The sequence below is a fragment of the Camelus ferus genome, chromosome X (assembly GCF_009834535.1).
Source record: "Camelus ferus isolate YT-003-E chromosome X, BCGSAC_Cfer_1.0, whole genome shotgun sequence".
In the NCBI taxonomy this organism is placed as follows: Eukaryota; Metazoa; Chordata; class Mammalia; order Artiodactyla; family Camelidae; genus Camelus; species Camelus ferus.
This window is the reverse complement of record NC_045732.1, coordinates 39,588,122-39,652,920: the sequence shown is the minus strand read 5'-3', so window position 1 is coordinate 39,652,920 and position 64,799 is coordinate 39,588,122. Positions and strand designations below refer to the sequence as shown.

At 47.4% G+C, this 64,799-nt stretch overlaps 1 long non-coding RNA gene and 1 other non-coding gene across 2 annotated transcripts; both read right to left on the bottom strand.

Moving 5' to 3' along the window:
* Window positions 1-26,867: 26,867 nt before the first annotated feature.
* On the bottom strand, window positions 26,868-26,939 carry TRNAV-AAC. The gene has a single exon. It is a non-coding gene; the product is annotated as a tRNA-Val (tRNA).
* A 24,149-nt stretch (window positions 26,940-51,088) lies between these two features.
* On the bottom strand, window positions 51,089-62,730 carry LOC116662148. The gene is made up of 3 exons (XR_004318130.1): window positions 62,543-62,730; window positions 57,245-57,349; window positions 51,089-51,672 (listed from the first exon to the last, which is right to left on the bottom strand). It is a non-coding gene; the product is annotated as an uncharacterized LOC116662148 (long non-coding RNA).
* Between the last annotated feature and the right edge of the window lie 2,069 nt (window positions 62,731-64,799).

Genomic DNA, 64,799 nt, shown 5'->3' with positions numbered 1-64,799 from the left:
CAATCTGGGCATCCATAGTAACTTTGAACTGGGGATTCCTGACACCTAGAAGTAGGGATCGTAGGGACTCTGCTCACAGGTAGAGTTCTCGCTACAGCAAGACCGAGTTCCCAGGGCAGCAGGGCATCTTGGCAATGGCCTCTGGGATCTGGTTCTGGTTTTTTGACTCCATCACCACTACCATCGGTGCTGTGAAACTTACCCAGCAGCCTCTTGATTCCATTTCTTTCTGCTTAGACTGGGGGACCTTTAGGGCCTATTCTAATGCTGAGAGTCTGGATCTGGGAACTAAGTTTTTTATTAACTCCCTGAGTAACCTCAGGGGTACCCAGCCCCTCCTTGGGCCTCAGTTTCCTCATCTGTCAAAGGGAGGACTGTGTGATGTGAGCTCTATACCCTTTGTCTTGGGTCGGGGCGCCTGGAAACAGGCTCTGAGATGATCTGTGTGTCGGCAGTTCCTGGGGCTCCGTTTAGGGTCAGCATTTGTAGGAGAGTTGAGGGAAGCAGGACTGGGCATAGGAGGGGCTCAACTGTGATGCAGTCACCACAGAGACCTCCCATGATCCCCTGGGAGCCTTGGAACTCATGCAGTCCTTCAGAGCTGTCACAAATTGAGTGGTCTGTCCCCAGGGAAGGAAAGTGTGACTTGGGTGAGGCAGCTCTCTTGGGCTGAGGGCAGTTCCTGGAGAGGGACTCAGTTGAGAACTATCAGCTGGAGGAACCAATCCCTTGGTCTTGAAGTGGGGGGTGGGGTAGGGGGTGGGAGACTCCGAGCACTGCACCCCACTGAGTGCTACACCCTTCTGGTTCCCCAACCCCGGGGTAACCTGTGGAGAAAGGGGTGGACTTCTTGCTCCTTTTGGCTAAGCATGACATCAGACACCCCAGGAGAGTAGCTGGAAGCTTCTAGGAGCTTCTAGCTGGATTAAAGCACCATTAACAGAGGGAGAGCCAGAGGGAGGTATAAAGTCAATTTGCTTCAAAGATGCAAGGCCCTGGGGAAAAATTAAAAGCCACTCCTGAAGGAAGGAGTGGCTTCCAGGAGGAAAGTCTACAGGTACAGCACTTAACTCCCCAGAGCAGGGAAGATAACGGAGCTGCGGAGCTGCGAGGGGCTGTGGTCGCCATGGTAATGGCATCTCAGATTACAACTGAATGAAGCTACTGGCTGGCCTGTCAATCACCCAGCAGCTGCATTTTCAGTAGGAACCAGTCTCGGTGCTGGGCAGGGGCGGGGAGGAGAAACGCCTCGTGTGTGCACACAGTGGGCTCATGGGAGCCTTGATGCCTGTGTGTGTGTCTTCTCATATATGATTCTTTATAAGGGCGTGTCTGTGCACATGCTTGTGGTCCTGAGTGTGGGAAACCGAGTCCAGTTGTATTTGTGTGTTAGTGCCATGGGTGGGGTCTGCAGGCTGGACCCACCGCCCATGAGACACAGGCAGAGCCGATTACTCCATTGAAGAGACATGATTTTAGGGCCTCTTTGCCGTTCTTTCAAATAGCAACAACTGTCATCATCCACTCTTCATTAGAAAGCCATTGCTTCGAAGAAATTTTCTACCTTCCATAGCCTCTTTTAAAACATAGATAATTCTCAGCTAAGATAATTCTCAGCTACCAATCCACCAAGGATGGCGGGCTTCCCCAAAATATGGGCGAAGAAACAGAGAGAAGGAGGTGATCTTAGTGCCTCTCATACAGTAGGGGCCCAACATATTTGTATACATTCATGAGCGCATGGATGTATGAATGAATGGAGGCGGGGAGGGGCAAGTAGGAGAGACAGTGGTCCAGTGGGGGAGTGAAAGAGTTCCTGGGATTGGCTGCAAGTCCATTTCTATTTCCAATTCAGTTCTGTTTCTTGAGCACCCGTTTTGTGCCAGGCATTGAACCAGGGGCCGACAGGTGAGCAGGGTAGATTGGGGCCCTGCCCTCCGGGAGCTCACAGTCTATGGAGGACCGGGGCTGCTTCATGAGATTCCTTGGTGCTGGGCTGAAACTGCAGTTCTTTATGGAGGCTGGAACCTCTGCCTCCTTCCTCGGCCTTCCCAGGCTGTCTAGGCCTGGCTGCCAACTTGTCTCCCCTGTCCTGATCACAGTCTGAGCCTGTCTGGAGAGTTTCAGCCACACCCATCCCCTAATCCTGTGTCTTAGTTGGCTGGTCCCAGAAGCAGACCCCAAGACAAGGTTGATGACCTGGACCCTGGACAATCGAGACATGGAGGCAAGAAAAACCAGTACAGAATGTATTATGGGGCAGGTCTCACTGTGGGCAACTGGGCTGAAATCCTCCTGGGGAATGTCTGGGAGACAGTGAAGACACCTCTCAGGACTGTTCCCACCAAAGGGCAAGGAAGCTGCGGTGATTCTCCACCAACTCCTGTTTGTCCTCAGCTGAGGGCTGCCCCTGGGAGACTGCAGGTGCCGCTCCGTGGCAGTTGGCACATCCTGGAATGATCAGCCGTGATGGGGTAAGTGGGAAGCCGCCAGCATCTGCTACACCCTGTGTGGCCCTTCCAGCGGCGTGACCAGGGCAGCTGGTCCTCCTGGCCACAGCTTAGCAGGCCCCATGGTGACAGACTTCAGTCTTCAGACCTGAGCTGGGTCAGGCCCAGAGAGTCAGGGCTTCTGGAACATTTGCTGACTTGAACTGCCTGGACCACCTCAGTCCGCCACAGGCCATAGACCAGGTCCACTCCCTCATCTTGATGTGAGCTCAGACTCTGGCCTGTGGCCCAGGGCTTGAGTCCTCGAGAGACATCTGCGGAGGTCTCGGCTCCCATCCTCCCCTTCCCCCTTCTGTCCGCTCCTGATTCCGGGCCAGGAATGTGGCCTGGACACTGGCAAGCACTCCTGGCTTCTGCTCGCTCAAGCTCCAGCGCCTTCTCTCCCGAGGCCGACCTTTCCCCTTGGCCTTGTCACTTGCTTGGGAAAAAGACCTCTGGATCCTGGGCCTGCAGACTCCCTGCTCTAGATTGTAATCAGCTCCACCCACTGCGATCCTCCAACTAGTGGAGTAATGACCGATGGAGGAGGGAAAATCAGAAAGTCGGAACTTGGGCAGCCTCCCTTGGCTTCATTCCCGGCTGCTAACTTTCCTACTCCATGCGGCTCAGCTTCCCACCCATTTCCAGACTCTCTGGATGTTGAATTCAATTCAACAGCTGCCAGAAGACTGTCTGTGAATCTAGGACTGTACCCAGCACGAAGGGATAAGAAGGAAGGGGGAGGGGGGGCATATCAGAGCTCAGCATCACTGTAAGTGACACATCTGGTTTCTTTGCTTTTGACCTGTCCGGGCCAGAGCTCAAAGAACTCTCATGCCCTGGGAACATACTAGGCTTCTGAGCACTGGAAGATGGGCTCCCACCCAGATGAATGCACAGCCTCCAATGGCCTTGAACTAGCCTCAGGTGGAGCCTCGTGTCATTGAGGAATGTCTGTAGGAGGCCTTTGCGACAAGTGCACTGTTCCCCAAGGCGAGGGGTGTGTGTGTGGGGGGTGGAACGTACAGTCCCCGCTAAGGTCGACAGGGAATTCTAGGCTGTTGCACAATCTGCAGGCACTGGTGTGTTGCCTGCTGTGGTCAGCGTGTGGTTTCTGCTTGGTGGTTTTGATGCTGCGTGCTGTATATCCCCAATGGTTTTGCAGATGCTTTGGCAAGATCTGACTTTCCTCTCCCCAAGATGAAGTAAGTGGGCTGCCTTTGACCTCTACCATGTGGGCTCCTATGGATCCTGCCGCTGACCTGCAAGAGAAGAGCTTGGCCCACAAGTAAACAGTTCAGAAAGGAACCCTCAGCTTTTGTTGACTGTGAGATAAAAACTCCTCCAACTTCCTTGCCACAAAGATCTGGCTAGTATTGTATTAAGGGCAGATAATCATGGACTATGAAGGCTCTCAGGGACTTGGAAACCCCCTCTTGCGCCCTCCCCGCTGCCCCCCACCAAGGATCAGTCCCGCGAGATCAGGAAACTCAGAATCTTTCGGAAGTACTGTAGATGGGGTGGGGTTAGAGAGAAACACTTTTTTTTTTTTTTGTACGACCCTCTTTCCCCAACCGCCTCCCGCCATACCTTTCCTGGTACCCAGCAACAAATTTCTTACATTTTTGTAAGAAAGGCTGAACAGTTTTCACGGTGCTTTCACAAACATCATCTCATTTCCCTGCCTAAGCGTATTGTGAGGTCTGTGGCATGAGCATTATGACTCCCATTATACAGATGAGGTTGCCCACTGAGGCTCAGACAGCCCAAAAGACTTTGCCCCCAGAGTAGGCACCTGTTTCAGTTAAGATTCTGTACAGAAACTCAAAACAGCTGTGGTTTAAACAAAATGAAAGTTTATTTTCTTTCCTATTAGAGTCAGGGGGTAGACAGGTCTGTTTCACAAAATCATAGGAACTGAAGATCCAAACATTGCTTTGCCAAACCTAGGGTGTCGTCCTCACCTTTGTGATCTAAGATGGCAGCTCCAGCTCCAGCCATCACATTGGCATTCCAGGCAGCAGAATGGAAGAATGAGTGAAGAATAAAAAAGGGCGAAAGAGAAGTATGTCCCTTCCCTTTAAGGGCACGTTCCAAAAGTTGCACTCACCACTCCTGTTTTGACTCTATAAATTAGTCACATGGCTGTACTAACTGCAAAGAAGGCTGGGAAATGTAGTCTTTGTTCCCGTTGATCATGTGCCTAGGTGAAAATTGGGGTTTCTATGTCTATGAAGGAAGGGAGAACATGTATTGGGAGAGAGCTAGTTGTTTCTGCTACAGTGATTTTGTCATCAAGGGGAGAAATTGGCTTTTAAAATTTTTTTATTGAAGTACAGTCAGTTTACGATGTGTCAATTTCTGATGTATAGCAACGTGTCAGCCATATATTTACATATATTCATTTTCATATTGTATTTCATTATGGGTTACTACAAGATATTGAATATATTTCCCTGTGCTATACAAAAGAAATTTTTGTTTTTTATCTATTTTTATATATAGTAAATATTTGCAAATCTCAAACTCGTAATTTATCCCTTCCCACCCCCTTTTCCCCTGGTAACGATAAGATTGTTTGCTATGTCTGTGAGTCTGTTTTTGTTTTGTAGATGAGTTCATTGGTGTTTTATTTTTCCTTTTTTTTAAGATTCTACATTAAGTGATATCAAATGGTATTTTTCTTTCTTTTTCTGGCTGACTTCACCTAAAATAATGATCTCTGGGCCCATCCATGTTGCTGCAAATGGCATTATTTTATTCTTTTTATGGCTAAGTAGTATTCCATTATATACATATACCATAGCTTTGTCGGTGTCGCGATACCATGTACACATACACACCGTGTGCGGAGAGAGCTGATGGCTACTCTGAAGCTTTATTAAGTTGCACAGTCTTATATAGCAAAGAAGAATGATAAGGGAAATGGTTAACAGGCAGTGTCTGACTCAAGGTCAGAAGACCCTTTATGTTTTGGTAAATCATGTTCGTGTTGGCACCAGCGAGCCTTACAGCTTATCAGGGTGGAATGTATGAGAAACGGCTGCTTCAAACATTCTTCTTGGACTCAGGCGGCTGTGCCTGTCTTAGGTTGCCCCCCTCTGGAGATCTTACCCCTCCTTGGCTACCCAGCCTTCTCACCTCTGAGTCTGCAGCTTTCTGTAACTTGTTTACCGTTCCGGCCCAAGGCTCATTCCTTCGTTCCCACAGTTGGGGACTTACAAGCTTCTTTATCCAGTCCTCTGTTGATGGACATTTAGGTTGTTTCCATGTCTTGCCTATTGTAAATAGTGCTGCTGTGAACACTGGGGTGCATGTATCTTTTCAAATTAGAGTTCCCTCCAGATATATGCCCAGGAGTGGAATTGATGGATCAAATGATTGGTCTGTTTTTAGCTTTTTTAGGAATCTCCATACTGTTTTCCATAGTAGCTGCACCAAACTGCATTCCCACCAACAGTGTAGGAGGGTTCCCTTTTCTCCACATCCTCTCTACCATTTGTCTTTTGTGGACTTTTTAATGATGGCCATTCTGACTGGTGTGAGGTGATACCTCATTGTAGTTTTGATTTGCATTTCTCTGATAATTAACGATACTGAGCATTTTTTCATGTGCCTATTGACCATTTGTATGTCTTTCTTGGAGAATTGCTTGTTTAGGTCTTCTGCCCATTTTTGAATTGGGTTGTTTGTTTTTTGTTAATAAGTTGTAATGAGCTCTTTATATATTCTGGAGATTAAACCTTTGTCAGTTGCATGATTTGCAAATATTTGGAGAAATTGGCTTTTAAATCCAGTTTTTCTGACTCCAAATTCTGCCTTCTTTCCCCTCCACACCATGTGGTATCTCTTATGTGTCATCTGATTCACAGAATCATAGCATTTCCTCACTAGGGAACACTTTGGGTCAACCTACTCTCCCTTGATTGGATGCCTGAATTGGCTCCAAAACTGCCTGGACTAAGGGCCACCGCCTCTCTTGAACATCTCCTAGGCCAGCTCATTTAGAAGTAGCTCTGATTGTTCACAGAGATCTTTCTGTGATTGAATCCAAACCAGTTTCCCTGGTCCCTCGGACCATTGGTCCTCGTCCTGTCCTTTTGTACCTCTCAGAGCAGACAGCATCTACTCCTTTCTTCCCTCCTCTGCAGAGCAGCCCTTTAGAGGTTTGAAAAAAGACCCTCCTGATCCCCCTGTGTCCTCTCTTCTCCAGGCTAAATGTTCATGTGCCCCTAACCAGCCCTCGGGCGGCCGGATGTTGAGGTCCTTTGCTGTTCTGGACATCCCCCTGCTGATGGACGCTCCTTCCCCTGGACATCCTCCTCTTACAGTGTGACTCCCACACTAGGGACACACTCCACAAGGGGAGAGGGATCTCCCCGAAAACCAGAGCTACCAGGGTACCAAGCCCTCAATCACTTCAGCAAGAGGGACTCATGTAGGGTAAATGCAGGGACTGTTAGAGGTCTGTGTCTACACGCTAAATTCGCTGTGACATGCATGGTGGGGACGGGGCTGGAATAGAGGACCCCAACACTTTGACATTTGGGATGTCTCTGGGATTCTAAGCGTTACAGACTGAATGTCTGTGTTACCCACTCCCTGCTCCTCATTCATAGATTGAAACCCTAATCCCTGATGTGATAGCTTTTGGAGACGGAACCTTTGGGAAGTAATTAGTCAAGAGGATGGAGCCTTCGTGGTAGAATTACTGCACATGGAAAAGACATAAGAGAGCTTTCTCTCTGTCTCTCACTCTCCCCTGGTCTCTCTGTCTCCCTGCCATGGAAGGGAACCAGAAAGAGGGTTCTCACCGTGCTGGTACCCTGATCTCAGACTTTCAGGCTTTAGAACTGTGAAAAATAAATGTTTGTTGTTTAAGGAACCATTCCATCCTGTGGTATTTTGCCTGAGCTAACTAAGAGATTAACAGCTGATTTCTTTCTTTTTTAATTGATTAATTACTTATTTATTTAAACATTTTTGTTGGGGGTGGGTAATTAGGTTTGTTTGTTTGTTTGTTTATTTTTAATAGAGATACTGGGGATTGAACCCAGGACCTCGTGCATGCTAGGCGTGCATTCTACCACTGCGCTACACCCTCCCCTAGCAGCTGATTTCTTATCAAGACCATGGAAGCCAGAAGGTAGTGAGATGGCGTATTCAAAGCACTGAAAGAAAAAAAAAAACTGTCAACCAAGAGTTCTGATTCTGACAGAGCTGTCCTTGCAGGGACAGCCCAGGCCCAGGGATGACATCTGGGTGCCTGTATCAGTTAGGACTGAATTTGCTGCTGGTAACAGAAAACCCAGCTAACAGTGGCACATATGAGAAAGATTCTGTCTCTTGCAACAAAAAAATGCAGGTTGGCGTAATGGCTCCACCATGTTGTCAAGGACCCAAACTCCCTATTTTCTTTCTTTTCTTTAATTGAAGTACAGTCAATTACAATGTGTCTATCGCTGGTGCACAGCACAATGCCCCAGTCATGCATATACATACATATATTGGTTTTCATATTCTTTTTCATTAAAGGTTATTACAAGATATTGAACATACTTCCGTGTGCTATCCAATCTCCTATTTTCTTGATTTGCCATCCTTAACATGGGGCCTTTATCCTCATGGCTATAAGATGGCTGCTGCACTTCCAGGGACGGCAACTGTGTGTCAGAAAGGGGAATGCAAAAGACAAAGGATGGTTTAAAGGGGAAATGTGATCTTTTTCCTGGAAGCCCCGACTTGTGAGTTTTGTTGGTGCCTCATTGACTAGCACCGGGACCTGTGTCCCCTGCCCAGATGCAAGGGCATCTGGGAAGAGAAGCATTTTAGTTTTCCAGCTTCTGTAGTAGAAGATAATGGAAAAGAGGGTTGTGAATGGTTTTGAGGTGGCCTTTCCAGTGTGTGCCAGTGTTGTTCTGCAAAGTAGAGGAACTGGGTTCAACAGTCTCTCAACTCCTTTCCAGTTGGGATCGTGTGGGAGTGGGCTGGTAAGAGGCTGCATGACCTAATGGGAAAAACCACTTCAAGGGCTTTGTCATCATACAGTCTGGAGTTTTAGTCCTGGCTCTGTCATAACAAACTGTGTGACCTTGGATAAGTCACTGAACGTGTACTTTAATGTGTAGAAGGGGGATGATAATATTCACTTCTCAAGGGTGCTGTGAGAGTCAGTCATGTGTCCAGTTCCCAGCGCAGCGATGGGCACAGAGTAGATACTCATCAAAGTAGTATTAGAGTCCAGCTGAGTCTGACTGGTGAGTCTCGTGGGGAGCCAGGGTCCTGCTCAAGCTTTTCCCAGAGCCAGGACCTGCCTCCTCTCTCCCTCCCCGCCAATCACAATCACTAATGGGGACCAGTAATGATCCAGATCATGCTGGAGCCCCTAAGGGAGCAAACTAATTGGTCCTGGCGGAGACCATTTGGACCACCCAGGCAGGCAGCTCAGCACGGATGGAGGCCGCCTCGGTGGATATTAAACATTCACTGAACAGCAGAGTGGAGATGCTGGCAAGGCTGTAATCAGAGCAGGGCTGGCAGGTGCTGGGGCTGAAGATGAAGTACAACTCTGAGCATAAGATGGTCCCGGGGTTGGGACCCTGAGCCAAGAAGCACCTCCTGGTGCATGGCCAGGGTGTCTTCTCCGGGGAGGAAGCCGCGCATGCAGCCCTGTGAGTTTCTTAAAATGAGCTGAAAGGGCTGCTGCTGCTGGCAGAGGAGCTCAGGCCCTCTCCCTTTCCTGCAGGAGGTTGTAGTCCTCCTGACGCGATTCTGGCTCCCTTTGCCAGGACTACTTGGCTGATCTGAAGGAGGCTGGGGGCCTTTGATGACATTAGCTGATGACCCAGCTGAATGAGGCTTGGAAGGGCTAATTGAGAAGCGTGGGCAGGGCGAGCAGGGGCGTCGTCTGCCTTCTGAGGACCTTGATTTGGCCCTCATTATGGGCTGCATGGTGTCCCTCCCCTGATCCATACATTGACTGAAGCCCTAACTGCCGTTACCTCGGAAGGTGACTGTGTTTGGAACTAGGGCCATTAAAGAGGTAACTTAGTTAAATGAGGTCACATGGATGGGCCCTAATCCAGTCTGACTGGTGTCCCTATAAGAGGAGATTGGGATACACACACAGAGGGAAGATCATGTGACAACACAGTGAGAAAATGACTGTGTAAAATCCGTCAGGAGAGGTCCCAGAAGAAACCAACCCCGCTGACACCTTGGTCTTGGACTTCCAGCCTCCGGGAACTGAGAGACAATACATTTCTGTGGTTTAAGGCACCCAGTCTGTGGTACTTTGTCATGGTGGCGCGAATACATCAGTACAGACCCCACAACCCTATTCTGTGCCTTCATCCTGAAAAGAGAAGGATGCCAGTTTGAATTGATTGACATTTATCATCCATCTTCTCCTGCCTGGAAACTGCCACACGTACTGTCTCTGTTATTATCAGGAAATAATAATAGCCAATGGGAGCTGATTGTGGCTAATGGTGTGGTCTGGAGACGAAACAGTTTGGAGTCTCTTTACCAAAAAGAACACGAAATTGCAAACACAAAACCGAGTATGAAAGTAAATGTTTAAATGAGAAAAGAAATAACAAATTACAAAATTTAAAGCCCTCAGACTTCATAAAGTCCAGAAAAAATATATAATATTTTTAGTAATTAACTGTCTGAAACACTCTTTATGATTCCTTTTTCTACTTTTTTGGGCTGCACAGCTTTGATCGTGTTTTCACATGGCAACGATTTTTTTTTAACATCTTTTTTATTGAGACAATAGAAAGATTATTCAGCCTTTCCTGCAGCACGCTTGACCTCCTTTTTATAAAATTATTAACAATGTTGTGAAGTTTCTCTTAGGTTCACAAGTTGTCATTGGTAATTAGTTCCCATTGTAATGTAATCACAGAGTAACATTTTGAAGCGTCTGTAGACCTCCTTTCAGTTTATTTTTGGCGGCGATCAAGATGCTTCCATCTTTCTGTCCTACTTGAATGTTGGTATGATCAGTATTCTTAAAAAAACACACACACCAAAATTGAGCTGCATGATTGCATAATAAAATAAAATTATTCCTATGCTAACTACATTGATGTATTGATGATCACATGAGCTTTGTCACTGGAGCACTTGTTTCTTCAGGCCCTTCTGCTGCATCAGTAGCATTTTGTGTGCCTTTTTTTCCGGGATCCACTAGACTTTATCAGGACAAGATATGTTAGATATGCCGAGAGGCGACCTGAGATACTGGGATGCATCAAACTCACTGCTCTCCGAGTGGATCTGTTTATGTCTGTAGGACACCTACAGTTTTGTGCCCTACAAACACACAAATTCTGATAAATCCGATTTTGTGCAATCCCCTTCAGAAAAGAAAGAAAACTCTATGGTGTGTTATTAATTGCAAGCACTGCATTATTGAGTATATTCCTGACAGAAGCAAATTTCCATTTTGTCTAGACATCGCTGAGAACAGGATTTGTCACTTATAATTTTCCATGTCCGATGATTGGACGATTTTCCCCAGACTAGCTTCTGGTACCACACACTGCAAGCTTTGTTTCTCTCCACTACGTACATACTTTTGGAGGCTGGGAGCCATAGGATACTGTGACAGATTGTATTTTCCAAAGCGGTCGCAATAAGATCGCCCATCCACATGCTCTTCTTGTAATGGGATATTGACATTCCTCTCACTGAGGCACGGCGCCTGTCCTTCCCCATGAATCTGAGTGGGTCTGTGATTACAGCAGAAGTGACGCTAGATGACTTCCAAGATTGGGTCATAGAAAGTGATACAGCGTCTGCCTGGCCCTCTTGGGACACTTGCCCTCGGAACCCAGCCACCATGCTGTGAGGAAGCTCAGGCCACACAGAGAGGTCACAGCCTGCCAGCTGAGGTCCGAGCCAACAGCCAGCATCAACTACCGGATATGTGAGTGGGAAGCCTCCAGCTGATTCCAGCCTCCAGTCTTTGAGCCACCCCAGCTGGCACCACATGAAGCAGTGACAAGCTGCCCCAGCTGAGCCCCGCCCACTGCAGACTTGTGAGCAAGAGAAATGATTGCTGTTGTTTTAAGCCAACAACTTAAGACTCTGGTGTGCCTTGCTGTGTCGCAGTAGACACTCACGACACATACAGTTATATTGTGCACCTCCAAGTCGCAATATACAGAGGGCAGGACGAGTGTTCCCAAAGGCTGCTTCTACTCTGCCATGTGTGATGGCCAGCACCAACTTCACATGGAAGTGGCTGCAAATCATATATACCTACATCCCTAAACAAACACGAATTGCATCCTCACTTCCACTTCTCCTTAGCAAGATACCCAGGGCTACTCTTATACCACCAGACCCAGTGGGAGGTGTGATGGAAGGGCAGTCAAACTGGAAAGAGACGGTGGTCTGTACAGAAAATACAAGCACCCTACTCCGCCTGAGCCGAGCTTGGAAGGGGCCAGTGTTAAGTGAGGGACCCTGAAGCTTTATAGGTTCACAGTAACTCTACTTCTGTACCTAACATTTCCTGAATGCTTGTAAGTGCTAGGTCCTGGGCTAAGCTTTTACGTGAATGGTCATATCTGAGCTTAAATCAAGACCATATAGGTGGGTACTGTTCTTCCCATTTTACAGATAAGAAAAAACAAGCCCAGTATAATTCAAATATGGCCATCATGTACTTATTGAGCCCTTGATTTTATAACTAATAACTATTTGTGTATTATCTGACATTGTACGGAGGATCTGCACATCTATCATGGGTGTTACACCTGCAACAACCCTCCAGGCACAATTTTCATGTCCATTTTATAGAGATGCACGTTGAGACGAGGTACTGAACTGGTATTGTGGTAAATATGAAGTGTAAGATGCATTATTTACCCTCAAGAGTCTGGGTTCCTCCAAAGGGATAAGAAATACTTTTAAGGTGGAGAAAGTAACCGAAGATGCTGGGGATGATAGCATGACGTGCGGGAGGAGTTCTGAAACACTGTGCATCGTGGGAAACAGACCTCAAGGTAGGGCCTAAGAAGTGGGATCCCACTCATGTGAAAGTTGAGTATCACCTTAGTGCTCCACCTACCAAGGATAGATTTCCCCTTCCGGTGGCCTCATGTGCCCTCTTTGGGTAAAGTCATGGACAATTAACAAACATTTACTAAGGTCCCTTGGGGCATAAGACCCTGAACTAGACTCTAGTCTTACCTTTGAAGAGCTTCGAGTACTGCTGAGAAGAAAATCAAATAATGGTAATAAATTAACTATTGCTACAATTCTTTGAGAATCGGTCACCCTGCTAGGCATTTCCCCTCTCCATTATATTGTTCAAGCCTACATACAATCTTGTGGAGATGAGTGTTACTCTTCTCCTTTATAAGAAGGGAGAGACTTGGAAGACTGTAATTTACCCATATCCACAGATATTAAGTAGCAGGATGGGCAAGGACTTCTTGCCTCCATGCCCACTCGCTTTTCACTCTGGTTAATGCTATAGAGTTCTAATCAAGAAGGACTCCAAAGAGGTGTCCTAGAAAGCCAGAGTGGAGAGGGCAGGAGGGCATTTGTTTCCACAGAGAAGGGAGAGCCTTAAGTACAGAGGGTAGGGTCCATTTATCCTGGCAGAGAGATGTGGGGCAGGCATTGGAGGGGAGGGGGCAGCATGAACAAAGGCAGGGATTGACAGGACATTGGGAGTAGTGCACAAAAAGGGACTTAAGCAGAAGGTGTGTAGAGATGGTGGGAGATGATTTATTCTTACATATTTGATGGGATTGTTTTATGGCTACTGTGAAATGATGTATTTTTTAATTTTCCAATTTTAATTTTAGTTGCTAATATATAGAAATACAATTGATTTTTTTTGTATATTTACCTTGTCCCACGACCTTGCTAAGTTCATTTATCAGTTCTAGTAGTTCATTTGTAGATGTCCTTGAGTGTTCTACAGACACAATTATATCAGCTGAAGACAGAGACAGTTTTACTTCTTTCTTTCCAATTTGTATGCTTTTTCTTGCTTTATTGCACTGGCTAGGACCTCTAGTACAATGTTGACTAGAAGTGATGAGAGTGGACATCTTTGCCTTATTCCCAAACATGGGGGGAAAGCAATTCAGTATTTCCTGATTAAGTATGAAGTCAGCTGTAGGTTTTTTTGTCGATACCCTTTATCAGATTGAGAAAGGTTTCTTCTATTTCTAGCTTGCTCGGAGACTCTATCATGAACTAGCCAAGCCTTCTTAAAATGCATAGCCTGGTCTCAGTTGTGCCATGGGGAATTAAGGAGGGCCATGACTTTTCATTCATTCATGGGGTATTTATTGACTTGGGTCAGTGGTCTTAGTTGGGCAGTAAGGGTGACAGACAGCAGCAGTCATTAGCAGAACATGGCCATATCCAGCTGAGTGGTAATCTCTCCAGGTCATCAGCAAGCAGAGAGAGCTGCATGGTGACTAGAAAGGGCAGAGCAAAGGGACCAGTAGACTGGTTTCAGGGCACAAGTAAGGCAGCACCGTGGGGAAGTCTAGAACTAATTGGAGGGTATGGGAAATGGGATTGCTAATTTCCAGCATTATCCCCACATACAGATGAGGAAACCAATGTACAATAAGGACTAAATAATTTGCCCCAGGTCGCATAATAGTAAGTGGTGGAGCTGGCGTTTGGACCCAGGCAGTCTGGCTCCATAGCCCACATTTCTCACCACTATACCATCCTATCTAAGCCATGATCTGATTGTTCCATCCTTTACCTGTATTCCCCTTTGAATAGAACTGATATGCAACTCTGTGCTGATGGTGACCAGTGTCACTGTCTTCACTCTGCTGGATGCAACTCCACTTGTTCTGAGGACCCCAGGCTGGAAGGAAACCCAGGATTGGCCTGGATCCAGCAGAGGTGCTCAGATTCTGCAAGTGTGGGTAGGGCCTCAGTTTCCAGGTTGGGTGTTTATCTTCGAAGTCGAAGTCAAGCTTGCCGAGGGGGCCGGGTCTCTGCGGAGGGTGAGGGCAAAGTTGCGTGGAGTCACTCTGTGGGGAAGGGTGGTGGCCTAGGTTTGCATTTTATCTGTAAACCTTTTCCTTCAACGTAGCCCTGTCAAGGGATGACTCAGCTGCAAGGTGTATGTGTTTGAAAATTTTCAAATCAAAATGGTTCCTTTCTTCTGTCCCAGCATCTCCTCATCTGCCTGACCCCATCACTTCTCCCGATTGGTGTCTCTCATTTAATAATGGGCAGTGGACTCCCTGTAACCCTTCTGACAAATGACCATGCCTACTCCCATCTGTCCCAGCTATCTGACCTCAGGGACCTTGAAAATAGGGCTTGTCCCTCCCTTACATTATACACAGTTCTGCGCCCTTGAAAGGCAGTGTTTCTTGGACTTAAAATGTTTATTATGCCTCGTTGTACCTCTTGTGAAGAGACTTTCTTATAAAACTTTGCTGTGATCAACTATCCCCCCTTGCTTTCTTGTAGATTATTTCTGCCAGACAATTCAGCCAATGGGCTGGAATGAATGCAAACTGCTCTTCTCTTCTCCCTAAAAGCGTCAGCGCAGCATGCGCGACGAGACTGAGCAATCATGGACTTTCTCTGCCATTTCACCCAGGGTGTGTGAGATTCCAGGGGGGCCCTGTGGTTTCCCGAAAGTGGAGGTCGAGAGTGAGCCCTTCTGTCCAGCACGAGAGCCCAGCCCTCTGGCTGAAGAACAGACCAACCACAGCACCACGGCCAGGGCTGAGTGGGGAACATTTGGAGCTGGTGTAATTGCTTATGTAGTTTTAATTGCTCATTTATCATGCTAACAGGCCCAGAGTACTGATCATTTGCGACGTGCTCAGTAATTAAAAGACCCAGGGTGAACTAGGGTGATGAGAAGTGATGGGGTGAAATGAGGTAAAGAAAGGCCAAAATGCCCAGCCCAGGAGGCGAGTGGTGGTGGCAGGGGGAGGCAGTGGCTTGTCCCCTTTCTGACCCCCTAGCAAAGGCTCTGTCCCACACCATTTTCCAGTTGCTGGTTTGAATCCGAGAGCCACTCTGCTCCCAGCTCCCCGGGAGGAAACCCAGTCCCTGGGCAACACTGTTTGGTTTGCAAAGAAACCACTTCTGCCTCTGTTGTCCCATTTACTCCTCGATGGCCCTGTGTGATGGAGATGATTTGGGCCCCCAGTTTTCACGTAAGGAAAGAGGCTCCAGGAAATGCTTTGTCCAAGACCACATGGTGGCCGGCAACCCAAACCCGCATCGGGTCATTCCAAATCTCTGGCTCTCTCTTCCTTAGGGATAGCAAAACACCGGGTTTTCTCTTGGTGCCGTTGACATTGCTGCAGTAGTTGGATTCTGGAATGACTATCCATCGGTCAAGGGAGTTTATAATTAAAAACCGATTCCTAGGTCCACCTTCAGTAAGCGTGGCAGGGTTTCCAGGGGTGGGGGTGGGCGTCTGTGTTGAGGAAGCACCCCCCCACCACCGCCAACTCGGCAGCTCTGCCCGTTGTCCAAGGTTAGGGTCCTCTCCTCAAGGGCTCATCATTGGCCCCAGCCCCTCTTCAGAGAAAAGCATCATGTCAGGTGTCTTGGTTTGGGCTATCCCAGAAGCAGCTTGCAAGTCAAGGATCTGAGTGCAGAGCAGTTTATTTGGAAGGTGAAGGAAACGCTGATGGGTTGGGGGAAATGAGACGGGGAGAGACAGCAGGAAACAGAGGGTATGTCATCAAACAACGTACCTCTGTGGGCAACGTGGGCTTAATGCCATTGGGGGCGTCTAGAGACAACGCAGATTATGCCTTGCAGTTTTCATACTCAAGGGCTGAGCACACTGGGGTGTTTATACGCCAGCTGCCTTAGGGGTGAGCGTGTAAATTCCCTGTCACTGTCGCTTTCAGCTGACCCTGCAGGGCAGAGCGGACTCCAGCCCCAAGAGAAAGTCCTCAGGCAAAAGAGAGGAAGATTCTGGCGTTTGTGGGTTTGGCTGGTGTGCACTACAGGGGAAGGCCCTCAGGGATACGGGCAAGATGGGGACAATGTCCCTACAGCAAGCATCTGTCATACTGTCGTAGAGGAGGCTCCTGAGCGCCCCTGTCGCCAGCCAACTGTGATGTTCATCTGCCTTCCCAGGCAGCTCAACTGCTGCTCAAACACTTTGCGAGTTGAAATAGTATTAGTGGTCTCCTAGGAGTTATTTACGGATTTATTTTCCTCCTCGATTTCTTCTTATCCTCTCACTAATGGGGAAGATCCTCTGGCCCCTAAAAGCCAAAGGAGATGCTAGCCATCATTCCTGGAAAGCAGGCAGTGGGGAGGGAGCCACAGAGAATGTGAAATCTGTGATGTGGTCCGTCCCTTCCAACTGCAATTCAAGAACATCGTCCTCGTTCGTAACGGAAGACACAGACAGGTGCCGTTGACAGTGTACAAGCCCCTCCAGAACGTGAACCCAGGGTTATGCCCTCTGCCTGGCTTGATGACTGTACTTTGACAGTGTTCTTTTCCTCTCAAGAAAGCACATTGGAAAGCAAGTGAGTGCAAGTGGTATTAGTATAGGGATAGCCTTGAATGTATTTTAATTTATTTAAGCAAATAATTTGAGATTTATGTATTTTGTTATTAATAACAGATTTTGTGGGAGGTAACTCACAGCTGATGGGGACCTATTAATTGAGAACCGCTATTCTGTACCATCAAAAAGAAGTATGTTTGCTTTTTTCTTGCATCAAGGGCAGCAAACTCTCTGGAAATGGTTTCATTTGCACACATGGCCAACTTCCCATCCGTTGATCAATAAATCAATCAACAAATATTGATTGAGTGTCTACATTGGGCAGGACACCGTGGGGATTTACTGTAAATATAAACATAGTCGCTGCCTCAGAGGAGCTCACAGCCTAATTGGGGGCAAGATCTGTATTCATAAGAAGGCAACTTACAATGTAAAGCAGCATATAAATGCTGAATGAGTAGTGTACACTCATTGATTGGGTTTGGGAGAAATCAAGGAAGACTTCTTGGAGGAAGGGTGATTTGACCTGGGCCTTGAAGGACAGGTAGGAGTTGCACAAAAAGAGAACAATAGAAGACATTGCAGGCAAAAGCAACAGTGCCAAATTAGGAAATGCCCAAGACTTGTTCAGAGATGGTGACGGGGTCTACCTGGCTACAGTGGGGCTCATAGATGGGACAGGCATTGCCCAAGCTTGTGGGACAGCTTAGAGCACCGTTGAGTCTCCCTCATTGAAAGACCACCCAGTCTTCAGTGTTGGAACTTGGTCACAGCTACGGACTGAATTGTGTCTTTCTAAAATTTGTATATTGAAGCCCTTAACCCCCAGTGTGATTGTCTTTGGAGACAGGGCCCATAAGGAGGTAATTAAGGATAAATGAGGTCATAAAAGTGAGGTCCTAATCTGGTAGGATTGGTGGCCTTATAAAAAGAGGAAGGAAAAGGAAGGAAAATCTCTTCTTCTCCCTCCGTCTCTCCCTCTCCCCTCTCCCGCCCGGCCCCCCTCTCCCTCTCTGCCTCTCTCCCTCTGCACATGCGCTGAGGAAAGGCCGTGGGTGAGCACAGCAAGAAGGCAGCTGTGTGCAGGCCTTCACCAGACACTGACCCTGCTGACACCTTGATCCTGGACTTCCAGCCTCCAGAACTGTGAGAAATACATTTCTGTTGTTTAAGCCACCCAGCCTGTGGCAGCCTGAGCTAAGGCAGTCACTTTCTGCCTGATGGAAGACAGGTGCCCCCTGGTGTGTTTGTTCATGCTCCAGAGAGGTTCCAGCCAGGATCCGGGGAGCTGGCAAGGGTCCCAGGGCCTCCCTGACTCAGCCCACTCAGCCCCGCCAAGGTGGCCTGGCCTCTGCTGCCCTCTCTGGAACCTACAAGCCTTATGCAACTGCAGTCCTCTTCACATCAGGGACGTGCTGGAGGTTCAGGCTGGGTCGACCTACCCCTCACCCCACATCCCTCCACAGGCCACGTGCGAGGAGGGCTACCAGATCTAGCAACTAAAATTACAGGACAGCTAGTTCCATTTGAATTTCAGATAAACAACCAATGCGTTTGTTAGCCTAAGTATGTCCCATGCAATATTTGGAACATATTTAGACTCAAAAAATGATTCCTTGTTTATCTGAAACTCAAATATAACGTCCTTGGTTTATCTGGCAGCCCTCTGTGGGAGGGCCTATGGCAATGCGTGGCCAATCAGGAGACTCCACGCTCTGGGTCACAGAGGCCGGTTCAGAGCTGGGCATGTGACCCAAGGTCAGACCCTCCTTGCCAACACACACTGGGACTTTTGTCAGTGCCTTTGGGACTGAAAGCTCCCAAGCTGTCAGGGCGAAGGATGTCCTGGGGGAGGCGTCCCTCAGGGATCCACCTGTCTGACAACAAAGTTCCCACAGAAGGAAGTAGAGCTCAGAGAAGGGAAGGTGTGTAAAGACAGTGTTCAATTCTGTGTCAGCCCCTTGAACTTCAACTAAGATGGGAAGTGGCTTGAGCTGGAAATTCTTCACTCACAAGAGACTCAGAGTTCTGGTGAAATCTGTGGGGCAAAGTCCCTGCTGGCCCCCAGGACCCAAACCTGGTTGAATTCAAAGGGAGGAGTGCTCCTGAGATATCCCCATTTAGTTGCTGAGAGAACAGGGGTTTCTTGGCCCAGAGGACAGTGAAAGAGCCCAGCTGGCTTCTCAGGCGCACTAGGGCTCCTGGGTGTGGCCCTGAGGTGCCACCTCTGTGATCTGATCGTCACCTCCGCCACGCCCATGCCCCCTTGCTTACAGCTGACAGAGGACACCATTGCTTCCCCGCCCCTCACAGGGTCCTTTCTGCTTGTCCTCCCCTCACATCTGGCTCTGATTTCTTTAGACCTTTTTTGCTTTCTAAGAGAGCCTCACCAGCACGTCTTTCTGTTCCCTCCTTCCCTTATCTTTCCCTTCACGCTTATTTCTGAGAATACAGCCCCTAGACTCTCTAAACCACTGAGAGACTCTAAACCACTGAGAGCCCCTAGACTCTCTAAACCCCATCAGCTGTGATTTATCCTGGACACCTCCTGGACTGTGCGAGAAATAATGGAGCTGGAAAGACATTAGGGCTTATCCAACCCAACCCCCTCACCATCCCTAGCTCATAGATGAGGAGACCGACATTCACAGTGGTTGGATCACCAAAGGCGTCATCATAAGATACAGGGAAGTCATAGAGTGAGAGGAAAGCCATATGCTTTAGGAGAAAGGTCCCTGGATTTGGCTTCAGAAACCCTCTATGTTCATTTGGGCGCTGTCACAAATCATTTAACCTCTTCGTGTCCATTTCTCCTGCTTAAGAATGAGCTTAAAAACCAGCCGCGTTTACCTCGTGACTTCTGAGGCCGACAGAATTACAAAATGCCAAATGAGTGTGCTGGACAAAGGCTGCACGATATTAATGTTGTCAGTGTTACTGTGTTAACTAGGCTAATCCTCCGGTGAAGGAAATGAGCACACATCACAAAATTAATTATAGATGTTTTTTTAAAATGACTGTTTATAGTGAAAGGAAGGCCTCGTATTTGCCGCACAATTTCAGGATAAGTCGTGTTTTGGAAAAATATTAATATTCAGAGCTGTGTTGATTAGCTTCACTCCTGTTGCTAAGCAACAAGGTCCTTTGTAGCGTCTGCCGTGTTGGGATTTTTCTAGGGGAGGGGGCGGGGAAGGAGAAGGGGAAGGGGGGATTGGAGGGAGGAAACTACATTACACTAAATTATTCCGCTCGTTCAGCCAATTCTGAAGTTGCTTCAAAAAAAAAAAAAACCAAAAAACAAAAACAAAAAAAACCCCGACTCTTTTAACAACCTACGTGATTATAGTTGTTGGATGAGGAAAACCAGAACGCAACCCAGAGCTCACCACTCACCCATGACTTGAGTTTCAGGTTTGGCAAGACTTGTGTTTACGAGATCAGGGCTGAACCGCACATGGCCCAGGGCTTACCACCACTGATGTTCACCTCGGTTCAGCAAGGGCAGCCTGCCAGCGCGGAAAGGAGGGGGTCGTGAGGCTGTGAGGAGGGACCGCCCTGTATCCAGGGATCCGAGCTCATTCAAGAGCTGCCGTAGTCTTTCTGTCGAATCCTGACACTTGAACGGGAACCATCCTGGAGCAAGCCAAAGAGTGTTTCCTCGACCGAAAAATGGAGGCTCATGAATATTTGAAATGCATAGAAAACTCAGGATAGGATACATAGAAGGACCCTACAGAGCACCTACTGTGTGCTAGCCTTTGCAGGGTTAGCTCATCAAATTCCAACAGCAACGCTAGGAAGGGTATTTGTAATGTCCCCATTTGGGGGACCGAGGTTCAGAGAGATTAAGCAGCCTGCCCCAGGTCATGCCAGTTGGCACGGGGCAGAATAAGGATTTAAACGCAAGGCTTTCCGTGTCTGAGCACCATGTACCCACTTGACTAGGTTGCCTGCTCCTTACCCAGCGAGGTGGGGCTGGCAAGGGCCTGGAGAGAAAATCTTGGGGCTTTGCATGCAGTTGGCTGCTGGTGGCTTCTGTTAGGTTGAAGCCCACTCAGTGAGTTTCCGATTTCATCACAGATCACTTTATATGCGTTATTGTTCTGTCATGATTGCTGCATTCATTAATCACCCCAAACTTAGTGTCATAAAACAACACCCATTTGATTATGCTCATGGATCTGTGCCCCAGGGCAGGGCGAGCTGGGCGATTCCTTTGTTCCTACTGGCATCTACTGAAACCACCCTGTGGTGGGTGGGCTGGATCTAGAGAGTTCTAGACGGCTTCATTCACATACCTGGTGCTGCAATGGGGACAAGCCATTGCCCGGAGCATCTCCGACACATGGCAGTCTCAGGGTGATTGGACATCTTACATGGTGGCTGGTTCACCCATAGCAGCTGTCCCAAGAGATGCGGGTGGACGCTGCATGGCCCTTTCTGACCTAGCTCAGAAGTCACTCAGTGTCACAAGTGCCATAATCTATTGGTTGAAGCCATCACAAGCCCATTCAGATGCCCAAATCTTGATGAGAGGGATATCAAAGAATTTGGGGGCTCTGTTTTAAAATGGCCCCAGGTACCAAGTTCCTCGTTCCAGTGAGAAATGGAGACTCAAAAACTTTTGCATGCTCTGAAAATTGTGCAAATGTATGAGCAAAGGAAATTTTGATACTCAGTACTGCAAGTCTCCCTTGCACTGATGCATTTAGTGGGTGGCCAGCTTAATAAAAGGTAGGCTTAATAAGAGCTTTTGTTAGTTTGTTTTGAATTTTACGTTCAGAGGTAGTCATCAGCTCAAGAGCCTATCTGGCTGACCAGCGAAGTCTCATTTGTAAGTAGTGATCCATTTGCATACAATGTGTTTGTGACTTTTGAAAACCTTCATTCCTCTCTGATCACAGTTGAAATATTGGTTTGGTTAGGGAAGCCTTCTCTTGTAGAAACAAGTGAGATAATGATGTAGTTGAAAGATATTTTGGATATTTTAATGAGCTTCGCAATCCTATGCTGTCCTATCTCTCACTCTCTGATGCTCTGTATGAGGCACTATGCGGGAGTCTTTTTCTAAATTGAAATTTTGAGATGCGCAAGACCTTCTTTGGCAGAGACTATTCTCCAGTACACTGCCTCTCCATCTGACAGTGATCAAACTCTGATTTTCAGCTAGGCACGTGGCCACCTAGGAGAAAAAGTACATTTCCCAGCCTCCTTTTCAGGTAGGTATGGCCATATGATTAAAATCAGGCAACTGGGATATGAGAAGTATCAGGTGGCTGCTTCCAGGAAACTTCCTGAAGAGATAGCTGATATTTGACCATTTCTCCTTTTATTCTTCATCTCTTGCTGCTTGGAATGTTGATGTAATGACTGGAGCTCTAGCTACCATCATGGACCATGAGGACAAGGGCTTTACCTTAGGAATGGTGGAATGGTATACAGGAAGGAGCTCGGATTCCCGAGGTCTTCTTAGAAGAGCAGCCATTCCCGTGCTGAACTGCCTACCTCTGGACTTGTGCAAATGAGAAAGAAACTTCTATCACATTTAAGCCACTGCAGTTTTGAGTCTCCGTTGCTTTTAGCCAAAACTAATCCCAATCGGTATAGTATCTTTCCCTAAGGAGCAGCTCACAATCTACTGAGGAGACATATTTATAATCAAAGCAGAATGAAATAAGTGGTTTAATCACAGTGTCTTACTTTATAAATCCAAAACGGGGCCTTTTGACCTAAATATGGGATTATGGGGTCACTTCCAATTCTGAGAAATAATCTAAGAAATGCAGTTTTGATGTTGAAATCCTGGAATTTCTAGGACACTTACATGGTTTAAGGAGACAATGTGACAACATTTTTGAATTTAGGGCTACCCCAGAGACTAGAGGACAATGGTTGCTATATAGCAATGCCAGAGCTAAAAGGGACATGCTGTGTGAGCCCTGAGAAAAGAGCCAGGGTTTCTGATGAGGAAACCCTCCTCAGATCTAAAGAAGAGGTAGATATTTGAACTTGGCCTTGAATTTGGGGATGGCATTCTAAGCAGAGAGATGAGCAAGAACAAAGGCCAGATGGTGTGGAAATGGATAGAGAGCTTGTAGAAGGGGCCACGTGGCTGGGTGGGAGACCAAGCTGGGGAGACCTCTTTGGTGGGGAGGACCAGGCTTTTTGCCCAGCTTCCTGTGCAGGCCTCGGGCAGCTGCGTGGATCTGGGACTTCTAGTGTACAATGCGTGTCAGGGGTCTTAGTAGCCGGTCTCTGGTGAGGGTTTGAACTTTGGCCTCATGCAGCTTTTCTTTTTTTTGAATTGAAGTATAGTCAGTTTACAATGTTGTGTCAATTTCTGACCTCGTGTGGTTTTTGTTGTTTTGAGTTAATTTTTGTACATGGTATGATATAAGGGTCCAACTCCATTCTTTTGCAGGTAGATAGCCAATTGTCTTCGCCCACTTTTTGTCCCCGTTTTCCACTCCCTGGATCAGACATCAAGGCCCTTGATTCATGGGCCAAGCAAGCCCCACAGATTTTAAGTGAATAAATAACAAACATGAGCAGAGGCCAGGCCACACTCGTGGCACTGTTGTTCATTTATTTTGGATATGGGCAGATTAATTTTAAATGTTGATGATCTCACCCGGCACATTCTGATAAAGACCCTGCTGAGTGTTGTGCCACAGGAAGGAGTTCCTGGAAGCCCGAGCCTCCCTTTAAGTGGCTTTCTCCAGAAATCTTTTCTTTGGAGTTGCTGAAGTTTAGCAGGTATGTGGATTAGCCGTGAAGATTAGCACTGCCCTGCTGAGAGGATGGCCGACTGCCCAGAGCCTCGGTCCACAAAGCCTGTGTTAATAATCTGATGTGGGATGAGGGCAGGGGACATCATAATGAGATTCTTAATAAAACCCAGTTTTCAAAGACTGAGGTTTTTTTTCCCCCAGCTTTTAAATAACAATAAATAAAATATTCCCATGTGTTAAGATTTTTGGGGAGTTGATGCACCAAAATTGGGCTTTCCAAACTCCCTCCTTTCAGGGAAATTTAAAGGGCAAATAGTCAGGATAAGGAGTGAGTAAAGACAAGCAGACTTGCCTTGAAATGTTGGTGTGATGACTCCAAATTTAGGTCTTTGATGTATGGTCTTTTTTTTTTTTTTAGGTAATTTTGGTGTATGGTCTGAAGTAGGAACACAAATTCATGCTTTTGCATCTGCATATCCAGTTGTCCCAGCACCACTTGCTGAAGAGACTATTCTTTCCTCATTAAGTGGTCTTGGTACCTTTGTCAAAACTCAGTTGACCATAGAAGCCTGGGTTTATTTCTAGACTCTCAATTCTATTCTATTGATCTATATGTCTGTCCTTAAAATGGGGTGGTACCCTACTATTTTGATTGCAGTAGCTTTGTAGTAAGTTTTGAAATTGGAAAGTATGAGTACCCCAACTTTGTTCTCTTGCACAATCATTTGGACTATTTGGAGTGCCTTGCAAGTCCATATGAATTTTAGGATCTACCTTTTTATTTTTGAAGAAAAGGCCATTGGGATTTTGATAAAGATTGTATTGAATCTGTAGATTGCTTTGGAGAGTATTGCAATTTTAACAGTATTAAGTCTTATCCATGAACATGGGATACCTTTCCATTTATTTAGGTGTTCTTTAATTTCTTTCAGCAATAATTTACAGTTGTCAGTATACAAGTCTTGTACCACCTTGATTAAACCTATTTCTAAGAATTTTTTTCTTTTTACGCTGTTGTAAATGGAACTGTTTTCTTAATTTCGTGTTTGGATTGTTCATTGCTTGTGTACAGAAATACAACTGATTTTTGTGTCTTGATCTTGTATCCTGCAACTTTCCTGAACTCATATGAGTTAAAGGACTTGAAAATTATAGAAAAGCCCAATTCAACCTGGCTTGAACCATAAGAGAGATTTATTGGCTCACATGGTTAAGAAGGCATGATTAAATTGAGGCTCTGGCTTCACTCCTCTGTACTTCTCTCAGTTTTATCCTTTTCTGGGAATTGTTTCTGTGCTCAGGTTGTCCTCCCTCATGGTTGCAAGACGGTTGTTAACAGAAACTGGGTCTGCATGCTTCCTCATTCACATCCAGCAAAAGAAAAAAAAAGCATTTTCTTCCCTCAAAAGTCCTGAGTGTCTCTTTGATATGATCATCACTCCCTGTGACTAGAGAAATAGAATTGCTCTCATTGGCTTAGACCATGGAGGTAGGGATGCGTTCAGCCCACCCAAACTGCGTGGTTGCTACACAATGCAGGGATGGAGGAGGGTGGTTACTAAACAAAGGGAGATGGTTCTTAGAGGAAAATCTCAGGGCTGTTAGGAAAGGGAAAGACAATGTCTGCCAAACCTATGAAATTTGTACAGTGCCAGGGAGCATTCAAGGACTGTTTGCTGAATGAATGAATGACTGAGAAGCTCCACTAATCCTTTTACTGATACACAGTTCCCTGGGGCTATGGCAGCCTCCATTCTGGTGATGGCCAACCTTTCAACCTCTGCAAATCCCCTACTGAGATCCCAGGCTCTTCTATGGGGACAAGAGAGTTCTTTCTACAGGCTCCATAACTTCCCTGATTTCCGAGTAGCAAGACCCTGGTAGGCTAGACCTGGAGAACTGAGAACACCGGGAAATCCACATATTCAAAATGAGCAGGGTGGGCTTTGTGAGTTTGTAGTGTGACTCTTCTCTAATTAATACCAGGCTTCATTGCAGCAGAGGCATTTTCCAAAGATAACCACAACCATAGCTCCTGTCCCACGTGCATTTCTAGATCCTTGCCACTCCTGCATCAATAAGTGGAGTCTGTAACCCTTATCCTTGAACCTGGGTGGGCCTTTGTTACTGTTTTGATTTATAGAGTGTGGAAGGAGTGATGCTCTGTGACTTCTGAGGCGAGCTCATAAAAATGCACTGTCCTCTTGCCTTACTCTCTTGGGACACTTGCTCTGGGAACCCAGCTACCATGCCATGAGGAAGTTCAAGCTGCATGTGGAGAGGAACCAAGATTGATAGCCCACAGCCCCAGCTGAGCTTCCATGAAGCACCCAATACCAACTTGCCAGTCACGTGAGAGAGCCATCTTGAAAGTCAATCCTTGTGGTAGGGAAAATCTAAGATGGCACCCAATGATGGTATTCTTGACCTTGTGTCATCTCCTCCTCTTTATGGAGACTAGACTGAGTACCTAGCTTCTAACAAATGGAGTACAGAAGAGGTAATAAGATGACACTCCCAAGGTTGTTATGCAAAGACTGTGGCTTCTGTCTCATACACTCCCACACACACTCTGTCTTGCATTTCTTGCCCTGGGGCAAGCCAGCTCCCATGTTGTGAGGCAGCCCTGTAGAGAGGCCCAGGCGGTAAGAGAGAAAGACCTGCCATCAACCACGTGAGTGAACTTGGAAGCAGATTCCCCACCAGCCAGGCCTTTGGAAGGGAACCCAAATGCAGCCAGCAGCCTGACTGCAATCAGGTGATGCACATGGAACTGGAGACACCCAGTTAAACTTCACCCAGATTTTAGACCCACAGAAACTGTGTGAGATTATAAATTTTTTTTAAGCTACTAAATGTTGGGGTAAATTATTAGGCAGCAAGAGGTAACTAATACAATCTTCTAGTCCCCAGTCAAGTCAGTCCAGCTGATGCTGCATGGAGCAGGGACAAGGTATCCCCACCCAGCCCTGCCCAAATTACACGATTGTGAGTAAAATAAGTGACTGCTGGGTTTTTAACCCATTAGGTTTTGGAGTGGTTTGTTATGTGACTATGGTTAACTTTTTCTCATTGAGAGGTTTTTTAAAATTTTTTTAAAACTTTTTTTTTTAGGAGAGAGGTAATTAGGTTTGTTTGTTTAGATGGAGGTACTGGGGATTGAACCCAGGACCTCATGCATGTTAGGCGTGCACTCTACCACTGAGCTATACCCTCCCCACTTCATTGAGAGCTATATGACAGGTACTAGGGAAACAAAGCAAACCAGGCCTAAAGATTCATCTGCTGTAGCCTAGTGTATCCATCTGCTTAGGCTGCCATAACAAGGACCACAGACTGGGTAGCTTAAAGGATAGAAATTTATTGTCTCAGTTCTGGAAGCTAGAAGTCCAAGTTCAAGGTGTCAGCAGGGCTGGTTTCTCCGGAGGCTTCTCTCCTTGGCTTGCAGACGGCTGCCTTCTCCATGAGTCTTCACATACCTGTGCATCTGTGCATCTAAATTTCCTCTTCTTTTTAAGGACACCAGTCTGATTGGATTAGGGCCCGCTCTAAAGGCTTCATTTAAATTTAATCATCCTTTAAAGACTGTCTCCAAATACAGTGTCATTCTCAGTCTGTAGGGGTTAGGGCTTCAACTTGGGAATTTTGGGAGGACACAATTCAGCCCATAAGACCCAGTCAACCCAGTTCTTCTTGAAGGTCCCCAAAGAACTGATTTTTCAAGAGAAAATAAAATATCCTTCTCTCTTCTTGCTGAAGCATTTCACAATGGTTACAATTGTCATCGTCTTCCGAAAGTTTTTAAAAATCCCCTTTAAATGTACTTCTGCCTTTAGGAAAGCAATACCCAGCTCCTAGTAATAGTGTCCGCCTCCTCTGGGTTCTCTGTGGGTTTCTGGGCTTCTCCAGGTCCATGACAGTCACAAAGCCTGTAGCAATGGCTCAGGCAGACCCAGACCCCCGGTGGATGCAGGCCTGTGACAGACACAGGCCCACAGAGGTCACAGAACTTCCTGCAGACACAGGCCTTGGGCGGTCACTGGGCCCAGCTCCTGGGCAAACACCGACTCCAGGGGTAAAACACTGGGCCCACGGTCCTAGTTTTCTGGTGACTTCAGTGAGGCCAGAGGAGCTGATTCCCGGCCTCCAGTTAAGCACTTGCCAAGGATTAATGACTGCAGGAGAGCTGATAGCCTGAGGCAGAGCGGAAAGCTATTCCCCTCAGCTCAGCGTTAATTCCATCTTTATGAGTCCAGATTCTCCCCAGGTTGTTTTCTGTTTTCCTACAAAACAGAGGGTTGGGAAAGAGGCACGTTTTCCCACTATGAGACATCATTCTACTACAGCAGAGCTCTCCTGCTCAGGGTGAGGGATGGGGTGGTAAAAACTCCTAGGAGGCTGCCAGTCAGCAGCCTTTTTGTGAACAGAGGTCTTCTCTGAGGCACTCCGGGTGTGCCGGAGAGGACCTCTCTCTCCTCCGGGCTCACCTTTCTGCCCACCATTTTACACCTGAGCATGACCATAGGCCAGGCGCCCAGCTCGGTGCTTGTTTTCCTTAAGTGTCTCGGATTTCCATTGCTTCCAGAAACCCTGCAAAGGCGGTCCCCTCCACCCAGAAACCCAGGCTTGTCCCGGGATGACTTAGAGGCCCCTCCAGGTAAATATGCTTTCCTGGAGGCTGTGGTATTTTTTTGGTTCTGGCAGGTGGGGTGAAGGAAGGAGAGGCTTTTGGGGGTTTCTTCCCATCCGAGCTGCCCGTGTTAGAGGGTGAGGGGCGTGTGTGCCAGGCACAGAAAGGCGGCCTTCCTGCACGGGCTTCTGGGCCTGCGTCCCTGGCTAGGTTCGCTGGTCGGCTCTGGGTGGACACACCCTGCCGAGGACAACAAAAGTGAGGCCCCAGTGGACAGGCCACTGTGGACAGAGCACAAGCCTCTGAAATAGCTCTTCAGCTCCGGTCCAAACCTCCGAAATGTGACTTTGGGGTAGGACAAAGGCCGCTGTGGAGCAGAAATGGGACAAATATGTAACAGTGCAGGGGTCCTGTAATTCCATTCAATTGCAGGTTTCTAAGAGCAAAAGAAGCAGATTTCTAAGAAAAACCTTCCTGGGGACACTGGGGCGGGGTCCCCCGAGTCACCTCCTCCCAGGGCAGGGGCCCAGCAGCAAGCAGGCCCCTGTCCAAGGCGGGCTGGGTTGCCACGGGCCTCCAGGCGTCAGCCCCATCCTTGGCTGAGGCTGGAAGAGCCTGATTAACATGAAAACGGAAGACACTTGAGCTGCTGGCTTTCTGGGCGGCTGAGGGGGAAGGTGATCGTTCTATCACTGTCTTTCTTGGCTGATTAGATGATTCAGCATATTCCCGGCCTCTCTCTTGGCTGAGGTGATTTATAGTGAGCTCTGCAGGCCTGACTAGGGTGAGTGATGGGGGCTAGGGGCCCATCCTCTGTGTGCGGGCGTGTGTGTGCGCGTGCGCGTGCGCACACACTCTACACATCACGTACACAGCACCAGATGGGGGTGTGTGTGTGAGAGATGAAAACATTTGCAGGCCTCTCACAGCCACTCTGGCTGCTGACAGTTTCTACTGGAGAAATTCTCCTCTCAGGAGAAAATATTTACTTACGAGTATCTCTTCAGGGAAGGAATGAGAAGGAGGGCAGGGTTTTAGGGCTTCGTCCACTCAGCTGTTGTGAGTTAAGAGCTTTGGGGAAACAAATGAGGACATGCTTGCTTTGAGGGAGGGGAGAAGGGCTGGGGCGCTTTGCCTCCAGTGTCTGAACTCGCTTCTCTGACAGCTGCAGTGGCCAATGGGGCAGAGGCTGTGGGCAGACAACACAATGGGAACGTGTGTATACATTTGGGATGTGCCCAAGATGCACTTCGGTAGCATCATTCAAGCATTTCTTATAGATATTTGGATGGGCTGCTCTGGGTAATTGCTCTAATGTGTAGTTCTGTCCACTCTGGGGTGTAGGCAGATCTTGTATCTACTGAGCCAACGCAGCAAGGGAAGTTATGTTGCATCCTTAGGGGTAAGGAAGCCACTGCTTAATCTTTCTGGAGGAGTTAAAGATGGACCACATTGGGTGTTTTGGCTGCTGTGAGGAGGACTGGCTGTTTCCATTCATGTGTCTTCCCCCAAGAGTCTCTATAACTTCCATAATAATCTCATCATAGAATACTGACCATTGCTGGACACTTCCTAAGTCACCCATTGGAAACTTGAGAGCCCTAGCCTGCTATTCCCTACCATCCTCATCACTGTCACCATCAGTCCTATCAACATCGTCTTCCCCCATGCTTATTAAGTACATAGGGCATGTGAACAGTTATTCCAGATGCTCTCCAGACTTCATATATTCCCCAAGACAGTCCTTTGGCAATACTCTTAGCATCCTGTGATGGGTAAAGGTATGCATCAGCTGGACTGGGCCACAGGAAGTCTGACATTTGGTCAAACATTATTCTGGGTGTGTCTGCCTGGGCGTTTCTGGATAAGGTTAACATGTGAGTCTGTAGACTGAGGAAGGCAGATTGCCCTCCCCAAGGTGGGTGGGCCTCATCCAATCAGTTGAAGGTCTGACAAAAATGAAAAGGCTGAGTAAGAGGGAAAACCTCCTGCCTGGCTGATGAACTGGGATGGTGGGCTTCTCCTGCCCTTAGAGTGGAACTTATACCCTCAGCTCTTCTGGTTCTCAGGCCTTTAGACTCAGACTACAACTACACCACTGGCTCTTCTGGGGCTCCAGCTGCCAAATGCACATCCTAGGATTTCCCAGCCTCCACAGAAGTAAGAAACAATTCCTCTCTCTCTCTCTCCACCCCCCCCACCCCCGTCTAGATATAGAGAGGTGAGGGGAGAGAGAGAGAGTCCATATATATATATGTGATATGTACAGATAGATAAATAAATATATCCTATTGGTTCTACTTCTCTGGAGAACTCTGACTAATTCATATCCCCATTTAACACATAAGAAAACTGAGGCATGGAGAGGCCAGTTCATTGCACAAGGTCCTACTTAGGAAGTAAAAATTTGCACCCAGAAAGTGTGACTCCTGCATAACCCATTTGTTCCCTCTGGCTCCTCAGCTTCTGCACATGCAATTAATTCCTCATTGTGAGAGAACAAGCTGCCAAGCTTGGGTCCTGGGCCTGGTCGCTGACTGGCGCCACCTCCCCCCATCCAGACCCCGCCCCCCACCAGGGCCCCATCACAGAAGATTAGTGAGAATTCCCTAGGGCTGGCTTGCCACCTCCTGGGTTCTCAAATCACAATCCAAGAAGCCAGGGGATGCAGTAAAGCGGGAAGTGAGAGGGGGCTTCTGCGTCCAGCTGGCTGTTGAAGTGCCGTGTGGCCTTCCCTCTGCACCTCTGTTTTGTCACCTGTGAGAGAGGAGGTGTTGCCTCCCCGATCTCAGTGGCTCCTGATTCCTGAGATTCCATGGGGCTATGACCTTCCAGATGGATGGTTAAGCAGCCCGAAGTAACAAAACTCCGCCATTTCTCAGCCCAAGTGCTTCCCATTAAACTGCAGAGCCAGGAAGGTGGGGGGTGAGAGGTCAGGATTTGCAGCCATGCTCTGCCCTTCACCGGGAGACTTTGGGCAAGTTCCTTCATCTCTCCCCGCCTATTTCTGTAAAATGAGGCTGATGGTCCCAAGTCCGGGGATTGCTGCCATGGTTACCGGAGGTAAGGCAGGCACTGTGCTCATAAGTGGCTCTGGTGTGTACTTCCTTTTCTGACTCGATTTACGTCAATGTGGCTCATTTTCCCAGCCCAAGGTCTGCAGGCGTCATCCCTTTCTCTTCTCTTCCCTTCCTGGAGGCTGAGAAAGCCTTGAGAACACTACGCGATCCAGCCACTCCCTTAAAGGATCAAGCTTGCTTTCTCTCTTCATTTTCTCCCCCTCTTCCTTGTTTCCTGGCTCTTTTCCCTGATTCCTGTCTTTTTCTCAACCAGCAGTTGCTTAGAAGCTCTCGCTACATACATTTGTGCTGTTTCCCTCAAGGTCACGTTCCCACCAGCTTTATGCACGTGAAGCCAACAGCCTCCCTTCTCAGCCTGGTATCACGTGGCTGCTTAAAGCAGGGAGGAGGGCAGAGGCCACCTCTCCAAGGCCATGCGTGCATGCAGACGCGGACACCCACGGATGCATATGTGTGCGTGTCAGTGCAGAAACCCACGTGTGTGTGTTTGTGTGCATACATGTGGAGGTACACGTGTGTGTACATGTAGACACCCACATGTATATTTGTGCACGCACGGACACCCACGCCTGTGTGTGAGTACGTGCGGACATTATGCACACGTAGCTATCCATGACAACACCCAAGGAGGCACCAACACCCAAATATCTAGCAGATACACAAATGGGTCTGACAAGCTTCTCTTCTTACCCTGCCCCCAAAGTATAAAATTGCCAGTGAAAATCAAGTTGTCTGTACCGGGCGTGAAGGAAGTAAGACTTGCCTGGGTAAAATGAAGTATCCGTGCCCGACAGTGCTCTCTTCATCTCGAAACCAAACATTTTGAAATGTTGCCTTCTCCCGGAGGAGGGGAAGAAAATTCTCAAATCAATCAAAGAAACTAAACAAGGAGGGTAAGACATACTGGGCTCAGGGATTAGAAGACTCAACAATAGCAAGGATGCCAATTTCCTCCCAAATCAACCTATATATTTAATACAATTCCAATCAACAGCCCAGCAGGATTTCTTGCAGGTATAGACAAGCTGATTCTAAAATGTGTGTGGAGAGGCAAAGGAACTAGATTAGCCAAAAAAATTTTGGGAAAAAAAAATAAATTTGGAAAAGTCACACTACCTGATTTTAAGCCTTATTATTAAAGCTATCGTAAGACAGTGTGGTATTAGCAGAGGGATAGACACAGATCAATGGAAGAGACTAGAGTCTAGACATAGACCCACCAAAATATGGCCAGTTGATTTTTGACAAAGGTACAAAGCAATTTAATGGAGAGAGGCTAGTCTTTTCAACAAATGATGTAGGAGCAATTGGATACCCATAAGCAAAAAAAGTGATCCTCAACCTAAACCTTACACCTTATACAAAAATTAACTCAAAGGGGATCCCAGGTCTAAATGTAAAGTGTAAAACTTAGAAAACTCTAGATGAAAACATGGGAGAAAATCTTTGTGATCGAGGGTTAGGCAGAGTTCTTAGACATGGGACTGAGAGTGTAATCTATAAAAGAAAAATTGATGAATTGGACTTCATCAAAATTGAACACTTTTTGTTCTGTGAAAGATACTGTTAAGAGGATGAAAAAGCAACCTACAGGCCAGAAAAGATATTTGCAAATCACATATCCAGCAAAAAGACTTGGGTACCAAATGCATAAAGAATTTTCAAAGCTCATCGGTAATTAAAAATGGTCAAAAGACTTGAACACTTCACCAGAGGAGAAAGGATGGCAAATAAACAGAAAACGATGTTCAACATCATTAGCCATTAGGGAAATGATGAGATACACACTACCGACCTATCAGAATGGCTAAAATAAAAAACACTGACCACAGCAAGTGCTGATGAGGATGTGGAGCAACTGGAACTCTTATACGTTGCTGGTGGGAATGTTAAATAGTACAGCCACCTTGGTAAACGGTTTGGCAATTTTTTTTATAAAGTTAGACACAGAGTTTCCATATGACCCAGCAATCTCACACCTCAGTTATATACCCAAGGGAAGTAAAACTGTATGTTCAGACAAACATCTGCCCAGAAATATCGACAGCAGTTCTAGTCAAAATTACCCCAAACCAATGACAATCCAGATATCATTCAACAAGAGAATGGTTAAACAAATGGTCATATATCCACACAGTGGGAAACTATTCAGCCACAAAAAGAAACGGTCTATTGACATACTCAACTCTGTTGAGTCTCAAAGACATTCTATTGGGATCAAAGAAGCCAGTCTTCAACCGTTTACATGCTGCGTGATTTCATTTGCATGAAGTTCTGGAAAAGATGACACTATAGAGATGGGAAATGGATCAGTGGTTGCAAGACATTAAGGGCGGGGAAGAGCTTGACTACAAAGGGGTAGCACAAAGGAGTTGTTTGGGGGTGATGGAAATGTTCTGTACCCTCATCATGGTAGTGGTTACAAGAATCTATACATGTGTTAAAATTCACACAACTGTGTGCGCGCACACACACAGGTTGGGGGGTGTCTCTTAATGAATTACATACCCAGTTCCATTTATCTATTTGGAGGAGTCATGACTGCTTTCCTGTTTTTTTGTTGTTGTTGAAGTGTAGTCAGTTTACAATATTGTGTCAATTTCTGATGTGCAGCGTAATGTTTTGGTCATATATATACACATACATATATTCGCTTTCATATTCTTTTTTATTATAGGTTACTACAAGATAGTGACTATAGTTCCCTGTGCTGTACAGAAGAAACTTGTTTATTGTATATGTATTAGTATATGCAAATCTCAAACTTCTAATTTATCCCTTCCTACCCCTTGCTTTCTTCTTTTAAGAAGGGAGATTGGATACCTTCACTGGTGTTGGACAGACACACTCATCACCTATAGAAGTTGGATGTTAAATATTTGGCACAGAACTCCCCACCTAGATCCCTTTTTGCCACCACTTTACCCAACCCTAACCTTTCTCTTCAATCCCAAAGTGCCCATACCTATGGGAACCATATCTTTTAATCCTAAGTGGGCCATGTGGTCTCTGTAAGAACCAGTATACTTGAGGACACATCAGAATAGAATGTTTGAGATTGAGACTGACCACAGGACACCCAGGGCCCATGGTGGTCCTGCTCTGATAGTGTCTGTGGCTGGCGGGTGACTCCATGTAGATGTTGTGTCTGTCCCATTTGGAACCTTCTTTCTTGTCCCCCCCACCCCCGCCTCTCCCAGTAAAGGGGATAGCCACAGTGGAAACACGACTCCTGATAAACAGATAAGCAGATTAGGACTGGCAGAAATTAGGCTCCTCAAAGCAATCAGGCGGAAGATAAAACAGAAATTTAATAAAAATTGAAAATATAATCCATATTACATAGCCATTAAAAATGATGTTTACCAGGAGTTTGTAATAAGATGAAAAATGCTTGTATCACTACGTCGAGCAAGAAAAGAGCAAATTACCAAATTGTGCATACAGTTGATCACAATTATGTTTTAAAAGACATGTAAGTAAAAAGACTGGAGCTAAACACGCCATGACGCTGGCAATGACTGACGTGCAGTGGGAAAACGTGCCTTCCCTCACCATTCTCTAGTTTAATCTATAGATTCCACATATCTTCTAGAATGACTGCCTATATCTAATTCAAATTAATCTTTAAATGTAGAAAATAGAATGTTGGAACTTTATATTAAAAATAACGCTTTGGAGCACTGGTGCTATATATGTAAATGATCAAATATTCATTCAGCACCTCTCATGTCCTGAATCCTTTGCACAATCACTGCCAACCTTCCAAACCCCCTCCTTGGAAAGCCTCCCCAACATACACAATGTCATCCCCTGCACACTGCATTTGTGACCAAGTGCCTCATCAAATAACTAAGGCCAGCTCAAGGATCTGGCACAGACGTCATTGACAAGCCAGCTTCCTTTTGACAATTTCTCCGAGACAGACACCCTGTAATAAACCCACGCCAAAAAGGTCCCCAGTTAACACTCGGGTCTCTGCCATGAAGTGGCAGGCTCCCTGCGACACTGGCTCGGTCTCCGTCCGTTCCTCCAGCCCAGCCCCCAGAGCTCATCAAACATGTCCCTCTTTGTGTCTGGTGGCCCCCTCTCTCACCGCCAGCTTCCCCTGATTGACAGAGCCCGCCTGTCAATCACAGGCCCAGCTCAACGGCCTTTCAGGAGTTAATACGGGGCCCCTCGGCTGGCCTGCCGGAGCTAATGCCTGCCTTCCCTGACATGGGCATTCTTCCCCCCAGGGCTAGGACCTCTCCCAGCCTCCCCGCCATGCCCCCAGAGTGTCCTGCAGGCCTCTCACAATGCCTGGCCGCCTTCATTAGCCCCTTGGGCCTTCGGGGCCCCTTCTCAGTGCAAGGCGCCATTCACACCGATCCCCGCCCTCCAAATTCAGTGTTAGGCCACCTGACCCCTGTCGGCAACAATTTCTGTGACACGACTCAGTGTGGGAAAGGCCAGTGACACTTTCTAGACAGATCAGGCCCCACACGGCCTCCTTTTACCCTGCCCGTCTTCTGCAGCCCGCCGTGCCCTCCTGCGGCGGCCAGGCTGGCAGGTGGGGAGACTGTCGGGGCCGGGAGCCCGCAGGCCTGGAGTGCCTTCCCTCCGGAGATCTGATCTTGAGTTTGGGGCCCCTGGAGAGAATTCTAGAAAGGGCTTTATCATTCCTGGTTAACCACAAAAAAACAAAACAAAAAAAAAAGGGCGATTTGAAACAGGAGAAGCAGGTCTGAATCTGAGATAGTGGAGGGAAATTCAGCTGAGCCCAGAAAGAGAGGAAATGGGGCCCAGAGACCCTGCTGGGCAACAAGAAAGGGGGGAGGGATAGAGCAGACCCCAGAGTGTCAGAGAGAAGGAGGGGGAGGAGGAAGGAGGCGGGAGGAGACCAACTTGGCCGGCAGGCCATGTTCTGAGCCCTGTGCCAGAACTGGCAAGAGAGACTCCCGACCTCCAGAAGCTCCCGGTCTAATTGGGGTGACAATTGCAATGTACTGCGGTGAGTGCTATAAACAGGGCAGATACAGCCCAGTGCAGATTCTAGAAAATGTACTCATCGCCCAGCCTCTGCAGGTGTGTACAGTGGGGAGATGTCGGGAAAGGCCCCCCCAGAGAAGGGGGTGACAGAACCAAGCCTTCACTGATGAGTAGCAGCTGGCCGGGCAAAAAAAAGTAAAAGGGGGGGGTGGGTAGTGAGGATATTCCAGGCGGAGGGAACAGAAGGTGTGAAGCCACAGTCCCGGCTCCAAGGTTCTTCCATTTTCCCCAGGAAGTGCCTTCAGAGACCTTGCCTGGGAAAGTGGTACCAGTTCTGGTTTCATTTTCTACCTAAGGTCATTGGTGATGGGCCCACGTGCCCTGCAGGATTTCTGAGCCTGGGAGTCTGGGATATTTTGCACCAACATCCCCTACCCCATTGGATGGTGTCCCCGTCACTACTGCCAGGTAACAAGCCTCTCCAAAGCTTAGTGACTTGCAACAACCATTTTATGATGCTTATGGATTCATGGGTCAGGAATTTGGACAGGAACAGCTTGTCTCTGCTTTACGATGACTGGGACCTCAGCTGGGAGATTAGAAGGCTGGGGTGACACAAATGGCTGGGAGCTGGAATCGTCTGGAAGCTCCTTTAGTCATGAGGCGAGCACCTGGGCTGAGATAACAAAGGCTGGGCTCAGAGGGGGCTGTCAACCAACGCATGATGTCTAAGCCGCCTCCTGTGTGACTCCGGGTCTCACATCGTTGTGGCTGGGTTCTGAGAGGAAGTGTCCTTGGAGGTGACATCCAGAGGGCAAGGATCTCAAGGGGGAGACCCAGGTGGAAGCTTCGTGATCTCAGCAGACCTAGCCTGGGAGGTCATTCACCCTCACCCCTGCTGTGTTCCGTGGGTTGTAAGCGAGTCACTAGTCCATGTCAGATTCAAGGGGAGAGGACATAGATGCCACCTCTGGATGGGAAAAGTGTCAGAGAATTTGCAGACTTGTTTAAAACCGCTCTGAAGGATGCCTCTGAGCTAGTCCTGCCCTCTGTCATACACTGGAGGCTTTTTGTGATGGCAACATTAAAAAAGAAACCCAAGGGTTCCTCATAGCGCCGTTGAGGGGTTTATCAGAGGGAAAGCCCAGATCTAAGAGTCACGCATTATTTGAATGACAGCCTGAACCACAACAGCCACCAGCAGCAAGTTCATTCCAGAGGGAGCTTAATGCACACATCAGCTCAAATAAACGTCCGTTCCGTCTGTTGACGGGAACAGCAAATGCAGAGGGTGGCGCACATAGGGAAGGGGGGATGTGCTTAGAAAAAGGGAAAGATGAGAGAAGCATTTTACTAATTAGCAAGATGGGGCCGGTGCTCCTCCCTCCTCGTTTCAAGGCCCCCTTCATAAAAGAGCCGAAGGAGGGGTCAGAAAGTGTTCAGGCTTTCAGGCATGGCTTTAGATGGGTCACTTTGGCTTTTTGGCCTCTGTTCCCTCGTCTGGAAGGTGAGAGGGCCAGAGATGAAGGTCTCTAAGGTTACTCTTTTTTTATATATATATTAAACAGAGGTGCTGGGGATTGAACCCAGGACCCCATGCAGGACCTGGTGCATGCTAAGCATGTGCTCTACCACTGAGCTCCACCCTCCCCCTAGGTTATTCTTGATTTTAACCAAAACGAAGAGCATCCAGTAGGTCAGGGGGAGCATGGCTAGTACAGGGGGCCACCCTTCAGGGGGCTTCACCAAGCCTGCCGGCACAGACCTGGATAGAAAATCAGCCAAGCGTAAGCTGGGTCCGGGCCCTCGAAATGCCGTGTGTCTGATGCCCCATTCCAGCCGGAGTGGACAGAGGCCTCAGGAATCCAGCACCATGGTTTGGGGGTGTGTTTCTTTTGCGAAGAATCACATTCTGGGACACTGTTAACATTGACATTAAAATGGAGAAAAAAGAATTCCTCCGTACCTTCCATACAGTTTAAGGAGCAAAAACTTGGCAATTATTCTAAGCTGGCCGAAGAGCCGTGTGACAGATGACTTTTAAAAAAAATCCTGAATGGAGTTCCTTGACATGCCCTAGGTGGAATCCCGGCCAGAGGTTCCTTCCACACCTGGATCAGTTCCCTCCTGCAGCTCCCACACAGGATTCTGCAAAGTCCATGGGCCTCACAAGCCCAGTACACCACTGGGGCCTTCTGGGGGAGTCACATGCAAAAGGCTGGCCCCATTCTCCTCACCTCAGTCTCTGAGTTCCAGGTCAGGACCTGGGGGACAGGCAGAATCTTGGCTGATGAAAAAGGTCATCACATAAAAGAGATCGGAGAGGGGGAGATTTGCTTCCAGCAGGGTGGGGACCAGAAGCCTGCCCACCTGCCATTTCCTAAGATCCCCCAGCAGGTGCTCAGCCTTCATCCTTGTGGAAGATGATGTTTTCCAAAGACGCCTGCAATGAGAGCTCCCATTCATCCCATAAGCTCTTCTACAGTGTAAAGCAGAGGAGGTTCCATGTCCCCGCTCCCTTGAATCTGGTAGCCTATGACTACAGCTGAAGTGACACAGTCTGATGTCTGAGGCTAGGTCATTAAAGGCCACCGAGTTTCCTTCTGGTTTTTTCCTGGGTCTCTAGCTCTTAGAACACAGTGACCATGCTGTGGGGATGCCCAAGACACATGGACAGGCCCCTGTGTAGGTGTTCCAGCTACAGCCCCCGCTGAGGTCCCAGCCAAAAGCCCCCAGATGGGTGATTCCAGCCCTCAGCCTTTGAGACACCTTCAGCCTTCAAGTCTTTCCAATTGAGGCCCCAGACATTATGGAACAGACAGATGCTGTCCCTGTTACACCCTTTCCAAATTTCTGACCCACAGAATTTGTGAGCAAAATAATATGCTGTTTTAAACCAGTAAGTTTAGGGCTGTTTGTTACATAGCAGTAGTAACTGATACACCTCTGAACTGGGTGTAAACCAGTATTTCTCAAACTGTAGTCCTTGGACTGCCTACAACAGAATGGAGGGTGGGGGGTGGCAGAGAGATAGCTACAAATGCAGGTCTTGGCCTCCCAGACTCAAGAAATTGGAATTTTTGAGGGATGGTATCTGAAAATGGATGTTTAAAACAAACACCTCCACGAGATTAGTCTTAGGCATATTGATGTGGACAAGACCATTGGTGCTGGGTTAGGGAAACCACCTTGGTAATGATTAAGTTGGTTGTTTTGACTGAAAGTTACAAAACAACTCTAGGTAACGTAAGCTCCAAATGAGACTTTTTGAACAGATGGAGACACACCTCCTACTTCTCTGTGTGTCCCCTTCATGTTTCCCTAGTCTACTGCCTGGAATGTAGACATGAAAGCTGGAACTAGAGCAGCCATCTTAGAGCAAGAGGTGACCTTGGGAATATGGAGACCAGGCACAATTGAGTGACAAGATAGTAGGAACCCGGATCTCTGAGGACTAGGTGGAACAGGGCTACCATCCCAGTCCTGGGCTTCATTCTTCTGGAATTTTGTACATGAAAGAAAGAAACTATCTTGTTTCAGCCACTGTGGCTTGTTACTTCCAATTGAAAGTCACCTTAATTGGTACAAATAGCAAATGCCATGAGAGAAACCCCTAGATTATTTGGTGCCTAGGAATAAGGGCTGGTTGGGGACTGCCAGTGTCCCCCTAGGATGCAGGTCTAGAACAAGCTGAGGTCAGATAACCCTCCCTGGTCTACAGACATACAAGGAGAAGCCGGCTGGGCTTCAAGCTCTTTCTACAACCCACAGGGTTGTTGAAGATGTTGGTGGCAGACCAGCTGCTGGTTCCAGGCTCCCACGAGGAGCTAGGTATCATCTATCAAAGCCAACTGGATTCTAGGTGCCCAGGGGAGACTGAGGTGTCCTGGTGGCAGGTGCTGAAGGTCTGGCTTCAAATTTGCGTTTGTGCTGAAGACCTCATTAAGGCTTAACTTTTTCCCTAATTAGTCTAATATTTGTTTATAATAGATGTCATTTAATGAGCACTCCCTATATGCTAGGCAAAGTGGTAAGTGCTTAGCATACATGATTTCATTTACTCTCACAACAACTCTATTTTTTAAAAAAAATTTAGTTTAAGAGCAGAGGTAATTAGGTTTATTTATTTTTTAATGGAGATACTGGGGATTGAACCCAGGACCTCGTGCATGCTAAGCATGTGCTCTACCCCTGAGCTCTGCCCTCCCCGCCTTCTCACAACAACTCTGTATGAAAAGATTTCCTTTATCAGCAGCATAAGAAAACAGGCTGAGAAGGGGTTGCATAGGATGAGCCCAAGATCACACAGTAAGCAGAGGAACTAGAACTCAGACCCAATCTCAGTGATGCCAAAGCTCAGGGGCTAACATTTCAGTGTCCTTCTAGAAACCGACTCTCTCCCCTTGCATCCGACGGGAGCAAGCTCTCCACGTTGGCACTCCTCTCCCCAAAGGGCAGAAACCTCGGACACTCCCAAAGATCTGGCAACTTCTGCCGGGATGGGGTTCTTTAGCGAGGCCGCCGATGAAAGAGAACTTGCTGGAACAGGCTCGGGCAAGTGGGCAATGCCTCCGAAAGGGGTTTGGAAAGTGTTGTTGGTCCAGGGCTCAGGGAGGTTTGGAGAGAAAGTGCTATTGGCCGAAAGCCACAGCAACCACCTGGGAAGGGAAACTGGGTGTATTATTTGTGTCACGCATAATAGGTGTGGATCCAGCCAGGGGTGACTGCTCTGGGGAATTTTTCAAGCTTTCACGTGAATGCTAACTAATTGCTCATTCTAGAAAACTAGAAGCCCCTCTCTCCTCTCACCTTTACCTTCAACCCCACTGTCCATCGCAACTTCTTGGCTTGCAAACCACCAATTAGGAGGCAACAGAAACTACCAGCTGCTAATTAATACTAATTAACAGGGCTACTTAAAGTAAACGCTATTTAAAACAGTCAAGTGTTTACCTATTACTGAGTTAGATTGGAAAGGTCATGCCAAGTTTACATGGCTACCCTGATGGCCTTCCATCCATCACCTTTCTTTCCAGGCTCTTCCTTCCCCTCTGGCCACGGCATGTGTCACTCTGGTGTGTCTCCTCCTGAAGACGGAGACTCTGCCTTTCCGGATGTCATCAGCCGCCTTCTCCACTGTGCTTGGAATAAATGCTTTGGTGGAGACAGAGGATGTTGAAGTAAGTCTGCTGGGGATGCTGGTGGTGTTAGAAAACCTCGCGGGGTCTTCTGAAGGTGGTCTCGGGGGTCTGGGTCTTGCAGTTCAATCTGGACACTCTCACCTCCAAACCCTCCTGTGTGCGAGAGTTTTTGTACATCCAAGTGAAGTCAAATCAGAGACATCCACTAAATGTTTCCGGCTGTCCAGGCAGTTGGGGGAATTGCACTTCCTGGTTTGCTGTGGTTGAGTGAAGCCGTGGGACTGGTTGTGACCAATGAGCTATGAGCAGGAAGTGACCTTGCTTTCCCTCTGCCATGATGGATGGCAATCTTCTAAATAGCAGCCCATCCACCTGTGTCATGGATGAGGACCAGATAACGCAGAACCCCTCAGCCAACCCTAAATGGACATATTGTGTGTGTGTAAACAAATAATTCTTTATTGTGTTAAGTCACTGAAAATTTAGGGGACCATTTATTACCGCACCAGAACCTCGCATGCGCCACAGTAGTTCTTAACTTCCTAGTGTTTTGGATCCGTTTTCCAATTTGGGAATTCTTGTTAACATACTTGAAGGGATTAGAAATCTCATAGGATACTAAACAAGTCAACAGTGGGCACAAGTAACTCCCTATCTCAGTTTTTCAACGTCTTTACAGGCACCCACAGCTATCATTCTTCACCTCTGCGCCCTTGGCATCCGTAAGCGCTCATCCATTCCAGATAATCACCATTTCCTTAGAGCTGGCTTGCTGTATGCCCCCCCTCTTTCCCATGCTTGCAACCTCAATGCCTGACCTGCTTAGAACAATGTTCCATCTGACCTGGCGCCAGAAGAGTTTCACTCTCCATCATTACTCAGCTGTCACGTGAGAACACACCTATTCCCACAGGCAGCAGCGGCCACCCAGTAAACTTCCAGGCAGACGATCCTGGAGATCGCAGGAAGGAAAGGCTCCCAAACCCAGATAAAGAGCTCGAATCGCACAGGGTAGTGAAGCAACCGGAAACACACAGTGGGAAGCAAAGAGCGATGGGGCAGATTCAAACACTTAGGGCAGGATACAGGTGGGCAGAAGGACCACATTACCTGCATCCTGGGGTAAGCAGTGCTATGTCTCTCTGCTGCCTTCGCCTTCCCCGCTGACGTTGTGGGTACGAGACCACAGTTGAGGTTTGAGGTGTACAGAAGTCTGCAAGGTGCCTGGGGCCAGTGATGCACTCATGCTCTATTGGAGGGACCCAGAGACATCGTGCCCCGCCACGGCTGCCCGGCCCCAATTAGCCTGAGGAGCCGCCTCAGTTATTTGCATTTCTTGGACACATGGGGCCAGAATGAGCGTTACCAATGGGTGGCTGAATATTGAGTGCCTCATATGCCTCATGTATATTTAGTTTATCATGAATATTTAGTGCCTCAGGTGCCTTAAATGTATTTAGTGCCTCATGAATATTTCGTGTCTCTTGTATATTTAGTGCCTCATGAATATTAGGGCTCTCTTATGCCTCCATCTCTTTTTATCTCTGTTCACCTATATGCTCCACGTATCTGTGTACCATTTCTCCCCAGTTACTAACTTACTTATCAATGACAAGTTTCATCCAGCCCACTTGTTTACTTGTCTTCTATGGCAGAATGGAATATTCTCAAACAGTGCAGCAAATACACATTTGCTACCACCTTAGTGGTAGCAAAAACTAAATGGTCTGTCTTGGTCAGAATTTTCTTCTGTGATGTCCACGGGCTGTTTCAGTCCACGGCCCAGGCATTTTCCATGCATATCTCATATAATCTGCACACCAAGCCAGCAAGGTAGGCTTTCTTACTCTTACTTTCCACATGAGGACATTGAAACACAGAGAGGTTTAGAAACTTGCCAGAGGCCACACAGCTGGTAAGAAGCACAGTCAGAACTTGAACTCGGATCTGTTGACTGTTCTCTGACATCGTGCTTTGAGGCTTCTGTCTCCACTGGTGGCTTGATGATGTTCTGCATCAGCTTGATGCTTCCCATCTTGTCACCTTCACATCCTCCACTCTGGACCAGGCTGCTAGCACCACTCACTGAGCGATTGCATTACCTGACTCTGCCTCTCCTCCCCCTCCCACTAATCCAGCCCATACATGGTTTCCAGAGAAACCATTGAACAACAGAAATCTGACTACATCACATCCCTACTTAAACTCTCCAGTAGCTTCCCACTGTTTTCCAAATAAAGATCCCAGCCCTCACCATGACCTATGGCTTCCTTACTACAAAGCCAACACGGTGTGGCCCCTGCTGACCACCCCAGCCTCTCTCTCACCCTGTCCCCTTCACTGTCTTCCGACCATACACATATCTATCAATTCTCAAATATGCCACATTACTTCTCATCACAGGACATTTGCACATGCTGTTCCCTCTAAAATGCTTTTCTCTTCCTTCTTCCTTCTCCATCTAGTTAATGCCCACTTGTCCTCATATCTCAGCTTGTGTGCCCCTTCCTCCAAGAAATTCTCCTCACCCCTATGGTCTAGTCTAGGTCAGTTTCCTAGTTTACAAATTCCTTCCCTGCAGAGGACTGGTATCAGTTATATGATTTTTATATTATTATATAACATTTATTATTATATTTATTATGTATTATTATATTTTATATATTACTATATAATTATATATTATATAATATTATAATGCATTTTATGTTACTTATATATTATTATATTGTTATATTTTTAATATAATCTTATAAATATTTTTAATATTATATATAATATTTTTTAAACATTTTTTTATTGAGTTATAGTCATTTTACACTGTTGTGTCAAATTCCAGCGTACAGCATGATTTTTCAGTTATACATGAACATACGTTTGTTCATTGTCACATTTGTTTATTCGCTGTGAGCTACCACAGGATCTTGTATATACTTCCCTGTGCTATACTGTATAATCTTGTTTATTCTACATATGCCTGTCAGTATCTACAAATTTTGAACTCCCAGTCTATCCCTTCCCACCCCCTAACCTTGGCAACCACAAGTTTGTATTCTATGTCTATGACTCTGTTTCTGTTTTGTATTTATGTTTGTTTGTTTGTTTGTTTTTTAGATTCCACATATGAGTGATCTCATACGGTATTTTTCTTTCTCTTTCTGGCTTACTTTACTTAGAATGACGTTCTCCAGGAACATCCATGTTGCTGCAAATGGTGTTATGTTGTTGGTTTTTATGGCTGAATAGTATTCCATTGTATAAATATTCTACATCTTCTTTATCCAGTCATCTGTTGATGGACATTTAGGCTGCTTCCATGTCTTGGCTATTGTAAATAGTGCTGCTATGAACATTGGGGTGCAGGTGTCTTTTTGAAGTAGGGTTCCTTCTGGATATATGCCCAGGAGCGGGATTCCTGGGTCATATGGTAAGTGTATTCCTAGTCTTTTGAGGAATCTCCATACTGTTTTCCACAGTGGCTGCACCAAACTGCATTCCCACCAGCAGTGTAGGAGGGTTCCCTTTTCTCCACAGCCTCTCCAGCATTTGTCATTTGTGGACTTTTGAATGATGGCCATTCTGACTGGTGTGAGGTGATATCTCATTGTAGTTTTGACTTGCATTTCTCTGATAATTAGATATTATATATAATATTATATCATTATATCTGCACTGGTATAATTATTTACTAGCCTCTTCCCTGACCTGGAAATGCTCTGAGATCAGGGACATTAGGCCTTTGCTCCCCACTGTGTCTCTAGTGCCCCCTCTATAGGTAATTATTGTTGTCAATATAGATTCTTTTCTTAATAATATTGCCAGAACCCCGGCCCTGGGACATCCTCAGCGAGCAGTCCTTTTCTCATGAAGGAGAGGACTACCTCTTTGCCTTACCTGGAAGCCAAAACTGATGGCCATCTGTGTAGTATGACCTCAAGTGGCCTCAGAAGTACCCTCCCTCCCATTACTCTGCTGGAAAATTCCATGACAAAAGCATGCCTTTGGGATAGAGTCTTCTGTGAAAATTCAAACCTCTCTGAGAGAACTTTTGCACAAAGTCATGTGACCTACTGGCCTACGGTATGCCAGAGACCGCACTAAGACCTTACCACCCCTAAGGCATGTCAGTTATCTCTTGCTGCGTAACAAATGATCCCAAAACTTAGAGGCTTCAAACAACATATGTTTATTACCTCAAGATTCTGTGGGTCAGGAACCCAGTTGTGCTCTAACTGGGTGCCTCTACCTCAGGGTCCCTTGTGAGACTGCAGTCAAGGTATCGGCCAGATCCAGAGGCTCTACTGGATGGAGGTTGGGGGAGAAGAATCCACTTCCAAGCTCACCCACGTGGCTGGTGCCAGCCTCGAGTCCTCACTGGCTATTGGCTGGAGACATCAGGTCCTCACCACGTGGGCCTTCCCAAAGGCAGCTCACAACATGGCAGCTGGCTTCCCTCAGAGTGACTGAGCAAGAAAAAGCAGGCAAGATGGCCACCAAGTCTTTCTATAGCCTAATCCCAGAAGTAACATCTCAGCATTCCTGTTGTATTCTGTTTATATTCATTGAAAGTGAGTCAACAGGTCTGACCAACACTCAAGGGGAGAAGATTACGCAAGGGCACGAATACCAGGAGATGAAGGTCATGGGAGCCGTTGTAGAGGCTTCCCACCATATATCAGTTCTTATTCTCCCAGCAGCCTTGTAAGGGACTTTTGTCTTCATTTCAAAGGGGAAAAATCTGGGTCAGGGAGGTTAAGTGTGATGGTTAAATTTTATGTGTCAACTTGTCTAGGCTATGGTGCTCAGCTGTTTGGTCAAACACCAGTCTAGATGTTGCTCTGAAGGTATTATGTAGATGTGGTTAACATTGCCAATCAGTTGACCTTAAGTAAAGGAAGTTACCCTTGATAATGCGGGTGGGCCTCTTCCAATCAGTTGAAGGCCTTAAGAGTAAACACTGAGTTTTCCTAAAGAAGAAAGAATGCTGCCCCAAGACTGGAGCATAGAAATCCTGCCAGAGTTTCTAGCCTGCTGGCCTGCCCTGTAGATTTCAGAGTCAAGACTAAGCGTAAGCTCCTATCTGAGTTTCCAGTCTGTCAGCCTCTATGAATTTCAGACTCCAGACTGCAACATCAGTTCTTGCCTGCGTTTCTAACCTACTGGCCTGCCCTACAAATTTCAGACTTGTCAGTCCCTACAATCATGTGCTCCAATTCCTTAAAATAAATCTCTTTATAGATATAAATATAAGTAAATTTAAATATCTGTATCTATATCTAGATACCTAGATAGCTATCTTTATCTATCTATTTATCTATCTATCTATCTCTCCTATTGATTCTATTTCTCTGGAGAACCTACTGATACAATAAATTTTCCCAAGTCATATAGTAAGGGGCAAAGCAAGGAGGTGAAGAAAGAAGTTGAGAGCATAAAGCAGTCATTCAATCAACAAATATCTACTGAATAATGTGACAGATTGTGTTTTCCAAAGATGGCCACCACAGCATATCCCCACCCTCATCCGCTTCCTATAATATGACGTTGAGAATTCTTCCATGCAGATATGGACTCTGTGTTCTCTTCCCTTGAATCTGGGTGGGTATGTAACTACACAGGAGGGACACTATTTGATTTCTGAGCCTTTGTCTTAAAAATGACACCACTTTGCCTACCCTTCTTGAAATATTTACACTTGGAACTTGGCAGCCATGCTGTGAGGCAGCTCGAGTTAGCCCACGTGGAGAGAGCCTGGCCGAGGCCATGTGGAGGTAAAGTGTTCTAGCTGACAGTCTAGCTGGGGTCCCAGTCAGCAGCTGGCATCAATCACCAGACAGGTGAGTGTACAAGCCTTCAGACAATTCCAGCATCAGCTTTGAGTCTTCCCAGCAGAGATCCCAGCCATTCTGGAGCAGAGACAAGCTGCCCCTGCTATGTATTGTCTGAATTCATGACACACAGAAACCTTGAAGGGTTTAAAAAAAAAAAAAAAAGATTGTTGCTGTTTTAAGTCACTAAGTTTAGGGGTGATGTGTTACACAACCATAGAAACTGGAATGTCTGACCCTACATCAGGTCCTGTTGGAGGTCCAAGGGATATACTGATGAGCAAGCTAAATCTGGTCCAGTGGAGTTTTGTTTTAGGCAGTTTGTGTGGCTATAACTCAATACCACCAACTGGGTGACTTAAACAACAGACATTTAGTTCTCACAGTTCTGGAGCATGAGAAGTCCAAGATCAAGTTTCCGGCCAATTCAGTTCCTAGTGAGGACTCTTCCTGGCTTGCAGATAGCTGTCTTCCTGCTGAGTCTTCACATGGCAAAGAGAAAGAAAGAGTCTCTCCGGTGTCTCTGATTATAAGGGTGCTAATCCCATCATGAGGTTTCGCTTTCATGACCTAATCACCCCCAAAGACCCCCACATCCAATATCATCACATTAGGGGTTAGGGCTTCATCATATGACTTTGAGGGGGACACAAACATTCAGTTTATAACAAGTTTACATACCCAGTGAGGGAGACAGTTCATAGTCACATAAACAAATAGGTAAATAACTTATCAATGCTATTAAGAAAATAAAACAGGGTGCTGTGTTCTAGAGGTACTATTCAAGGTAGAGTGGTCAGGGAAGGCTTCTCAGAGGTGGTGCCATGTGGGTTGAGATGTGAATGATGGGGAGAGGCAGATGAGCAAAGAGCAGGGGAAAGGCATTCCCAGCTGAAGGCACCCCAAGTTCAAGGCTCAAACCAAGGCCAAAGTTGAATGGGGGCTCTTTGAGGGATGTCAGCCGAGGGCTCCAGGAGTCTGGCAGAGGTGGGCTCCACTGCCCGAGGCAGGGATAGGAAACTTCATTGGTTGAGAATAAAGTGCCAGGACTCTTCTGTGTGTCCCCTCACAGCCAACCTGTGGGTGGGTGGGTTGGGGGTGTTACGGGGGTGAGAAGAGGGGAGTGCAGGTCAAATCCAGTGCTCCAGGAAAATGGATCCTGGGAGGGGTCAGCGCGAGCTGCCTCGGAGTTGGTCCAGCCCTGCGCAAAGCCTGCCCTGTGTTGAGCTGACCTCCACTCCAGGCCATGGTAGGGGGTGGGGGTGGGGTGGCAGAGGGAGGCTCTCGAATATCAATGGGCTCTTTCTCCTTTCAGTAAGCTCAGCAGAGCCCTGCCCTTTGTCTGGGGCCCCTGCTCCCAGGGAAGATCTCATAAAGGGCCTCAAGCAGCAGGCCGAAGCTGAGGATGGGGCAATCTGGGCTGTCCTCACAAAGGCAGGGTGAGGAGGTTAAAGCCCAATGTCAGCTGCTCAGAATCTCGTCCCTGGGGCTATTTCTGCTTTTGTTGCTTCTGGTCATAGGCCTGATATCTGATGGGGGCCCCTCTGCAATTAACTACAGAAGAAACTCCGCTGGGGGATGACAAGGCTGGCCTTGGCCAAAGTTACAATGGACTGGGGAGCCCTGTTAGAGGGGGCCCAAAGGGGAGGGGTCTGAAGGTCCTGATTGCCCGGTCTCTGGGTTCCCAGACTCCCAGCTCCATGGGCTCCTCGGAGCTCATCAATTTGTATCTCAGATTCCCAACGTCTCAGGCAAGGAATCTATAACTGCCTGATCTTGGGGTTTTGGGGGAAGGACCTTGCCATGTGATACTGCTGGGGGATGGAGGCAGCTTCACACCTAGACTCTCCAGGAATGGTGAATGAATGCACTAATATTGCACATCCCCATCAATAGGAGAAGTATAGTGGGGAGGGTATAGCTCAAGTGGTAGAGCACATGCTTAGCATGCATGAGGTCCTGGGTTCAATCCCCAGTACCTCCTCTAAGAATAAATAAATAAATAACCCTAATTACCTCCTCCCACCAAAAAAAAAAAATTTGGAGAAGTATAAAGTGTAATTTAGTCATGCAATCGAATACTACACAGCAATATAAAAGAATATATAAAGCAATATAAAAGAATGTAATATAATTTATATATTTATATATATTCTTTATAAATAAAATACATAAATATTTAATATTTTAATTTTTATAGTTTACATAATATATTAAAATATGTATGATATGCATTTATAGTTTATATTTCTGTATTAAATATATATTTAATCTTTGTATATATAAAATTATAAATATATATTCTTTATATATATTTTATATATTCTTTATATGTGTAAAATATATTCTTTATATATGAAAGAATGTATAAAGAGTTCAATAACATGAACGAATCCTACAGACATCATGCTGCCTGAAAGAAGTCACAGTAAAATCCTGTTGAATTCCATTTATAAGAAGCTCACGGACAGGCAAAACCAACCTGCAGTCAGAATCACTAGAAGTCAGAATAGTGATTGCTTATAGGGGCACTGACCAGGGCAGGGCATGAGAGAACCTTCTGGGGCAGGTGCTGGAACTGTTCTAAATCGTAATCCAGGTGATAGTGATGGTTACATACATCTATACACACATACAAGTTCATTGAGCTGAACATTTAGGATCTGTGCACTGAACCATATACATGTTACACTTCAAGAAAAAAATGAAAATTAAAAATGACCTGTCCAAGGGGAGCTCTGCTTACCACCCCCCTCCCATACACCCTGCTGCAAGAGTCTGAGCAAAGTGCTTAACTAGCCCAGGGGTGATTGTATGGACTATTCAGGGAGCCGGGTTTTGGCTATACTGAGGATTTCAAGCCACATTCTCAAAAGGAGCCTTTGGCTGGCACCTGGCCCCTCAAGTCTGTTCTCCTCCTGTCCACAGTGCTATGGTCGCAGGAGGTGGCACTGGGGGGCTGCCCTGGAGCACAGCAGCCAGAAAGCCCTTGGACCAATTACTAATCCTCCTTGCAGTGCCTCAACTCACATAGATGGGGGCCAGGAGCCTAGGCTGTCTTCGTGGAGTCACCTTTGCTCGTGTTTTCTCCACCACTTCCTCCTTGCAACCAAAAGCTGGCTATGGCTACAGGACCACAGCCTTCCCGGTGGAGCTCCTACACTTTGCTAGTTTGGCTTCCTGAACACACTTACGGGTTTGATTGAATCTCTGGGCTTTCACCGGCTTGTCCCTCTCAACTTGGATTATCTTCCCTCCATATAATCTGCTCACCGCAGACACACAGCTCCACAAACTGACGCCTCTCCAGAAGGAACTCTGGGCTGACCTGTTCCTGAGTAGCTTGGGGAGGTCCCGAGTGTTGCTTTGCCTCTTGAAGCCGACAGGAAATGAAGTACTAAAATCCAAAGGCATGGGTGAATGACTCGCTCAGCAAACGACTCTTCCACCAGCCCTGAGAGCTCAGGTAGGACTAGGAAGCAGAGAACTTTGTCCAAGCGGGCCTGATATTTACAAGGGCCACGGATACCAGCACACGAGCATCCTGGAGAAGGATGATGGATATAGACGGTCCTCCTCAAATGTCTCTGCAAAATCGACCATGTCACCACTGTAATCCCACCAGTCTGGGATTCAATATGAATCTGGAAGTATTTCTCCTGAGGACTTACCTAAGAAATACACAACACAGTTCCTACCGCTGGAGCACCTCAACATTTATTGAATGAGAAAAATGGATAGATGACTTCCAATTAGCCATGGAATGATTGAGCACACACACATACCTCCACTGTATCTCCCAAAGCCCTCACTAAAATAACAGTAATGGGATTTTTAAAGAAGGATTTAAATCCATAAAGATAAAAAAATGAGAGGAAAATACAACTATTGAAGGATGTCATCAACATTTTTGAAGTCAAGCCGGAAAGCAAATGGACAAGAGGTAACTGACTTAGCCGACTGGAGAACTTTGAAGGCTAAAAGCCTGTGGGGATAGAAGCTTCAGGAAGCAAGCTGATTCGAGCAGTAGAACCCAAGAAAGGCTGAGGAAATGGGGGTACCAGGTCCTGCAGAAGGTACAGATGGGCTGAAAACAGGGCTTTTGGCATGTCTGTTGAAGAAACGATGAACCTGGAAAGCATGGGATTCAGAAAACTGGTGATCCCACATATTGGAGAAGGGCCAGGAGAATTCTCACTCGGATGCTGAGGGGAGATCGCGGGGGCATCGCTGAGCAGCAGACCCAGAGCAGAAGCCAGGACGACCGTAGTAGGAGCGCGCAGGATTCTGGGACAGGATCTCAAAGAAAAAAGCACAAAGAAGCCAAAGAGTTTATTTGAATGTATCCAGAAGCTAAACAAACAAAAAGGGGGTAAGAGATAAATATTAACTCTAAGGAAAAGAAAAGTTTGTACAGTAAAGGACATGTGTTCCAAGCGTACTACATGACATGGCAGTGAATACATTTACATACTTAAAAGCAGTGAATATTGACGTAACAAAAAAAAAGTGATCTAATTTTATCAGGATAATAGGCACAAGAGACAGTGTAGGTATGACTAGAGGGGAGTTAAATTTGATTTTCAAGTAAAATACCAATGGTGGATTTTCTTTCTAGGGCTGCCATACAACGGACCACAAACTGAGTGGCTTAAAAACCAAAAATGTATCATCTCACAGATCTGGAAGCTAGAAGTCCAAGATCAAGGTGTCGGCAGGGCCACGCTCCCTCTGAAGGCGCTAGGAAAGGCTCTGTTTCAGGTCTCAGCTTCTGATGGTTCTTTGGCTTGTGCAGCATAACTCCAGTCTTCACATGCTATTCTCCTTGTGTGTGTGTCTGTATCCAAATTCCCCCCTTTTTATAAGGATACTAGTCACATTGGATTAGGATCCACCCTAATGACTTCATCTTAACTTGATCATCTGCAAAGACCCTATTTCCAAACAAGGTCACCTTCACAGGTACTGGGGATTAGGGCTTCAGCATCTTTTGGAGGGGACACAATTCAACCGATAAGAGATGGATAACGTCTAGGATTAATATATCAAGAAATAACAGCATCAGTGCGCTATTTAGAAATAAGAAGGTCAATATGAGAAGAAACAGAGTGGAAAGTGGTTCCTTGTGGGTGGCAGAAATTGGGGTGGAGCCAAGTGAGCTGCCGCTTTTTCTTTATAAGCCTGAAAGGACTGCCCGACTATTGAAAACATGCACATTTCTCACCCACCTCGATTATCACACTCATCACGTGTCATTACAATATGATTACTCATCTGGGGTCCACACAGGACCATAAACTCCTGCGGGCTGATACCAATCATAGCCAATATTTACATAATGCTTACTGTGTGCCCCGAACCTCACTATTCTAAACAGCTCACAACAACCCCGTGAAAAGGTACTGTTATTATCCACCATTTCAGATGGCAAAACTGAGGCACAGAGAAGTGAAGTGATTTGCCCAAGGTCACACAGCTAACTGGAAGAGCCTGGATTAGAAAGGCAATGTTACTTCTACTTCCGATTCCTTTTGGCATTCCCTATACTGCTGAGTATGGAATCATACCATAGTACCTCTACCTGTTAGAAGTAGGAAGAAACAGGTGGATGAGCCTCTTTGTCTACTCATCTTTGATGAGTGTGTGGTTGTCCTCTTTCCTGGGCCAGCTGAGGCTCATTATGTCTGCAACCCATGCTCCCGTCTTTGGGAACCTGTCTGCCCTCACACTCTCCCGTCTGGGTTGCCATATTCTTTTCCATATAGTCCATCCCACCCCATGACTGCAGGTGATTGGGCTAAAAGAGGCCACTGACTCGGGACCAGCCAATCAGAGGCCGCTCTGGGAGCCAGGGCGTGGTGTGGTCCGCTGAGGAGACAACTTGGTCAGTCCAGTTCCTCCTACTGGAAAATGTTTCACCTAGCTGCACAGAGAATCCAAGCCACGCAGCCATGGGCAGAAGGCAGCACCAGTCTGTTCAGGGCTGGTTAAGTTGTGAGAAGCAGAGAATGGCGGACAGGGGGAGAACAGAGAGAAGCAGAACCACGTCACGGCCCCAGGAGAGTGGTAAAGCCAATGCCTGGGGCTCCCTCAGCACCCATGGACTGTCCAGTTCTGGACCTCGTGTTGCCTCACAACGAAACCCCCTGTTTTTTGAGACACTTGAGTCTCCTCTGATCTTGTAAATAGCTCCCATTGTCTACGATGGCCTGTGTTTTACATCTGGGCATTTCTCCTTTCCAGATGTTTCCCTCTGCATGTCTTCATCTGTTTCTCTCTTCTTACCTCTTTATTGCCATCACTCCCCCTCTAGCGCTCTGGCTAACCAGACATTACATTTTGACTGTGCATTGTTTTTCATGAAGTCATGGACCGTCAGCCCTATAAGGCACCTTTTACATTAATGCTGTCCAATAGAACTTTCTGTGATGATGGAAACGTTCCACATCTGTGCTGTCCAAGACGGTGGCCACCAGATACATGTTGCTATTAAGCACTCGAAAAGGGGCCGTTGTGACTGAGGAGCTAAATATTTTATTTTATTTAATTTTAATCACTTTAAATTTAAATAGCCCCATGTGACTAATGGCTATTAAGTTGGGCAATACCGTTGTTCTATCTTCTGATCCATTACCTCTTTTTACAGACAAGTCTCTCGTTGTGAGTGTAAGAGCTGTGGATCATGTCCTTCCTATTCTGGTGTGTGTCTCCTCAAGTCACCACCCAGCTACGGGACACAGCAGCACAGGGACTGGGGTGACGGGCTCCTACTGAAAGACGAGTAGTTGCACTCTCAAAACAGCAGACCCAGGCAGACCCTCAGATGCTCTCCATGCAAGGGCCTGTGTGTAGTGGGGGGACAAGTCAGGTGAGGGCTGAAGCAGGACAACATCATAACCTCAAACTCAGGGCCACCTCTCTGATTTAGGGGACCTCATCCGAGGTGGTAGCCCCTGGGACAGAAATGAGCTAGATGATAACAGATGCACACTACTGTAAATAAAATAGGTAAACAACTGAATCACTTTGCCGTACACCTGAAACTAACACAACATTGTAAATTAACTATACTTCAATTAAAAAAGAAAAAAAGGAATGAGCTAGCTGACTCCCAAAAGTGCTTTTGCTGGACTACAGATGTGGCCCAGATGTGGCCATGTGACCTTGTTCTGGCCAATGGCATGTAACCTGAAAAGATGGATGTCACATTCAGATCTGGCCCATAAAAATCTCCCATGTGCTCTTTCCCCTTCCACACCTTAGTACAGATGAGTCCAGCAGAGCTACAGGATGGAAGGAACCTGGATCCCTGAATCACTCCTGAGACGAGAGCCTCCCGTCTTTCAGGGTCACCCATTCTGGACTTTATATCAGTGATAAACAATCCTCCGTTGTGAGCCGTTGCACCTTGGGGGGTGATCTGTTGCAGCAGCCAGCGTTTCCCTGACTGTTACACACCCAGGAAACACACTTCCTCCTGAACATGTCCTTACGTTGTGGGTGGCGGGGACTGGGATGACTCTGGCAGTGAGTGCAGTGAGGGTGATGTGGTCTTGTCAGTTACCATCCGAGATCTCAGAGCACAAGGTGAAGCAGTGGTGCTCGGCACTGACTGAGTCTGGGTGGGGCCTTCCTGTTACTCACAGCCTACCCTCTGTGTAGCTGCGGCCAGACAGACCTGTGCTCCACTTGGTCTCCTAGGCCGCTGAATGGAGTTTCTAGCGGATGCCCACAAGGGACCAGAATCCCTCTGGGGGAGAAAAGGCCTACAGAAAAACCTCTCTGAGGAGCTGATGGCCTTCACTCTCCACAGGGATAATACACGGGCCACATGGGGCTTCCCTCCTCCACTGTCCTCAGGCTGGGCCAGTGGGCCTCAGTGTGAGGGACAGGGAGCACCTTAGCACCCAAGAGCTCATGTGACTTATTCTACTGTAAGCAGCAAGCAGAAAGTCAAAGAAACTGGAATCACGATTTGAGCGAGGCCCACGGTGGCTATTTCTTGGCAAAGGAATGAGGAACTTGGCCAAAATTCCCTGCCAAAATTTCCCCGGCTCTGAGAGTCACGGATGAAGGGCGCAAACACTTTCTGCCTCATTAACCAAACTAGGGAATACAAGAGGAGGGTCAGGCTTGGGAGGGGAAATGTTGAGACCACTTTGGAGCACACGACGTCTGAGGGGTCGGTGGGGTGCCCACATAGATGCTTCTAGCATCTGGATGGGAATGGGGACCTGAGAGGGTCAGATCAGGGAGCAAGCTTGTGTCTGGAGACAGCTGATGAGGGAAACCACAGGGAAGGAGGGGATTGCAGAGAGAGTCAGAAGAGGAGCTCCTTCTCCCTCTCTCTGAGAGAGAGGGGTGTGGAAGGAGCCACCATGGGGGGAGAGCGTGAGGGAGGAGGGTGTGGTCAGCCAGGTGGGGCAGCCAGAGGACAGGAGGGCAAGGGCTATGGAAAGGCCATTGCATCTGGTGACATGAGCTCACTGGCGGCCCTCGAGAACAGGAGTTAACCCAGAAGGATACTCACTGGTTGGCAAGGGGAAGTTGGGTGGAGATTTAAAATTTATGGCAGAGTCTGCAAAAAAGATAAATTGCCCCTTAGGGACTGTAAGCTAATTGTATCCCGTGGTGCGCCTGGGGCAGGGACGGTCTAGTGGCACAAAACAGAAGCCCCCTTACACAAGCTTAAGTAAAAAGGGAGAATTTATGGGAAGACCATGAGGCTATCTCCGAGATTCAAGGACAGGAAGTGCAGCCGGCCTTAGGGGGCGGGAACTGGCAACTGGGGAGCCAGCAGGAACCTTGGCAGCTCTGTTCTCTCCTTCTCTATCTCTGCTTTCCTCCCAGATGGCTTCTTTCTTCTCTCTCAGCTTTTTCTGCCACTCTGTGCACATGGTGGAAAATGGCTGCCTCAGGTGGCCTTCCCTGGCCTGTTCACGTCCGTCTTCTCCGGGCTCACACTGCACCTGGCACAAGGCATTCAAACAGCCAACAAAGACTGCCTAGGACCACCAAGGTGTCCAGAGGCCCAGTTCCTGGGAGAGCATCTGATTGGTCCATTTGGGTCAGGTGCCCATCCCTTGTCCAATCAGCTATGGCCAAGGGGAGGGTCTTGTGCCCTCGGGCCCCTCAGTGGGGCCTGGGGAGCAGCATCTTCGGAAAGGCAGCCCAGGCAGGTTCTTGAAGAGGAGAATATGGGGGCTGTCATACTGTCTTGTTCCAGACAAGCCAGACAAGCTGTAGGCCTCCTCTGATCCTCCTGGAACAGAGAGAGGCTCCTGAGGTCAGCCTCCACTTTAAATAAACAATACCACGAAAGCCACGAGGAATGGGGCATGTGCACCCATAGACAAGTGGCAAATGACGCTGTACCGTGTGCCTCCTCTCTCTCGTCCATCTGCACATTCAAGCCCAGGTACACCACCCAAAGCGCTCATCAGGGCCTCTTGGGACATTCAGGAGATTTCCCCAGGCTCAGCTGTCATCTACTTTGTTTCCCTCCGCTCCAGCCTGAAATGGGAAGAGCTAAATTGGAGGGGCCTGCGGGAGAGGGGGCCGCAGTAGTTGCCCTGCTTGGAATGGCCCTGACCCCACAGTATGTGGATCAAGCAGTCTCCACGGGAAGCAGTTAGGCTAGTTTGACAAGTATTTAGGTACAAAGGGGTGATCGACAAAGATGTGGGTGTAGGGGAACCACAGGGATAGCAGAAGCAGAAGCTGTTAGCAGTGGAGATTTTTTTTTTTTTTTACCACCTCAGATCCAGAGGTGAGGAGAGAAGGCCACCTTAAAAGGAGCAGGGACATTCAGTGGGAGGGTCAGTCAGCCCAAGCCAACTTCACAGGGAGGAAGTTGGGGAATAAACTTCACCTCATTTCTCCTCCTGCCCTCTGAGTTCTTGACACCTGGAAGCCAGAGGGCGGGGGGCCCTTTGAGATGGATGCAGAGGCGTCGTCTTCCTGGGGCACCGTAAACCTGAGGGGGCAAATGGAAAATGTGACCATCTGCTTACACATGGGTCATGTGCTACACTGTGGGCTCCTCCAGGGCAAGCCACTTGGCTCCTTTCTTTTTGTCGCCAGCACCCAACCCAGTGCACCTCTTAACAACCCTGTAAGGTACACTGTATTCTTGTCTCAGTTTTACAGACTAGGCTCAGAGAGGTTAGGCGACTTGCCCAAGGTCACCCAGCAGGTTTTGGTGGGATCACAGCTAGGACTTCAAGTCCATTTTGACTATCATTTACAGTCTGCCATCCATTGTCAGAAGGCCTCTAAGGCTCGTTCCTGGCTGTGCAGGCTGTCCAGAATTGGAAACTCTGACTTTCAAGAGGCTGAAAAATTGAGCAGGAACCAGAGCAAAGAGGGGTCAGAATTGGCACTGAGGAACTCAGGGCACGGGGTGGGGGAGGGAGGGTTTCTGCTGCTGTCTCCTGGGTTATTAACACCCTTTACTTCTACCCATTCTTTGCTTCAAATACAAGCAGAACCAGGGAAGAGGGGGGCAGGGGGATGCCCTCCCTACTCATTGCAAAACTGAATACTAATTTTGAAGATTTTAAAATAGAATTCACTTAAAGAGGAAGGAAATTCTGACACATGCTACAACATGGATGAACCTTGAGGACATACTCAGTGAAATAAGCCAGTCACAAAAGGACAAATATTCTATGATTCCAGTCGTTTGAAGAAATCAAAGTAGTCAAATTCATGGAGACAGAAAGTGGAATGGTGGTCACCGGGGCGCTGGGTGGGGAGGAGGGAATAGGGAGTCAGTGTTTAACAGAGACAGAGTTTCAGTTTTGCAAGATGAGAAAAGTTCTGGAGAGGGATGGTGGTGATGGTTGTGCGACAAGGTGAGTGTACTTAGTGCCACTGAGCTGGACACTTAAAAATTGATTACAATGGTCCGTTTTATGTTATGCGTATTTTATGCAATTGTAAAAAAAACTGAATTTGGTAAACATTTAATGAGCACCTACTGTGTGCTCTGCACGAGGAATTCAAAGCCTTCAAAGCCGTAAAACATCCGCCTTAGTGGCAAGCTCAGCTGCGTTGGGCAAAGTGATGTAAATGAACTTTGTGCTGGGTGGGAAGTACAATAATACAGTGTGGGCGGGACCGAGGGAGCGATGGGGAGGGAGGGTGGGCTCCGCTGCAGTGGGGATGGAGTGAAGCCTTCTCGAAGGAAGTAGTCTCTTAGCTGGGCTTATCCAGAGACTGAGAGGACTTCAAGGGTGAGAAAAAGGTTGGGCAGGAAGTGGAGGAGCGGGGAACACACAGAACTTTCCAAGCAAAGAACTCTTGCACAAGGAAAAATGTAGAGGTGGGAAATAGCATGCTGTTAAGCCTCTTCTCCTTTGTTTGTGGGATGTGACCAAATCCACATCCCCTTATGCTACACTGATAGGTCTACGACAGTGCGTCTCAAACCAGTCCCTCACAGACTGACATGTGGCTCTACTGTATATGACGATTATGGAGTTTATGCCATATGCCACTCACCATGGAAATTTGAACCAATCTATTTCCTGTTCAACAAGAGTCCACTGACAAGCAGCAGTGGATGTCACAGCAAGGTCAAGTTGCTTTCAGGTTTCCAGAATGGATACTTTCCATTTCTGTGCTTTTCTTATTGTGGACCAGCACTGGTCCACGGACCACACTTTGAGTAGCGCTGGTCTATAAGACCGTGAGTCCCTTAAAGGGAGGAACCGTTTCTTTTTATTTTGTCCATCCTTCGGACTTGTAGCAGACTACCCCAGAGAAGTCCTCTTCTTTCCCAGAAAGGGATGCCTACCTGTTAATTAGCTAGTGTTTTCCCTGTGTTTTGAATATGGAAAGCTCTGCCAGTATTAAATACTATTATTATTATTAGCCTTGTGTCCACTATAGTGGATGTCATTTAATTAAAACTGCATAATAGGCAAATCTGCCTTAATTGGCTGGGATGTGGCTAGGAAACCATTTCGAGTCTGTGTCTGCATTCTCTGTTCTGTGGCCATCACATCACATTCTCTGGCGATGGGTCATTTTGGAGACCTTGGGCAGGGTTCAGGGAAGGTTATCTGGCTACTGATTAACACTTAATTAGCACCTTTTTCATGTAGCACAGCAGTGACTTTGTAAATTTAAAAATTTCAGGGGACCACTTAATGTGGAATTAAAGTACAAGTGCAATATTTAAGATGCATGAAATTGTTTTACGCATTACAGCATTAACTAGCTCTTAATTTATGCAGTGCATGCCAGCGAAGGGCAATTAAAGTGTAGCAGGGAAAAAAAAATTATAGATCTCTACGTTGTCCTGTCTTTTTGTCTAACAATGCTTCTGAAAGCTTTTGCTACATTCATATCTCAACTCCTATTCTAGATTTAGAAGTAAATGCTAAGTTCTGAAACTTGTTTGCCCGATAGGAATTGGCATTATCTTTAAGCTGAAACTACGTCCAACCACTAAGTCCCTCCAGGGCCCAGAAATCCACCCGGCCTCAGTGATTGGTCCAGGGATAGGTACATAACCCCAATATAGCCAATGAGATGTCAGGAGACATTTGCTGGACTTTAAGGGAAGTGATGCTAAAAGTGTCTTCTTTCATGTCGGAAGGAGTGGTTCTCCTTGCCCCCATCAGTGTGGGGCAAGGATGTGATGTCAGGAACGGTGGCAGCCATTTTGCAAGCAGTCTGCAGCTGCAGGGGGGTCATTGTTTAGAATTTGGTGATGAATCCAACACCATGGGAGGCCATATGGCAAGATGAAGACAGACTCAATCCTTGAAGATACTGTGGGAGACACTTGATTTGGACTAGTCTGAAGGCCATCCAATTTCTGAATTATATTGGAACCTATAAATATGCTGCGTATTCCCAATTCCCTGCCTTATTCATGCTGTTCCCTTTGGAAGGCTCTTTCCTTCCTTCTCCATCCTTCAAGACCAAGTCCAAAAGCCATCCTTCTAAGAAGCTTTTCTTGAGCTGAAACATGCTCGGGATGGTCAGAACCATGCCCAGATCCTCTAGGGTGCTAATACCCCTTACTTGAAATTCTCCTTCTGCAAGGAGCACGCGCTTCCCTGAAAAGCGTGAAGCTGCAAATGTGACTCTCCATCTCCCCCGAGAGGACCTAAGCTTTTGCTTTTGTCCCCAGCGTTAGTGTTGCACCTGGCACACTGAGTCCGCAAAATGCTGCAAACCCGTTCCTAGAAAGGAATGTTAGTGATATCAGGATGGTGTAGTCAGAAAAGAAGAAAGCACATACCAGCATATGGTCTTTTTAGCTAGAGCCAGAAGGAAGAAAAAAAAAATACTGGGTAAATGCTGCAGCTGGGTGGATTCCTGGGCCACTGCAGCTGCTGAGAGCAGACGAGGACTTGCAATAAGAAGGGGGAGGAGTCACAGATGCAAGCCAATCAGAGTATTTGTCTGTCCCTCAGTTTGTAACTTACATAGATGGATACAGTGTCTAACTACAAAGTTGAGGGCTAGGAAAGCAAGAGTTTCCCGGTCACCTCCTTGTCCCCATGCCCCGTGTCCTCTTGGCAGACATGGAGCTGTACTGTTCTGATCCCTCTCCAGCCACTCAGAATCTGGTCAGCTGACAGCCTTATGGTCCACCCAGCGCTACTCGGAGTAGTGGCTCTAGCCAACGGTGGCACTCAGGGTTGGCCATTTCCACCCAAATTGGGGCTGCTCCAATAGGCACCATTCGCTGGGAGCTGTTCAGATCTGCATCACTGCCTGCTCGCTCCCTGCCCAATCCTGCTTCTGCCCTTCTCCTTTCAGGGGTGCTTCCTCAATAAACCCTTGACACTCCTGACTCTATCTTAGCACCTGCTTCCCAAAGAACCTGCCCCAGACATAAAAACTGCTAACTCATGAGTGTGTATTCTTCCAGACATTTTTCTATTCATTTACATACATGTATGTATGTATACTCCCTAAAGATTTTTTTATAATTCATTTTGTTTTTACATAAATAGGATTGTACTATGTATATGAATTATTCTACAATTCAAATCATTTTAGCACATCTGCATGAACAGTAGGTATCAGTGCACAGAGGGATATCTTTTTTGCTTGCTGTATACTATTCCACAGTATGGCAAGCCCACTGTTACGTAACTTATACTGATGGATATTTGGCTTTTCTATCTCCTATAATTATTAATAATGCTGCTAGGAACATGCTATAAGCAGATTTCAAATAATAATAATAATAAACTGAACATTATTCTAGATAGTTTATAAACCTGAATTAACCAAGCCTTTTTTTTGTGTTCCGATGCTGCTCTGACATCTAGAGATTTTGCTGACCCTGGAAGGATTGCCCCTCCCAGGATTAGCCAGTTCCTGGAGATAATAAACCAGCAATTTGCCTGGGTGTACCTTTCAAATGCAAACCAACCAATCCAGAGCCCACACCCCTAACCGCCACCTCTGTCTGGCTCTCACACTCCAGGCCCATCCTCCTGCCCTAATCAGACAGCTAGGGGCAGCCCCAGTGCCCCAGAGCCCACTGAGATCATTCAAACCTTGCCCTGCCTTGCCTGTTCCTTTTCACGGAAACCATAATAAAGGTTCTTGCCCACCAGTTTTCCCTCTAGCTCAGCTTGCTGACCAGCTCCAATGCTTCCTTGTGTGCCCTTCCTCCTGGGGCCTAGCGCGGCCCCTCCTCTGGGGATGTGTAAGTATAACCAATTATCTTTTCTGTGGCCATCGTCTCCTGATCTGTTGGCATCACCAGACCTGAATAATAATAATAATTATTCAAAACAGGAGGCTCGCATCCGCAAGGTGGAACAAACATTTTCTTTTTCTCCCAATGGTTCCAGAATGCTTTCATTTGTGAACTCTTTCTGGGCAAAGTGAAGTGCTAAATGTGCTGAGTTACTTAGGGCAGACACAAGAAAGAACTTCCTGCTAGTAAGCAAGGCCACCTGAATAATCGTACTCCGGGAGCATCTTTCAAAGAGCGGCGTCAGCGGCCACAGCAACAACCCTGTGAGCCGATTCCCCGCAGAGCAGAGGCAGGGACCGAAGCAAGGCAGGCAGCTCCTGCCAGCTGCAGGCTTCGGGAATTTACCGCCCACCCGGGCACAGCCCCACCCCTTGCTGATGGAGGCAAGGTTCCCTCCGGCCCACCCCGACAGACAGCTGAGGTTATCCTCACCTGAGGAGGGAGGAGGGCTGGGATTACCGCCTTCTCTGTTGCCCCGGGGCTCTGGGCCCCCGACGCGGGGCATCCTGGCGGAGGTTGGCCTGTGTTCACAGCTGCCTGCCGGGAGCCGGAGCCTGTCAGCTCGAGCGGCGGCGAGGGAAGACGTTTCTGACACAAAACCCCAGGGGAATCCACGGAGGAGCTGGGCTGTCATTACTTATTAACAATAGGCCTGATCCCCAGCCAGGCAGGCCCAGGGAAATAGCCTGCAGGGAGGCCGGCCTCCCCGCTACGAGGTGGTTTAACACTTTCAGGGCAGGAGGAAGCTGTTTGGGGGGTTAATTGTCACATTTTTGCATGTAAGAGGGGCCATTCTTTACATATTCTACACCGGAGCCCTCTTCCTCCTCTTCCCCACCCCCTCTCTGTGTCCGCATTCTTCTCTTCGGTTCTCCTGCCCCCTCAGGTTTTAAGCCGGCAAACCCACAGGATGTGGCAGGCTGTGCTTATAAAGAGGAGAAAGATTTGAGCATGCACGCAGCCAGACACCTGGGACTAATGTCCTCCGAGAGGGCGTGCAGGGAGAGGCGGGGAGGGGAAGAGGCCGATGGAACTGGCAGCTCCTGGTTGCAGACCCGGAAAGGTCAGCAAACTAGCTGGTCGTTAAGGCTGGTTATTGCCTCTTTTCTCCCCTCAAGGGGACCTGGGCTCCAGCGCCAGAACACTGTGTCCCAGCTCCGCCATCTCAGGTGCGCGAAGCCACCCACCCGTGATGTGGCGGGTCGGGTTTCCCGGGGAAGCAGATGCGGAGACGCAGATCAGCATGCAGGCCACCTTTTAGGGAGGACTTCTAGGCTCAGCACCTTAGTCTGGTGTGGATCAGCCCCAGGGTGTAGGCGGCTTCTTTAGCTTGGGGGAAGGGCCAACAGCTGAAGGCCGGCTGCAGGCAGCGCTCCAGCCGCAGAGGGTGAAGTCCTTCCTTGCGGAAGGGGGAGCACGGCCACCACCACCCTGCTTCCCGGAGGACGGCTGAACTGGGAGCTCTCCAAATCGCAGCGGGGGCATTCCTCAGCCTCCCCACCGAGGCCAGCCTGGCCTCCTTTCCTGCAGCATCTCCTCCCGTCCTTCCTGCTCCTCCTCCACCCATCCCTCCTCCCATCCCTCTTTGATTCCCTCTTCCCTGCAGGGGCTATCCCGAGGTTTTCAAAGTTTTTAAAGGCCGTCCAATTCGGTGGGCCAGTGCAAGTTTACGAGGCAGCGGAACTGCCCTAATTGAGGTGGAAGGTCAGGGAGCCCCTCCCTCCGGCCACCGTTGTCTTGCTGTAAAACACTTTGTAATCTGTAAAGAGCTGGCTGGCTGGCTGAATCCAGAGCATTTTTTTCCTCTCTAATTGGGCGGTTCCAAACTTCACCACAGGGGGTGCTAAATTGTCATAGGCTCTTTTATTTGTGTCAACAGGAGCAGGAAGCGTACAGTTGCTATCTGTCTGTGATGTAAATTCCATCTGCTAGGTTCCAGCTCCTTTAGGAGAAGGTAGTGGGTCTAATTGGGGACATGCATTTAGGAACAGTCAGTTAGCATTTTATCACAAGTCCACGCTCCAGAGCCCACCATGACCCGAGCTTCCATCAGCACCAGAGGTTTTGTTCATTAGCATAAAAGGGCCTTAGAAATGAGTTCCCACTGGTGGAAGCACTTCGAGGTGGGTGGATGGATCAGGGATAGGAGCGGCACTTCAGCTCTTGCAGGCGCAGACCGGGAGAATCTGGTTCGCTCCGTGGCTGGTCCTCGGAGGGCTGGCACCGTGGGCTTGACTCCAAAGTGGTCCTGCGTGCGCTGAGCGGCTAATTTGGTGGATTTGTGCCCCTGGAGTCGGACTAGAAGGTTAGAGAATCCCGCTGCAAGACTCTCCTAGCATTTGCCTCAGGCAAACTTTCCTGCCTGGCGCTGTTGGAGCTCTTAAAAGGACGGAGGCTTGAACTTCACGGAATTTACAGGACGAGTTATATGGCTGCTTGGCGTAGCTTGTTCAGAACTTGGCCTGAAGACTTCCTTTCACAGTAACCTGGTGGCACGGTAGGGAGAGGGGCCCTACGCCCTTACCCACTTCTAATTACTAAAAACTACAGAGATTTATCAAAAGGAACCTAATCTTTTTTTGGGGAGGGGCAAGACCGAACTGGTTTAGGTCAATTAGCGCCAGCCTAAAACCCCACCCCAGAGCCTCTATAAAACCTTCATCAGCTGTGAATTCCCACCTTCCCACAG